The sequence below is a fragment of the Haemaphysalis longicornis genome, unplaced genomic scaffold, assembly GCF_048455015.1.
Source record: "Haemaphysalis longicornis isolate Haplotype H1 unplaced genomic scaffold, Haemaphysalis longicornis Haplotype H1 scaffold_11, whole genome shotgun sequence".
In the NCBI taxonomy this organism is placed as follows: Eukaryota; Metazoa; Arthropoda; class Arachnida; order Ixodida; family Ixodidae; genus Haemaphysalis; species Haemaphysalis longicornis.
This window is the reverse complement of record NW_027526214.1, coordinates 22,646,196-22,718,284: the sequence shown is the minus strand read 5'-3', so window position 1 is coordinate 22,718,284 and position 72,089 is coordinate 22,646,196. Positions and strand designations below refer to the sequence as shown.

At 46.1% G+C, this 72,089-nt stretch overlaps 1 long non-coding RNA gene across 1 annotated transcript; it reads left to right on the top strand.

Annotated features, from left to right (window-relative positions):
* The first annotated feature begins 38,842 nt into the window (after positions 1-38,842).
* LOC144160935 (uncharacterized) lies at positions 38,843-55,849 on the top strand. The gene is made up of 6 exons (XR_013320449.1): positions 38,843-40,214; positions 40,997-41,048; positions 44,946-45,096; positions 51,037-51,128; positions 54,503-54,665; positions 55,233-55,849. It is a non-coding gene; the product is annotated as an uncharacterized LOC144160935 (long non-coding RNA).
* Positions 55,850-72,089: the final 16,240 nt, after the last annotated feature.

Sequence of the window (72,089 nt, the reverse complement as noted above, 5' to 3'; positions counted from 1 at the left end):
GGGTATATGAGGTCGAGTGACCAGATGGGTGTGTGCAGCATGGGTGAGGCCTATCCGTATCCTAGCCAAGAACGTAAGTGTTTCTGTGGCGTGTGTCGGTAGTGCGGTTTTATTACGTGTACTTGTCAGTTGCTTCACTTCAGTCTGTTTGCCACATTTTATGCGGGTGCGATAGAAAGTTTCGCATCCACCCTAGTGCAGTTAAAGCGCCTGATGCGGTTGAAGATGATGTTTCAATGTTAATAGTGCAAGCACAAATAGGGCAAACAGTGCTTACTAAGTGGTCTGATGAATGGGTGACAAGTAACATTGGTAAGATGGAACACGAATAAAATCAAATAACATATATGAGCACGGCTGCTGTACAGGGCCAGGATGAAGACCAAGAGGGTTCAAAAGGTAAATAAGGTGGCTGGTGTACAGGACCAGGGGTAGAATTAGGGGTGGTATAAGATGAGCAATGAAAAGTGGACTTGTGACCGAAACCTAAAGGCGCGCTCAAACAAAAACATGGCATCGTCTTCTTTCAAGTACGACGGATGCAATAGAATATGTTGTCTGCAGAGGTTTTTGAAGTTCTATGTCGTTTACTGTCAAGTGCCTTGCATTGAATAAGGATGTGTATCACGGATAGGACCGCCCCACACCTGCTACACAGGGGTCTCGGAGATCCCATGAACAGGTGCGATTGCTTTTCATGTGTATAAAACCTAGCTAAGATAACTTCGATCTGCATGTTGTGTGAATCAGCAGTGTATTGTCCCAAGGGTGGTTTTATTACGTGTAGTTTGTTGTGTGTCTGTTAACTCCAGTCTGCTGCCGAGTTTTACGGTGTTGTGTGATGTGTGGCTTGAGGTTTTTCTATGGTAGTGTTGTTATGTTTACTGTGTTTTGAAGTGGAGCATTGGTGGCCAGGTCATCCACCATTTTATTCGCCCCAATGCCATAGTGACCAGGCACCCCACACACAGTCACCATGATGGTTGAAGAATAGGCTATCATATTTGATTTGAAGACAATAATAATGACATGGTTTTTCGATGACTTCCCGGATGACAATGCACGGACGTCGGTCAGTGAATCGGTATAGATTAATAATGTAGTAATAAGATGTTCAATTATGTGACTTACAACCAGAAAAATGTCATATGCTTCTGCCCTAAAAATACTTCGATTTACATTCATGGCTCCACCTAATTTAACATTGGGTACATGCGCATCACCAGACAAAGCAGTAAATGTTTCAGACACATCACGAAAAAACTCTGCCGTCCTCTATTTAACCCCCAGATATATGAAATAATGCGAAAGCCCAGTTCGCGGTGTCCTGTACCTATTGCATTGTAAGAACAAGTCACATGATACAGGACGAGAATGCCATTGTGCTATTAGATCAGTGTGAGATGATTTGCATGTGTTAAAAAAAAGCCTCATGAACATTCGACTTGTGCCTCACTCTCGGCGAGAAAAAAACCGAAATTGACGGGTGGTTTAAAAAGAGTTCAATTGTCGATATATCATAAAAAACTGTTTTAAAGGGAATTATTCATTGATGAGATTTTAGGGGCGTATAGAAGGTCAACAATCATTGGCTGGTACACTAAGCACCATTTTTGGCACTCTGCATAAAGTGTGTTAGAGGACTAAAGGAATGCCCCTCAAGACAGGCGAAGCCCAAAGTGAAGGAGTGGGTCGAGAATTTTAGGTGCTATTTCCGTGGCTGACTTACACACAACTCTTCCGTAGTCGAACTGTGACCCTACGAACGCAACTTAAAGGCAAAGCAGGAGTTGCTTGTCTACACCATATGATTGGTGAGAGGGAACCTTCACAATATTAATTGTTTGGATTCATTTTTGTCTGAGCCGTGTTGTGTCAGAGATAAATGTTAGTTTTTTGTCAAACACCACACCCACAAACATGTTTTTTCACTGGTATTGAAATCAAAATTGAGTTTTGTGTCAGGCAGAATGCCGCGCCTTTTTGAAAATACAACACAGACACTTTGCGCAGGATTAAGCCTGATACCGTTTTCGTCTCCCCAGTGAGGAAGATAGTTTACCCCAAGGTATACCTGACGTTCACATATAGACCCGTTATATGATTGGGAAGTTATTTTAACATCATCTACATCAACTAGGCAAGACATAGAGAGTGGCAGTGCTTTTCGGAGCTAGTTCATGTTCACGATAAGGAATATGGCGCTCTAAAAACGACACGTTGAGACACGCCATTCTCCTGCATGTTAACATCGACCGGCGCTGACCCAACGCTGACATGGAATGTTCATGTAGGCATATAACTACAAGAAGTAGTCAGCATCTTCAATGTAGGCATCTAACGAAACTACTTGATCATTAGTGGATCGCCCCGCCCGGACGTCTGCGTGGCAGCTCTCAAAAACACCATTGTAGTCCAGAAAACACACGAGTTGCCTATCGATCATCTTCTGGAGCAGCTTGCACAGGACGCTTGTTAGGGCGATGGAAGGGTAATTAGCAGGGGATGGTGTATCATTTCCCGCCTTCCGATAAGCCTCTACAGTGGGCACCCTCCAAGACCCAGGAAATTGCCCCGAAACCGATACTGTGCTATAGAGCTGCAAAAGTGCCTCGAGTGTGTCTGTGTGTAAGTGCTGCAATATAGTGTACGTAATGTTGACTCCACCTGGAGCTGAAGGCTTAGGAGTACTAAGTGCCAGATTCACCTTTTGAATTATAAAGGCGGAGTTATAATAGGAGTCTGAATTATTATTATCACAGATTTACTTCTTTACACACTATATGGTTTGTATTTCATTAAAATGTTTGTGTAGTGTTAAGAGCTGGAACGTGTTGGATGTGCTATGCAACTCTGTTGGCCTCATCCTTAAGTGTGTCCCCTTTGGTGCTCACCAGGAGAAGGCTCTGTCTACTGCCATTTGTCTTTACGTATACTTGTCTATAATTTGCTTGTGTCTGTGTGTCAGTTTATGGATGTAAAGGAAGCATTTCAACTATCCCTCTTTGCTTCACTGCACGCGCGCTTCCCGAGTGCGTTCGCCTGTTTGAATAATAAACGATTATTAGACGTGGGGTACCTGCAAAGAAGAGCCCACGCCTTGTTCTGGGCTGCAGTCTTTATTTCACCAGGGCCTCCTTGGGTTGCACGGGGTACAGTAAGCATGTCGTAACGACTGGTCTGCGGCGTCGAGGATGTGCGCCCTGAGCAGATTGGTCGCCTGTCCTACGTGTATCAGTTTTATGGATGTGTAGTGCAGTTTACATGTTTCTGTGAACGTACTCCAAGTCACTCATCCCTAACTAAACGTTTTATGAGGAGGGAGAGTGTTTGTGCATGTGCCCGAGTATGTCAATATGGGGGGAACGTTGTCACTACTATATCAGTTTGTGTCCACATTCCACTCAAAATTGGGGAGGGAACGGCAGAGGCAAGAGCCAAGTCAAGTTGTCAATAACTGTTTTGTCCTGTGTTATATTATAGAGCTTGGGGTTCGTTAGAGGGCATACTCTCGATGATGTTAGGAATTTTTAATTAGGCAAATCGGGCATCTGTGCGGGAAGAGTCCCATAGGGGATTATGTGCATTCAGGTCGCCTAAGAATAATTATAGTTCATGTGATTGATATATCAGGGCTCAAAATGAGTGTTCGATGGTTGGTAATGCAGAGGAATGTAGAGAAAGCACTCCGTTTTAACCCTTTATAAATTATTGTTTGAATCGCGACAGCTTCCAACACGGTGTCCCCACCACCTGAAGAATAAGTGCAACTGGGCTGTATTTACCATGCACCTATTCAAGAAGGCAATATGTTTAATGTTTAGGTGTGTTTTATGTAGACACGCCAGGCTTGGCTGATGGTAATGAAGTATCTCGTACCCATCATCTATATTGTTATTAAGGCATCTACAGATTCATTGAATAACCTCTTCTGTTTCCATTATTTACATAAAGAATGACTGAGTTGTGTTTCTGTGTGTTCGTGTGTTGTTTTATGGGGCTTTTTGTGCCTCTCTGTTTGCTTGGACGTCGGAGGCCGCTCCTTGCACGGCAATGCAGGAAGTAACGGCCCTAAATCCATCTCCTCGTCAGATGTCAAGGGGGCGCCCAGCGGACCGGGACCCCCGGACTTGGCGCCCTTCGGGGGCCATTCGTTTGACCTGCCACCTTCGAGGAGTCAGAAACGGCACACTTGGCACGGGTGGTGCAGGTGGTTGGGAGCCGATGTGGTGCCCCGGTGTCCATCCTCTCGGCCCCCTACAATGTACTGTGGAACATGGGAGGTAGGCGCAGGAGGGGCATCACTCCCAAAGGAGATGGTTCAATCCTTAGCTGTCACTGCTGTCTCAGCAAGCGGTGTGTTTATAGGTGATTTGCCTTAGTCAACCTCGTTGTTGGGCGGAACCAGGTCAGACTGCCTTAACTGGGTCCGTGGGGAAACCATATGCCGCTCCACTCCTCGCCGGGCTGCGTCGGCGTACTTCCCCAGGGGGAAAGAAGCGAACCCCTTTCGCGCCTCTTGAAAGCCGATGTTTTCAGTGACCTTGATTTTGATGATCTTTTTCTCAAGTAGCAGTTTTTCACACTTGTGGTAATATACCGCATGCGTCCCCAGGCAGTTCACACAATGAGTGTACTAGATGGACAATCGTCGATCGGATGATGTTGCGCTGCGCATTGTGCACAATTTGTTTGGCCGCGGCAAGAGTTTGTACTGTGCGCGAACCGCTGGCTCTTAAAAGTGCACCGTGGGGTCGGGTTGTCAGGATAGATGGAGAAGCGTATAAAACCTGCAAATATAGGTTGTGGAAGTGCTGAACGGTCAAAGGCCAAGATGATGTGCTTGGTGGGAATCTCTTTCTGGTCTCTGTGGATGTTGATTCCCCTCATGGCAGTACGACATGATCCACCAACCCTTCAAGGAGATCTATATCTTTTTTTCAGCAGATCTCGCTCAGAGATTAAACCCTTAGAGCTGCTGAGGCTCCGGTGGGATATGGCCGTTATGTCAAGATCTTCCATTCAAGTTTGAGCTTGCAGTTTTGTACCATGCTGCTAGTCGTTTACATGGACAAGGGCTTCACCAGTTCGTATTTTTTACCCTTATATAGTTTTCCAATTACACCTACGTATTTGGCATTCAAGAAAACTAATATAGTAGGAAGAGAGCACACTGTATCACAAGATTGCATCACCAGAAATGTAGAGTGTTTCCGGTTCAGGAATGTTTAAGGATGGCAGTAGAGCAAATATACTTCGGTGTAGCCCAGTTTCAGCCACCGATCCCAATAAGGGTTTAGAAAATGCCATATAGCGGTGTATGTAGGCAGGAGACGGGTGTACTTTCCTCACTCGGGTTACCCTGATACAGAGAGAGGTCCCGTAGCTCCATACTTGATAAACAGAGAGGGATCCCATCCGCCGGAGCTTTAGCTGGGCTCCGACTGCCAACGTTAGTGGTTTCTGTTCTTCACCTTACAACTCCTAGCCACGGTAGATTACAGCATGAGTGTGGGGCCTGGGGGTACGTGGTTTCGCCAATATCGCCACCAAGACTACTCAAAATAACATGTGCGGGGACTCCTCCTGTTAAGCGATTGTATCTGGTTCAAATACTGGACCAAAATAAAATCTTATTCAAATGCAAAGTTTCTGAGAAAGCTGCATAGCATTTTTGTAGCCGTGTGCGTGCATTGAGGTAGATGTAAAACTTTCCCTCAGAAAAACGTACAACCTGGGGGACTTCCCAGAAATCTGATTGAAGTTATGGAGGTGCTGTCTGATGTATGGATTTACATCAGTGTAGGGCATTGTTGTATACCCCACCGTGGTCCTTACTGTATCAGCAGGGGCCCTCTCATCAGCAACTTCACTGCTAGCAGTCCCAGTGTAACCTGCAACTCAACACAGGAGGCATTCATGTTGTTGGGCTATAATAACTTTTTAGTGTTAAAACCATATTGACAATGTGGTTTTCCGCGGCGTTTGTGTTGCCAACACACAATGCCTAAAAGTCTACAAGTTGCCATGAACCATGCATTGGGTTTGTTTGCTTGTGTTTTGCGTTTGCATACCGGCTGCGCCAGTCTGTGTTATCGGTGTTGTGTGTGCCAAGAGAGGTGCGTGTTTCGCTCTTTCTTTCTGTGCTGTATGGGTTATCTGTTCTGATAGGGAGAGCATTCCGATCTAACATGAACAGCCCACAATAATCTTCTTGGATGTACAATGTTCAAGATGTTAATCGACGGTTCGAGAGCCACGCACGCCGAAAAATAAAACGCCTGCAGAGACCACGCCGGGGTACTCTACTCGCCGTAGCTCGCACGCGTACATCACTTTGTTGACTGCGGCTTCGCCGCCTCTGTATTCTTTGAGGTGTTAGGGGAGCACAAGTTGGCTCCAATAAATGTGTTTTCCTTCAGGACAACTGCATCATCTCTGGCTACGTGACGTCTGGTGGAGGTGATGGTTACATGCAACCTCAACCCTCTTAAAGTCCTCAAGCAAGCCCAACTAGAGCCAGCGGCCGACTGCAAGGATTGCCGCCAGAGTTCGGCCTCCTGCCAGAAAGACTCAAGACAACGACTGCTGCAACCACCACCATGGTGCAAGAAACAACGTCGCCAATTGTGCTGCAGCAGCCCCGGGAGGCGCCCAAATTCCGATGAGCCCCTGCTGAAGATCCAGAGGAATGGTTGGAGAAGCTGGAGCGCGTGCGGATCTTCAACAGGTGGGACAATGAAGAAATCTTCCGGCATGTTTCGTCTTCTTTGAAGGAAGCAGCCCGAACTTGGTTCGAGAACCACGAGAGTGTCTTGTCCGGCTGCACACGATTCAAAACGGAGTTCCTTAAAACCTTCACGACCGTGGTCAGAAAAGAACGAGCTGAGCTTTTACTGGAAACTCGAATCCAACACCCGAACGAAGGAGTTGTATTCTTCGTCGAGGAAATGAGCGACTATTTCGTCACGCGAACCCGGATATGACGAAAAAACGAACCTGAGGTTTCTGACGCGAGGAATAAAGCAAGAACTATTTGCTTGCTTTGTCCACAAGCCCCCCAAATAGGTGGCCGAATTCGTGTCAGAGGCGGCCGCCATGGAGAAGACGTTCAAAGTTTGCGCGAGGCAGTACGAACGTCCTATCAATGCGCTAGTTGCGGACATGACCGAGGCCGGGGCTCTTAGCTCTGACACACTACGTGAGACAATCCGCGCGGTCTTCAGGGAAGAACTGCGGAAGCTCTTCTCAACAACGCCCCAACCCCAAGTCACCTCTATGAGCGACGTGATCCGAGAAGAAATTCAACTAGGTTTGGGGACTTCTACGCCTTCGGAAGTGCCCCGTGAGCCTCAGGCTATGACCTACTCCGCGGCTTTTCGACGACCCCGCCCTGCTCCAACCCGTCCCCAAGAAGTCCCGCCGTACCGCCGTCCAGTCTCGCCTGCCTGATCCCCTGTGGTCGAAGAGAAGACGCCCGATAAGACGGACGTATGGGGAACTCCCGATAATCGTTCTCTGTGCTACCACTGCGGAGAGGCCGACCACATCTACCGTCACTGCCCCTGAAAGAGACTTGGTTTGCGAGGGTTCTCCGTCAACGCACCCCGCCCCCGACCCGGCCAGCACCCATTGTAGATCCAGGAAGATTATTCTGGGTCGTTTGTGCTACATCCATATGCTCTCCCTATCAGAACAGATAACACACACGGCACAGAAAGAACGAGCGAAACACACGCCTTTCTTCGCACACACAACACCTACAACACAGACAGGCGCAGCCGGGATGCCAAAGCAAAACACAAGTAAACAAACCCAGTGCATAGTTTGTGGCAATATACAATAGACATTCACATTGGGCGTTCCTGAATTTTATGTGCTAGAAGCAGTGTCAGACGCTTTAGCTCACTAAATTTTGATGTAATCGCGTATGATTCTCCTAATATCGAAGTTCCAGCAATGGGCAGTGCAAGACGCCATGCTATAAGGTGTTGATGCATCATTGTAAATCTTTGCCATTTCATATCTATACTGCATGTACAAGAAGAGCAACACAGTCGCGCACCTTAGCACTTCCTTCTCATTTGGTTTCACAAAAAAATAACCACAACAAACCGGCTGCAGTTGGCATGGTGGTACAATATGAGTAAATAATGCGTATACATCAAAACTCCATGAAAAGACCAGAATTTTTCTCTCTCACCCTCAGCGAGAAGAGAAAAGGTAACAAATGGACTATTATAAAAGAGCTTGTTTGAGGATGTATCGGTAAAGACAGGTTTAAAAGGATGGCAATTCAACGACGAAGCCTTAAAATTATACAATAAATCTATGCACATTTGTTTATGGTCCATGCACAATTTGTAACATTTATTTCACAGACTCTGGGCTAGACTAGTGCGGAACGCACCAGATGGCCGTCGAGGGTCCTGGTGGAGCACTAGATCCCGAATGTTTAGTTTTGGTTTTTACGCGGACCCATAAACGAACCTTCCGTAGCCTAAGCGAGACACCATTAAAGTGGACAACATGGGAACCAGGAGGTGTTTCTCTGCACCATAAGAATGATGGGAGATGACCTCAGAATGTTCTTGGTTTTAGATACTGATGTTTAAGGTATTTGATGTGTGGAATGAGCGTTAGTTTTAATGAATTTTGACTCCTAGAAACTGCGCTCCTATTTTACAGGAGCTGATGCACGTGTAAAGGTTCTCTCACCGTTCGTGTGAATCCTTGTTTGCGGGAGAACACAACGAAAGGACGTTTGCTGGGTATTGTATAAAATAGTTTACGTCCTCCCAGAGAGTAAGTTTGTTAACACCGAGCTACCCTGGACGTTCCGAAATCGACAGGCTACATAATTTAAAGGATGGTTGAACGTCTCCTGCATACATGAAACAGGAAATGCTTGGTAGCAGTGCCTTACGGTGGGAGTTTATAAAAAAGTCTAACATTGTGCAGCGTAAACTCCACCTTGCGGACCCCATTTTTGGACATGTATCCGAGAGAGGGCTGACCTAACCTTATGTATAAATGTCCTCTCGAACATGTAAGCAGAATTATTGTTCAACATGTTACCTGCCATATGCCCAGGACTTGTGAGCATTTTCAATATAACATATTTCATAACACACAAGTGCCTAAAAAAATGCTCCTTTTATGTAGGACAAGCTGTAGTACCCGGCGGTGCACGGGTGGGTCATTACAGTAAGGGCAGCGATGGCTGTTACACAAGTTCGTTTATTTGTTGGTCGTCATATTAGGCTAGTTCATTGCAAACTGGTACACACTCGGGAGCTGCTGCATGCAGTCAGTACATTTGCGCTAACTGCTGCAGCGTCGTGGTAATGTGAAACGCCTGGTACTGGTGTTTTACTAGAATTCTCGCTAAAAAAATTGCATAAAGATGGTGTGCTCGAGTGACTGAGTCAGAGAGTGAAAACGTTTTACTGAATCGGTGAAATGGGAGGGGTTCCCAATTTCAGAAAGGCATTTGATGAGTGGGCAGTGATCGCTCTGCAGGAAGTATTTTCTGAACATTCAGATCACTGTGAGTCACTAGGTTCTCCCACAGCTCAAGGGTGAGAAAAGTGGATGGAAAAAGAAGCTTGGTTTGCTTCAACTCTTATTATGAAATGAGGAACAGTGCTTTGTTGTGTTTTATGGCGCATAAGCAACTTAGGCTATCATGCGCCAAACAGAAGGTTTTGCGTACTCTGTGAATATTAGCTGATTGTTACAGAACGTTAGAGCGTTACAGCTCGATCAGAAGCCCTGCTTCTTTTATAAAACTAAAAACCGAGGAAATTTTAACCAGGGCGTTTTCTCCTAGAAGTACACTTGGGTGAAATGGAATGCGTTCGCCATATAATGATGATGATGATGATGATGTCCTCAAATTTTTTGGCACGTACCCACAAGGGGGGATTGGCCAGGACTAAATCGGTTAAAAACGTGGGGACTTCAATATACTTATTTCCGGGAAGAGGCTGCAAAAGAAAATATAGAAAAGGCTGAACTGGTTTTTTGTCTTCTCAGGACCTTTCCTACATTAGTATAAAATGTCGTTTACAGTTATCTCTTGGTCGCATTCCTCACATCTCGGTTTCTCTTCTTTCATAAGGAAGTTGTGTCCCATGTGTAGGTCCAATGCAGAGACGACATAAAACTTCCGAGAAGCGTTCTTCATATTAGCTTCATTACAACTCTGCTATCATCAGTGTTACTGTGTAAAGTTTGTTGTTTGTTTCATTATTTCATGAGGACGGCCATGTTTCTCTCAGTTTACTTCGTATTTTTTATTTTTTTAATACTGCAGGCCACAGGTGTCCAAGCAGGAGTGGGGGTGTACATAAAGTGTTACATTGAGATAAAGAATACACATCAAGGGTAAACATACGGAAGTGAATTGCACAAAAATGCAAATGCAAGAGGGGAAAAACCAAGAAATGCACGTGTGAATAAACATGTCATAGAAAAAGAAAAAAAGTGGAGGTGGGGGGGGGGGGGTGAGGAATCATTAAACAAATTTAGTGAAAGAACAAATTTTGTAACCATTCAATGAAGGAACGTGCATTTCTTGACGTGAACATTTCGGGAGGCAGCGCATTCCATTCCAGCGCATTCCAGGAAAGAAATAGAGTTTGTAGTTTGTGCGAGGAAAAATCGGAGTGAATTTGAGAGAGTGATAGTTCCTGTTTGGTCGGGATTAAAGACGCTGCAAGTAAAATGAAGGATCAAGTAGAAATTCACGGTTCCAGAGTTGGTAGAAAACTTAAGTCTAGCTGAGTCCCGGCTAGCTTGGAATGTCATTATGTTGTTTAGTTTCATAAAATTGGTTGGGGAATCATTACGATGGTAACGGTTATAAAAGAAACGTACAGCTAGTCCCCAAATTCGCTCGAGTTTATTGATATTCTTTTTAGTGTGAGGATCCCAAACAATAGCTGCGTATTCAAGAAGTGGTCTTACAAGTGAATTGAATGCAAGCAGTCCGACATTGGATAGTGAATTCTTAATTTTATGCCTCAAAAGACCGAGTTTATGCCGGGCTGAAGCGCGAATGGTATCTATTTGTGTTGACCACGTAATGTTGCTAGTAAATGTGACGCCGAGGTACATAAAACTGTTAGCTTGGGATATTTGGACGCCTGTAATTAGGTACTGGTATAAAATAGGACTTTCTTTATTAGTTATCGGCATCATTACTGTCGTATCATAATTTAGCTTCATATCCCAGGTGTTCCACCAGTTAGGGCATTTAACCTCTTATTTAGAGTAGTTTGGTCATTGCTAAAATTTTCAGCTGAATATAAAAGACAATCGTGGGCAAATAGACGAACACCAATGCCTTCGTCGATACATGTAGTTATGCCAGTGATATATGACAAAAATAACAACAGACTTAGGATGCTTCCTTGAGGTACTCCTGAGTTTACAGGGACGTTTTATGAAATATGACCCCTTATGTCAACAAATTGCTTGTGTATTTCTAGATACGGGGCAACACAATTATTCATTGATACAAAATTTTAAGCTGATTTAGTTTAAAAAGAAGGCCTCAATGTGAAACCCTCTTGAATGCTTTGCTGACACCCAAGAAAATGACATCAATTTGACCTGACTAATGGACAATTGATGCGAATGTGTGCACGGTACTAACCAGCTGGGTGGTTGTTAAAAGAAATTCATGGAAGCCGTGCTGAAACAGAGTTTAAATATTTCGCTGGTTCAAGAAATCAGTCAAGTAGTTCTAAATAAAGTGCTGCATGACTTCGTAGTATGAGCTGATCAGTGAAATCGGGCGATAATTTGTAAGAACGGCGCGATCGCCCTTTTTTAAAGACTGGGATGACACGTGAAATCAGCCACCTAGCGGGTACAACACCGAAACGGAAGAAAGTGCGGAAGATATTTACCACAAATTGAGCAACTGAATGTGCGTAACAGTAAAGAATCAAATTTGGAATATAATCTGGACCTGGGGATGACTTTAGCTTTAGGTTGAGAAGCATAGAAACGATTCCCCCGTAACTAATAAAATCCGGACTCTCGTCGGTAGAATTACATATCTGGTCGATGCTGTGTCGCCGATCAGGGTCAGAGAAAACGGACTGGAAGAAGCGAATAAATTCAGTGGCAATCGGCTGCTTATCGCTCACGATTTCGTCTCCAATTTTATTTCTGTTTACTTAGTGGGTATCATTTATGTTTAGGTGACGCCAAAACTTTCATGAATCTGTCTTGATGAACTGAGTGAGGGTCGTGGAAAAGAAAAACTGTTTGCTTGTGCTGCTTTTTTCGGTTAGCGAGGAAGTTAAGCTTTGAATAAGCGAATTGTTAACTCTGCGTTTTTGTTCCTTTTATTTTCGGTAAGAGATGAATTATTTCTCAATTATTCCAGGGATTCGAGCGGCGCACACGATGATTTAACAGGTATGAAGTTATCGACGCAATAATGGCAGATTGATTGGAAAGTTTCCCAAAGAAAATTGACGTTATCTCCACTGAACTTCTCCAGTGCTTGTTTTAAGTAATCGAGTACACTTTGGCCGTTCGCCCCACGAAAATCCCTAATTATTTAGGTTTTGTTGGAACATTTGATATCGGGCTTTGGAAGCGGCTCGTGAAAACCAGCTGTTGGTGATCGGATAAACCATCTACCACTTTTACTTGTGTTTTGGGTAAGGTTGCACTGTATAAAAAGACACGAAATAGAAGAAGATCCTCCCTGCACTCTTGTTGGAATGTTGACTGCTTGGTTAAGATTGCAGGCAAGCATAACGCCGAAGATAGTGTGAACCACGAAGGAAGGTGAAGACGGATTAGGCCAATTTATGCTTGGGAGGTGTAAGTCGCCGGCTAAACTGATGCAACTTTTTGAGTGCCTGATTAGGTAATCGTTAAGTGTCGTCATATATTCATCACCTGCGGAGGGTGCGCGGTACTCTGCAATCAAGATGATTGATTTTACTTGGCAGTTAATACGAACACATAAGCTCTGATGATCATCTATTTGGTCAAGCAAAATTGCCGTTATATTGGTTTTTACTTTAATTCCTGTCGTGCCTGTAATTCGGTACGAAGGGGGCACATCAGCATCAAATATGGCGTAGTGAAGCCATGTTTCTGTTAATAATGCGACATCAGGATCATAGCACAACAAAATACTTTCGAGTTCACTAGTTTTTTTCACAATACTTCTTGCGTTGATGTTCAGTAGGCAAAATTTCTGCAGTGAAGTGTAATTGGTTTGTCATGCCTTGCCAGAAGCAGATGGTTTGTAGTATATTTTCACTCGTGCGTTTTGAACGCATCCCAAAGGAAAACGTCATCATCGATGTGGAGTTTATCGTTAACCAGATAAACGTTTTTTTTTCGTTTTCCTTTTCTAACTTGGCGCTTTCCCGCAGCAGTTTACGCTTTAGGAGGGTTTGCCGAGAGAAGTCATTTTCCATAAAAATTTTGGTTCCGTTTAGCTTTTTCGCATTTGTAAGTATCTCTACCTTTTCGTTGTAATCCTGCAGGTACACCATAACCGGGCTGTTCTGTTCATTGCGTCCCAATCTGTGAATTCTACCCACAGAGGAGCATTTATCTTCCAACTTCTTATCAAACGAACCGTCTATTACTTGTGTTTTAAGATCATCTTCTGATTCTTTTATAGCTTCTGGTAATCCGAATATCGCGAGATTAGAGCGGCGACTACGGTCTTCTAGGCCAGTAAGCTTGTCTGATTTAGTGGCGATTGACGATTGCAATAAAGGTAAAGTGTTACCTATGGCATCATCCGTACTATTTGGCAAGCTTGTGCTCTTTGATACTTTTCCAGCTTGTTCACTTTAACTCTCAAGGCGTTAATCGGTACAATAAATTCAGCCATCTGCGCTTTAAACTCCGCAATAGGGAGTAGAATAGCCTGCTGTCCTTAAACCAAGCTCTTCAGGACTTCCTCAATAGCGGGGCTAGGGTTTGTCTCGACGTCCCCGCAGAGCAATAGATTACAGGCGAGAACAAAGTCGTACACAACGCCTATACACGTCCGTGGGCACGTCAGTGTAACAAGGAATCTATTGCTAGTTCTTACAGAGCTAGGAGTACACCAACCTGTACAAAAATGGGGACAGACTTGGTCAGCATGGTTGAACACTTGTTGCCATGCCCACTGAAGCGAAAGCACTGGATGCGAGGCTTTATAGCTCGTGCAGTTGGTGACACAACCGACCGAAGCGCCATGCTGTCTTGAAACAGTTGATAGTAGTCGAGTCGGTGAAGGTGGTTGCTTGATTCGGGCATGCATGAAGATAGTGGATCATAACTGAAAGCGGTATCCGGGGGCCGCGATGGCAGCGACTGCCCGACGGAGCCGGTCACTACGCCGCCGATCAGCAGCATCTGTACAAAAAGGGGGACAGGCTTTGTCAGCATGCTTGAACGCTTTTGCCATGCCCATTAATTTTGTACAGTCGCTATGGGGAATATGTACTTGTGTGACTATATTGCTACCAGCCTGAGCATACATGCATCGGATCCCTCATTCCCATTGATTCAAACATGTCTAGTAACCCAGCACAACTTTATTTTTTGTCCTTGTGTTTTTGGTGGCACCAAATTGTGCATTATGTCTCCGAATACGGGTTGAGCAGCAGTTCTGTAATGTTGGGCTGTGATCGCGCTGAGTGAGTCTGTGTAGATAACACTTTTCGGAATGCTTTCCTTCCTTATCCTTTCTACCTCCACAGCAATGGCATAAGACTCCGCTGTAAAAACCAAAGAGAGCTGAGGTAATCTGATCACCTTCTGCCATTTACCTGGTATTAGTGCACTTCCAGCATAGCATGATGTCTTGGAACCATCTGTGTAAAATGAGGTGTCCCTTTGTATTTTTGGTTTAGTGCTGAAAACTCCTGTAATATGTGTTAACGCGGCTTTTTTTCTGAAACTGCGTCAGTTTAAAAGCGCCCGCAGAAGGGAATGTATACCAGGGTGGTAATTGTTTTGTTCTTTGGGCATTCACAGGTATTGCGTCCAGCATAATTAGTTCTTGGCATTTCTTTTCAAATCGAAGGAGCAATGGTTTATTAGCTTGGGGTCTTTTGGTAAACAGTGTCCAAGACGGACATTTTGTATCTATGAGATAGCACAGATGCTTTGGTAGTGAACGAATCTCTAGGATGTAAAAGCATGTCAGCATGATTCTTTTGTATGTAAGTGGTGGTTCATTGGTTTTAACATACATACTGCTAATGGGTGATGTCTATATGCACCACATGAGAGACGTAAACGTAATTTATGTAAGGGGTCCAGTCATTTCGAGTAGGACTGCCTTGCTGAGCCATACACAATTCAACCAAAGTCTAAGCAAGAGCGAACAACGGAGTGATACAGTTGTAGAAGGCATGATGTACGGAACCCTACTGTTTGTATGACAGAACCTTAAGTATATTGAGAGATCGGGATGCTTTCTTTTTCACGATATTGATGTGTGGGAAGAAAAGTGAGTTTTCTTTCAATTGTTCTGCCGAGAAATTTGTGATCGTTTTGTATGGGTTAATTTATTTCTCTTAAGTGTAGTGTGGTGTCGGTTTGCAGACCTTGTTTGAGTGAGAAAAAAATAGCGACTGCTTTGGGTGGTGAAAACAGGAAACCATTTCTGTCTGCTCATGGTGTTAGTTTATTTATAGTCAAACTTATTTGTCTCTCACATGTCATTACATTGGACTTCATTTTTACGACCACCAGTGTTGTGCTAAAAATACAGCCTTCAGGGACTCCGTTCTCCTGCACAACATTCTTCGACAGTGTTGAGCCCAGGCGCACTTCAAATAAACGATTTGTCATAAAGTCAATCAGGCAATTCAGCGTTCTTCCACGGATGCCTGCTTCTACTAAATCCACCATTATTCCAAACCTCCATGTAGTGTCATAAGCCTTCTCAAGATGAAGAAGACAGCAACACAGTGTTGTTTGTGTATAAATGCTTCACGTATGGCATTTTCGAGCCGGAAAAGATCGTCAATTGTTGAGCACGACTTTTTAAAACCGCGCTGGTTAATGTCACGAAGTTTATTTAATTGCATGACAATACCTAACCTGCTATTCATGATAAATTCAAGTGTTAGCTTGACAGCTCGTAAGTGCCAAATGTTTATAACTACTACGGGACGTTGGCGGCTTTTCCGGATTTTACAAAGGCTACAATAAATGCATTTTTCGAGGCTGCTGACATCCTTCCAGATACCCAAATCTTGTTAAAAACGTTTAGAAGTGCTTCGGCACAACGACACCAAAGATGGGCAAACATTTCATAATGTATCTCATCTAGGCCGAATGCAGTCTGCTTACCCGCCGATAAACCTCTCTAATTCTTGCAGCGGTATTAAAATATCATAAGGTTCGTTTGTGCCACCGTCTGTTGGAACTTTTTGTTTCTCAGTACTGTGTTTTTATTTTAAATTGTTGTGTGTAATGCATAGAACTGGAAACACTGGAGAATGCTTCATCCAGTATAAGCTCGTTTTCTTCTGGGCTACTTTGTACACGAGGTGCTGTTAGAAGAGGAACTGTAAAAGGGGAGTACGTGCCACTGTGTTTCCGAACTTGCTCCCGCGGTTTTTAAGTGAACGAGCTGTTTATAGACGAGGCATAAATTTTGCAATGAAGCTTTTTCGGCACTCCGCTGAATGTACCGGGCTTAAGCACGTTTCCTTTTCTTCTCTAATAAATTTTCCTGCGTTGGATACGTTCGCAAGACTCCCCATGCTTTTTGTCTGCTTTTTGGCTTCCTTACACTCTTGTGTCTATCATACTTTGTTGTTTTGTCTCACCATTCCCTAGAACACGGGAATAGCTAAGCATGAACCCTTAAGACTGCAAGATGTAAACCATGCATTCAATTCATAAATACTCAGTGTCGAAAAAAAACGATTTAAACTTGCTTTAGAAGTAAGACGTCCCCAGTCGGCAAACTGAAGTTTCCAACTGCGTGGTTTCGTATGGATAATGTTTGGTGATGATGTTACGCTAATGAGTAAATGTAAATGATCGCTCCCGTATAGGTTGTCAATGACATCCCGCTTTATATCGCATAATACACTCGGTGATCTAAATAAATATACTGTGTAGCTCATTTTCTATGAGCTTCGAGAGCAAAATGTAGATTTGCCGGAGTTTAAAAGACAGACATTATTGGGTAGAATAAAATCTCCTAAAATCTGACCTCTTGCGTCATTTTATTACACTCCCCCGAAAAGAAGAGTGGGAACTCGAATCGCCGACTATTAGGAATGGTCTGGTGACTGATTTACTGTCTTCTAGATCAAGCAGTTTTACCATGAGTTGTGGTTCCAAGTAATGCAGCAAACAGTGATTGTTTTAAATGCAAGCAGGGTGACAACCACTGCTTCTAGCCTAGTTTTAAGTTTGTCTTCTCGAGCTGCTACCCCATTTTTGGACAATTATTGCCACCCCGCCTGAGAGCCCACTCGCCTGCTCACGGTCGCGGTGGAAGACCTGGTAACCTTTCAGTATATTCTTGTGTTTAGGACCTAAGGTTGTTCTCTGAACACAAACGGCCACAAGTGAGTATGTGGCGAAGATGTCCTCGACGTCATTTAAATTATTTAAAAGTCCTCTAAAATTCCGGTAGACTAGGTATGCCATAATATATTTGTATTAGGTGAAAAGTATGTTTTCGGTCCCGTGATACGGTGTCTGCCTTCCGTTCATTTTTGTGGAAGTTCCGCCACCCTCCCAAAGTAGATGGCTGGGACAATCCCTCAGTTGTGTCCATTTTCTCTTCCGAGACGCTGGGGGTTTGTTCAGCATGCACGGGCGTTGGAGCATTCGACTTTGCCATGTGAGGTGAGGCCTTCGGGACTGCCGAGCCAGGGGTTCGTGCAGCCGCTGTAGGGGTGGTGGAGCAGCGCTAGCTGCTTCCCGCGGGGCCGCGGGGGTGCCTTGCTTCAGCATCAGTCAATATGGTTTCAGAAGGCGCCAAAAACAGCTGTGATGCCTCGCTCTGTTGCACCACAACGGAGTACGATCGGGTATGCGCTAGTATCAGTCGCCTCCGTGATTTGCGAAATGCGAGGTTTTCAGTCACCTTCAGCGTGATGATTTTTTTTTCTTTTATTTATTCGGGGCAAACATGACAGTATGCTGCGTGGTAGCCATTGCTGTTCACACAGAGTTGTTTCGATTCACAGTTGTCGGCAAGGTGTTCATTGGAAGTACATTTGGCGCAATTGACTCGGTCCCGGCAGCTTAGCGAGCCGTTACCATATCGTTGGCACTTGTAGCATCGGCGGGAATTTCGAATTTACGGTCTCAATGTTATGTTTGTGTGGTCTATATCAATAGACTCAAGAAGTACGCTGGATGCAAATGCCAGGATGATGCGCTTGGTCTGCATATCTTTGTTTTCTAGTTTTTTTATACTATACACATTTCTGACATTCTGTTCTTTTAACATTCCAGAAGTTCCTCTTCAGAATTGTACTTTGTGTCGTCATCGGAGATGGCTCCGCGCACAGTGTTGAGCGACCCGAGTTTACTTACACTATTAGGAATCTCACCAAAACACTATATTCCTGGCAGTTTGTCACACCGGTGTTTCTACAGCAATTCAAGTGGGAGGGATCTGTTACTTAAATTCTTCAATTTCTAGCTTTCACCTAAGGTGGATGTCAGTCTTTGCAACTACAAATGGCGAGACGAGTCATGTGGTTTTTTTTCCGCGTGATTGCTGTGCCCTAAGTGGAACTGATGGAAGTTGTTGACGTTTTTTGTGAAGAACTAAGCAGTTCCGCTGGTGACCCCTATTTTACGAGAAGAATCAGTTGCGCGAAAACAGGAAGCGATCAAAGTAAAACTCTTTCGGCCATGGTGCCAGCCGCCAACATGGAGCCCAATATGGGGACGGGAGAGGAAATCCGTGCAAGCCCCGCCACGCCAGCTGCACATAACGACTATAACCTAATATGACTGAACTCAGAGTCATCCGCCACACAAGAATAATCCTAGCCGCCATTAAAAGAGGAAACTGAGAAAGACTGAGGCGACAGGGAAGTTGTTATCCAGAAGACAGGAAAGTGAAAGGGGCAGCGGAGGACAGAAGAAGGCGACTGCCGATTCCCGCCGGGCGGGTCAGACCGGAGATGCCATCTACGAGAAGCGGAGGCCAAAGTGATCTGTTGCCTTCGCCAAGGGGCCTTGAAGGTTCAAGAACTCGGAGTCGGCTCAAGCAACAGGACGCTCTTTTCTCCGGTCACGGCGCTGCCAAGCACGGCTAAACATGGGTGGTCGGGGTGCTAAAACATTTAAGATGCTAAAACATCTGCTTTAGCATATGCCCCAGCGGGGATATGAGGAAGAGCGCCAGATTGTAAACACAACTTGAATTCGGCAGGGCATTGTGATGGAGGCCGACTAAGTGATGGAGGCCGACTAAGATGATGGACACATGATGGAGGCCGACTAAGTGAGAAGCATTCTTCGTCGCGGGAGGTGCTATCTCAGAAGATATGAACGATGCTCATCGGTACAGTTTTATAAGTAACGTGGGATTCCTACGGCAGGCGTGAGGTCGTGGGAAGTCCCAGGAGTTGCGAGGGCTAACCTTTTCACTTTTTCCTGGTACATCTGCTCTTTTACATTTATGATATATGACACTGGCTCCTACGGGAGACGCGTAGTTGCCGAAGGTGTCAACAGATGCCGACCGCCAGGTGAACGGGGGAACACTCAACTGAAGTTTACGTTCAAACGGATGCAGATAAAAAAATCTCACTGGCCTTGTTATACTAAAGTAAGGATAACATTCTGAAATTTGTTTTTGGCCAATTAAACTGGCAGCATTTTCACGAAAAAAAATGGCGGCTATCAACTGGCTTTGTGGTTATTTAAAATGTGCAAAACGCAATGTTTTCCCGAACTCCCGCTTGCCACTGTTGGAAAAGTGTCATAAAAATGTTGTAGAAGAGTGTTTAGATACCTGAGGTCTGCCTAGCTCAACAAAAATTAGTTCGATACCTCAAATTTGGGCGGTAGAAAAATTATCATCTGAAAAACTATTTTACCACTTTTCACTCTCCCCATGCTAGAATTTTTAAACTCTTCAGCAATATTGACCTCCAAAACCGTAATCACAATGTACCACTAAAATCTGTAATCGTTTCGAAGACCAGTTCGGCTAGACGTGTACGTAACCTGTTAGGCCTTCTAGGCGTGTCAGCCGGTCATTTGTAAAATCAATTTGGTTCTTTCAGTGGCTCCGCATGGCGAAATCCTTAGAGGTGGATATGTGCATTTGTATGAGTAACATACGCTAGCAAAAATAATTTGGATAACTCAATCGGTGAAACGTTTATTTGAGAATCTTTAGAACACCATTTTATTTCCGGAATACAGAATCACCTCGCTAGTGTAGGTTAGGGCGAAATCTAAAAACAGGTTTTTAGATATTCCTAAGCGCTACATATTTCAGCAAAAAGCGCTTCGATATGGAGATGGGTTACCGCGAAAATGACAAATTTGCGAAACCCCAATTTCGCCATTTTTCTCGGTTTGGAGTGCAATTACCGTAAAACCCGCCTTAGTGAGCACCTACTCAATGAAGCAAGTAAACTCGCGGAATTTCGAGTCTCTAGATACAACAGTTTTGTCTGGGTGTTAATGAGTCAGTCAGTCAGTCACTCAGTCAGTCAGTCAGTTAGTCAGTCGGTAAGCCGGGCACTTCATTTTACAGGTATAGATTCCAACACAAGTTTATTTTTGTAGATCTCCTTACCCTGAAGCCTGCCCCGCAGCTTTCTTTATGATCGTTCTACCCCTTTGTAGGGTATGATATGTTTAAAAAAAACCAAGAAAAACGTTGTTTTATTTTACTAACCAAGCCAACAGAAGTAGTTTGCAAGAAATTTTAAGGCTGAACAATGAGTACTTAAAAAAAACTGGGACGCATTCTTCCCACTAGCGGTTAATTGAAACTCAAAAAGTAGGATGCATTTGTCCCAATGCTCCTTGAGGGCTCCTGGCTTGCATTCGGCCGGCATGCATAGGTCCAAAACGCGTTGAATAAAGGGTCACATTTCACACAGAACACAGAAGGTGGGTGCGGGCTTCTCACCTCGCTAGGGTAGGTTAGGGTGAAATCCAAATACACGTTTTTATATATTCTTAAGCCCTATATATATCAGCAAAAACCGCTTCGATATGTGGATGGGTGACCGTGAAAATCACCAATTAGCGAAACCCCAATTTCGCCCTTTTCCGCGGTTTGGAGAGCAATTTCCATAAAACCCGCCTTAGTAAGTACCAACTCAATGACGAAATACACTCGTGGAATTTCGAGCCTCTAGATCTGGCAGTTTTGGCTGGGCGTTGATGTGTCAGTCACTTAGTCAGTCAGTCATTCAGTCAGTAAGCCAGTCAATCAGTCAGTCAGTCAGTCAGTCAGTCAGTCAGTCAGTCAGTCAGTCAGTCAGTCAGTCAGTCAGTCAGTCAGTCAGTCAGTCAGTCAGTCAGTCAGTCAGTCAGTCGATCAGTCATTCAGTCGGTCAGTCAGGCACTTCATTTTACAGGTATAGATTCCAACGAAAGTTTATTTTTGTAGATCGTCTCACCCTGAAGCCTGCCTGGTATCTTTCTACAATAATCGTTATACTCCATAATGCACACCAGCCTCCGGTTTATCATCACCTGGAAAAACTTACGGAGACAGCTTTTGAAGGCAATGGGTCAATAGCTCACGGGAGAGGAAGGGAGGTTCCCTATTGTAGTAAAGCCCTCTATATAGCCCCCTGCTGGACCTAGGAGTGTGCCCTAAAGCACATTTTGTTGTATTGTTGAAGTGTTCAAACATTGTCGAGTGTAGGTGCAGAAGCATGGTTTAAGTGGTGTTTTCTGCGCCTACAGTTAATAGCTTACAAGTACTGGGAACCATCTCAGCTTATGAAGTAAAAAGGGGGTGTTATATGTGGCAGAATGCTTATTATGATCTCGCAACCACTTCTTTTCACCAGACTTTGGTGTTTGCTGAAAACGTTTGTGTAGTGTGCAGAACCGCACACGCATTAGAAGTGCTGTGCAGGTTTATTGGTGTTGTGTTTAAGCGTGTCCCTAGATATGCTAACGAGGGGAATGCTGCGTGTCTGTTGCCCTTTACGTTTGCATATTCGTGTCCAAATTATGGGTGTGTCTGTGTATGGGTTAATGAATGATATGAAGGTACGCCAAATTTCTCATTTCGCATCAGGGCGCATACGCTTACGAAGTTACTTCACAATTTTAAATGATGCAGGGTTATTGGACGTGACCTACCGACGAAGGATACCTGCGCCTTGTTGTAGTCCTCTCGCGCCCTCCTTAGGTCCGGATTCCGCCAGAATCTTGTTTGGTGGCACGGGACACCGGATAATTTCGGAATAGGCTTTTTGGGGCACTCAAGGATGTGCGCCATAAGAGGCTGGGCATCTTTGTCACAGTATAGGAGTAGCATGGATGTGTGGTGTAGTTTAGATGTTTCGGCATACGAACTGCCGTTTGCCCTAGCATAATTTAAACTTATAGGGAAAGGTCAACTGCTCGGGCTCTTTACCTACACATGTTATTATGGTTGGGAAGTAGTGATTCCCATATGGGTTGGTTCCCACCTCCAAGTCACGTGATTTAAAGAGAATTGCAGAGCGAATGGCGATTTTACGTAGGATTATGTGTTGTGTTTTAAATATCGCTACGCAGGCTGTTTTTTTTTTCATTATAAGGCACGCTTTCAATAATGCTAGTAAATTTTCAATGCGGTGACCTCTGCCATGTTTGCGAAAAAAGCCTCAGAGTGATTCATGAGCATTCAGCTCTCCAACTAAAATATTTGGTGGCGAAAACTGTTCTATCCGGGCGTCGACAAGGTGAGCCAGTTAGAGGGCAGTCAGGACGAATCTAGAGATATTGTCACGAAGACAAGGACAACGCAGTTGTCTTGCAGGAGAAACACGTTTATTGGAGCGAACATGCCCTCCTTCAAAAACTCAAAATATTACAGAGGCGGCGAAGGAGCGGTCAACAAAGTGACGCAGGCGAGTATCGCCGAAAGGAATGCCGCAGCGTCTGCTCTGCAGGATTTTATCTTTCGCCGCAAATATTTCTGGAACCGTCCATTTACATTCTGGAACCCTCGATTGTAGATCAAAAAACCTTATTCTGGGATTAGTGACGTTAGGGTGAAACAGCCTGGTTATCCTGAGGTAGCCCGTGTGGCCTAAACACAAAAAATGGAAGACGCGCTTCGCTTTAGACACACATAACAGAGCCAGGCGTGCCCGGGAAGTAAAACAAAAAATGTATAAACGAACCCATACATTGTTCGCGGCAATATAATACCGTAATAAACTTCGAAATTTTTTATGCAGATCGTGATAGCCTCGAGGATCATAATAAGATTGACCACATGACATTGTTAGGATGTCGGGCGATGCTCCTCCAACCACCCAAATATTGTTTGCCACCATTCCACTGCTCTCTGAATACCGTATACCTATTTATGAAATCGGTACGTTTAAATTTTGTTCTGTTTTCTTGAAGACACATGACACTTGGCAGATTTGGGGGCAGTATTTTTTTACACACCATCAAGAGTTTTGGAGGGCATCTGCATGTTTATTCAATAACGTATTCCCTCCCCATTTTCTGGTTTAAAAACTACTGAAGTGTGTATATTTTTGTGTTATAATTCAAGCAAGTGATTCTATGCTTTTTAGGCTTTTCTGGAGGGTTTGGTTTTGGGAACCGTTTTTGTCCAGTGGAGCAGGCAGGAACGGTTCAACAGCATGTCTTTGTCAGACGTCCTGAGAGTACACGAAGGATTGCTGCTCTTAAAACGCGCAGCCTTCTTGGTGCTCTTTGCTGTAGCCGTCAAGCACAATGGGCTCAGGGATGCCATGGCTGACTCGGACGGTTTCACAAGGGGTCGGAGCAACCTGAGGTTCCTCCGTCTCCATCTCCCGTGTGCCTCGTGTGTGCTTTTGGCCAGCAGAGGCAGAACAGTGAATGCAGCATTGCTGCCGACAGACACTGCTGTCGGCTGTGGACAGACACTGCTGTCCACTCAGCAAACGGTGTGGTGAGGGATTGGGCTGATGGAGACAACCAAGCTAGGGCCGTGAAAGGGATTTGTTCGACTCGCAGTACGGAGTCCCTGTCCATGACAGACGCCGCTCTGCTCCCTGGCGAGCTATGTCGGCATACATCCCCAGGGGAAAGTGACGAACCTTTTCCGAGGTCTCCAGGAATGTGGTGTTTTTGTGACCTTGATGTTTGTGGCTTTTTCGTAAGTTAGAAATTCTGGTAGGTTCATGAATACGCAGCGTGAGTCCTGGAAAGCTGGCGCAGGTGAAGTTATTCGAAGTGGAGTTATCGGTTGGATGGTCATGTTGGGTGCATTTGGCGCACATTAGATGGATTTTGACCGGAGTTCATACCGCGCCTTAAGCGCTGGCAACTGAAACCGCGCCGCAGTTACTGTATGTACGCTTGGCCGAAGCCGACCTTGTATTGAAGCCGAGCCGAGCTGAGCCGGAAGATGATGCCTGACTTGATCTGGTCCAGAAGAGTTTATTGGGCCAACGTCAGAATTATGTGTTATGGGTGCATCGTTATTATATCTCCGAGTGGTAATCTGCCCGATGGTCGTAGCACTCTGGGGCCTTCAAGAAGATTGGCTTTCGTCTCGTTTGCCAGATAGGGCTCCGAAACCACGCGCGCTGAGCTGTTCAGGCTGAGTTGGAGCGTGAACTTGCTGTCTATATCGGCATTTCATGTCTGGTTCACTTGTCTAGTGGCCTGCTTCTGGGTGGCGACTTCCTCAAGCAGTTCACCTGTTCTTTGGGTTTTGGACTTGTACGGCTCCTCAATTTCTACTTCTATGAACTTTCCAAACATAAACACAGAATTTGAGGCAACAGGCTTGTCTTTTTTACAGATTCTCTAACGATAAGTAGGGGATTGTTATCAGGTTTCGGGAGATAAAAGTAAAAGGGGCGAGACATCGGCGCGGCCTCGTTTCATAGACCCTTGTGGTGTGGGGGGGAGGGGGTTCGACTTATCCATACGGCATTGGGAAAACTAGGAGACGGGAGTACTTTCTTCGGTCGTTTTACCCTGATTCCGGGTGGTGCCGGAGCTCTCTGCCTGCAAAACGGACAGGGATCCAATCGTCCGGAGAATAACCAGAGCTCCGACATCCGCAGTTCGATGTTTCTTTCCATCCACCTATGAACACATCGCCACAGTAAGTTACAATCTTTATGGGGGATCAGGGTCCATGGTGTCACATACACCATCACCATGAAAACTGGAAGTTCCCGTTCGAGGGAAAACAGGTCATCTTTTATAATGAAAATCAACTCGGTACGCAACTCGGCGTTACCCCATTACAAGTCGCAGTATGCGGTTTTCGCACCTGGGTAGACTTTTGGCCACACAACGCACGGCTCTGGAGAGCCCCGACCTAGTCAGCAATAGCAAACTGAGGGTACAACAAGGCGCTTCGTCACCTCTTCTGCGTATTCGGGTACCTGGTGCTATGGCCAAGGCACCCATTTAGAGATGTTGCGCTGGGTTTTACCACCCCGCTTGCACAGAAATGGCAAGAGTCATACCAAATAAGGGCGCCGTCAACTTCGCTCCTGAGTATGACGTTGTGGTTAGAAAGCAAGCAGGTGTTGTGTTCTGTGTACATTAGAGATTGCAAAGCCAATCACGTTCGTAAAGGCGATGACAAACCAGTTATAGCAGGACTGAATAGGGGAAGCAAACCTTCTAATGATGAAACCACCTGCGGTCGGGTTCGTACCAATCGCTATATTCTCATGGTCGACATCGTCTAGGGCCATGGGTCTAACGAGTTTCCAACAGTGATCAACATACTTAGTGGCAGAGTCATCGCTTCAAGTTTTTTGGCGACACGGGCCTGGTTGTAAGAGCGATGGTTTCGTGCCTCAGCGGTGCGATGTCAATGTATGCTGTCTAATCCACGATCCTTTCGGGTGACACAAGGGGAATGTCACCATGGTTCCGGGGGTCCTGCTGCCATTCCTAAATGCAAAGGGGCTTGTTTCACATTCAAATCGAGTGAGCAAGTCTGCTGAGATCCTCGCGTTGTTGGGACCCTGGCGCGGAGGCTTCGAAATGAACTGATCTTTAATGCCACTATCAGTCTTCAGCATTCACAGAACTCCCGTGGCCTGGGGTCTGGCCTTGGGCTTATGACAATGCATGTCCGGCTCCAGCGCAAAGCACGGATCACTTTGGACAGGCGCACTGCCGTGACAATTTGTCTGTTCCGCAGAATCCTGCTCCAGACACCGAAAACAAGGCCCTGCAGACGCCCACATAGACGGAGAGCGACCGAGTGGCCCACCGAAAATATTTTGGTTGGGCGGTTCATCCAGTTCCATAAAATGCTGCCACATACGTCTAACAGAAGTTAAACATGCAAAATGTGACCGAGCACAGTATTCATTGATGAAGCTTTCCTTCTTGTTTGAATGAAGGGAGAGATGTTGAGACCTCCTTGATGTCCGTCCTCACAAACCCTCTCACTTTCTTCATCCTCGCCGGCCAAACAGTTATCGACCTTCAGAAATGCGGGATCGCATGGCCCGAAAGACAATGCGAGTAGATTCAGGGCAGTGCAGTCGGGAGCGGTGACCAGAAGTGCACGTGTGATAAGCTTTCTCTGTGAACAGATCTGGGACGCTTGGTATGGACCCAAACGGGCGACGACAGAGTTTGATGGCGTCGATGGGTTTAAACTTCATTGAGAATATAAAAATAGTTCTCTGACACAACCGCAGTTCGCCTCCTTTTTTGTCGTGCCGAAGAAAGCATGCCCGTTCCGATGCACTCATACAGTGATATTGTTACGAGCCTGATAGGGACTATTATCTCTGAGCCAATCGTGCAACGCCCGAGAACGGTCTACTAGAATTTGGTTGGGAAATACAAAGCAGAGTCAGTGATCAGGTGCGAAGGAAAGACGAATGTAGTTAACTCCAAAATTATTCCTACGAGCCTCTCCGACGCTAGTTTGAAGGGGAATCATTTTAGCCAACTTCAAAAGGGGTACGTTATAACAAGAAAGAAGGGCTTTTGTGATGCGATCTTGGGACAGGTCCTATACGGTTAGAAGATACAATCTTCTATGGGTAGCTGCTATAAACTGCTAATGAAAACACCCCATTCAGAGCGGGTGGCTTTAGTAACTGACAAAGAGGGCAAGAGGTAGCATTACTCAGTGTGGCTGTCGTCTTGCCACGCCTGATCGCGACATGACATCAATAACAATGATTTGCGCTGGCACTACATTGTCCTGCCAGTGTTGAATAATAAAAGTGCTGCACGAAAAACTTTCTCTTCATCTCTGTGACCGAAACTCGGAAGAGGAATAAAACTGTTTTTATTAGGTCCATTTGGAGGATAGACAGACGTAATTAGCCATTCTGGCAAGCGAAAAGTAGTTAGGCCACGTTCTTTACGAATGCAAGGTGCGCCCCTTGCTATTCTTCTCAGCTGACGCTTGCCGACACCGCCTGCTGTCAGGGCATCAATAGGCTTACAATTACTCACTACTTGTCCCCACGACAGAGTCCTCCCTGAGTTTATTCTCGTGGGGGGAACGAGAAATTGCGGTTGCAATGAGCCGCCTTGCTTTTTATTTGTTGCCGGCAATTCTTTTCGCGTTGCTCATTGGCTCCCCGTATCATGACAGCCTGCGCTGCCGGTAAAACAAATTGAAGCGCGTACTCTTCTACCACCCCTTTCCATGAAAGAGAGACAACTTTCTGCCACTATTCGTTACTGGCCATCCGATCCGCAAAACGATGCCACTATCGCGTCGGCCCTAGTGCTCATCTTTCCTGTTGCCTCGTAAAAGCCCTCCGCAGCACTGTAAAGATGATTTCCCCTGTGGCTGTAAACCATGCATCGCCACGTTTGCGAAACGAAAGGCGTTCCGGTCTGTGCTGATAACGGTCTTTAAAAGGGGAGCACGATTACGTCTTTCGATCCCATAAGGACTGGAGTAGGCAACCTAGACAAGCACTCTAAACGCTGTCTCAGATTTATACCATCCAAAGCGAGCCGGAATCCTTCAGCTCGAAACACTTTGCCGACCCAAGTAATTGTTCAAAGGTGACCCCACAAGGGTTAGCAGGACTCGTCTTCTCCAAGAGGCGTAAAAAACTTTTAGTTCGACCAGAAAACCCTTGAGCCTGGGTCGAACAGGGCAAAACATTCGTGACCGCCATGCTGCAATCGCTACAGTGGGACACCAGAAAAGAGGTCCCCATGAACAGTGTATCTGGAGACGGCCGGCTACCCGTGGGCGCCCATGGCGGCATGGTCGAGATATTCAACCACATAGCGTCTACCCACACAGCTTTCTCTCTTTCCGCCTGCGAAGACGAGCTACTACTTTTTATTGCCGCCAGCAATCCATGATCCCCTGCTTATCACGCATTTTTTTGGGTACTGATGGGAAAAGAGGCCACTCCTGTAAAAAATCCAGAAAAAGCGGGTGATTTTCGTCCTGCCGCTCCCTCTGGATGGCTGTGGAGATTCCGACCCACGAGTTTGGGCAAACTTAATCCCTTCCTCTGCTGACCTCGCGCCTCCAGTTTCGAGCAATGTCACAAACCTTGGGGAGGCGCGTTGCGACGCTATTAGAATATATTCGCTAAACGTACACACGCTTACTGCGGGGGGCCTCAATGCTGCGAAACCTCGGTGCCGCAAGCACAGAGCGACCGAGTGGCCCACCGAAAATATTTTGGTTGGGCGGTTCATCCAGTTCCATAAAATGCTGCCACATACGTCTAACAGAAGTTAAACATGCAAAATGTGACCGAGCACAGTATTCATTGATGAAGCTTTCCTTCTTGTTTGAATGAAGGGAGAGATGTTGAGACCTCCTTGATGTCCGTCCTCACAAACCCTCTCACTTTCTTCATCCTCGCCGGCCAAACAGTTATCGACCTTCAGAAATGCGGGATCGCATGGCCCGAAAGACAATGCGAGTAGATTCAGGGCAGTGCAGTCGGGAGCGGTGACCAGAAGTGCACGTGTGATAAGCTTTCTCTGTGAACAGATCTGGGACGCTTGGTATGGACCCAAACGGGCGACGACAGAGTTTGATGGCGTCGATGGGTTTAAACTTCATTGAGAATATAAAAATAGTTCTCTGACACAACCGCAGTTCGCCTCCTTTTTTGTCGTGCCGAAGAAAGCATGCCCGTTCCGATGCACTCATACAGTGATATTGTTACGAGCCTGATAGGGACTATTATCTCTGAGCCAATCGTGCAACGCCCGAGAACGGTCTACTAGAATTTGGTTGGGAAATACAAAGCAGAGTCAGTGATCAGGTGCGAAGGAAAGACGAATGTAGTTAACTCCAAAATTATTCCTACGAGCCTCTCCGACGCTAGTTTGAAGGGGAATCATTTTAGCCAACTTCAAAAGGGGTACGTTATAACAAGAAAGAAGGGCTTTTGTGATGCGATCTTGGGACAGGTCCTATACGGTTAGAAGATACAATCTTCTATGGGTAGCTGCTATAAACTGCTAATGAAAACACCCCATTCACAGCGGGTGGCTTTAGTAACTGACAAAGAGGGCAAGAGGTAGCATTACTCAGTGTGGCTGTCGTCTTGCCACGCCTGATCGCGACATGACATCAATAACAATGATTTGCGCTGGCACTACATTGTCCTGCCAGTGTTGAATAATAAAAGTGCTGCACGAAAAACTTTCTCTTCATCTCTGTGACCGAAACTCGGAAGAGGAATAAAACTGTTTTTATTAGGTCCATTTGGAGGATAGACAGACGTAATTAGCCATTCTGGCAAGCGAAAAGTAGTTAGGCCACGTTCTTTACGAATGCAAGGTGCGCCCCTTGCTATTCTTCTCAGCTGACGCTTGCCGACACCGCCTGCTGTCAGGGCATCAATAGGCTTACAATTACTCACTACTTGTCCCCACGACAGAGTCCTCCCTGAGTTTATTCTCGTGGGGGGAACGAGAAATTGCGGTTGCAATGAGCCGCCTTGCTTTTTATTTGTTGCCGGCAATTCTTTTCGCGTTGCTCATTGGCTCCCCGTATCATGACAGCCTGCGCTGCCGGTAAAACAAATTGAAGCGCGTACTCTTCTACCACCCCTTTCCATGAAAGAGAGACAACTTTCTGCCACTATTCGTTACTGGCCATCCGATCCGCAAAACGATGCCACTATCGCGTCGGCCCTAGTGCTCATCTTTCCTGTTGCCTCGTAAAAGCCCTCCGCAGCACTGTAAAGATGATTTCCCCTGTGGCTGTAAACCATGCATCGCCACGTTTGCGAAACGAAAGGCGTTCCGGTCTGTGCTGATAACGGTCTTTAAAAGGGGAGCACGATTACGTCTTTCGATCCCATAAGGACTGGAGTAGGCAACCTAGACAAGCACTCTAAACGCTGTCTCAGATTTATACCATCCAAAGCGAGCCGGAATCCTTCAGCTCGAAACACTTTGCCGACCCAAGTAATTGTTCAAAGGTGACCCCACAAGGGTTAGCAGGACTCGTCTTCTCCAAGAGGCGTAAAAAACTTTTAGTTCGACCAGAAAACCCTTGAGCCTGGGTCGAACAGGGCAAAACATTCGTGACCGCCATGCTGCAATCGCTACAGTGGGACACCAGAAAAGAGGTCCCCATGAACAGTGTATCTGGAGACGGCCGGCTACCCGTGGGCGCCCATGGCGGCATGGTCGAGATATTCAACCACATAGCGTCTACCCACACAGCTTTCTCTCTTTCCGCCTGCGAAGACGAGCTACTACTTTTTATTGCCGCCAGCAATCCATGATCCCCTGCTTATCACGCATTTTTTTGGGTACTGATGGGAAAAGAGGCCACTCCTGTAAAAAATCCAGAAAAAGCGGGTGATTTTCGTCCTGCCGCTCCCTCTGGATGGCTGTGGAGATTCCGACCCACGAGTTTGGGCAAACTTAATCCCTTCCTCTGCTGACCTCGCGCCTCCAGTTTCGAGCAATGTCACAAACCTTGGGGAGGCGCGTTGCGACGCTATTAGAATATATTCGCTAAACGTACACACGCTTACTGCGGGGGGCCTCAATGCTGCGAAACCTCGGTGCCGCAAGCACAGTATCAAATGCGGGTGGAATGGTAGCCACGCACGCGCTTACTTACCCCGACGGTGCCCTCTGTGGCGGCCCATTCCTTGTGCTCTGCTTCACTAGGGCGTGCACAAGCAGCCGCTCCTCGGGGTGCCGTGCGCGGTGTTCGAGCGGGTCCCCGATACGTTGTTCGTAATCAGGAGAGGGTGTTCCCAAGCGAACGGTTTTAGAAATCGGCCATAGAATCATACGCAGGTTGGCAACACCCACAATGTGCTGCGCTTTTTGTTAGTTTCACGGGCAGGAGTTGACTAGGCACGTCTTCATGCAATGCGCCAAGCGCAGTTTTGTAAGAATTGAGTTGCTGAAGGAACTCCCTCAATTATTTTTCGTCGCAGCCGCCACACTATTGCCGCAAAGTATACTCTCGCGTAGTTTTATTTGTGCGTTTGGTTTCCTTGGTCTCGCCGCGCCAAGCTGTCGTAATAAAGTTTGTAGTGAAGAGAGCGTTTCTGTTATTTTATTACCTCTCACGATTTATGATTTGATAGAAAGACTGCATGGCGTGCGGTCACTGAAATAGAATGTTGATTTTCTAACTCTAAATTCTAGATTTAATTCGAGACAGTTTTGGAACGGTAAATGCCTAAGAATAAATGCTCGCGATGCAAACACCGCGGAATTTGATTCCCCGACAATCGCCTTCACAGGTCGTTTTGCTTACAGCTGGTTTCCCGCTTGTGTAATTTTTGTATTATTGGCAGCTTAACTTCGCTCCAAAAAACTTTGTTTCCTCAAAAAATTTGCGTTGTTTTTGGCTACGTGGGAGTGTGAGAAGCCTAAATCATAAGGCCCGGCAGCACACCAGCCCGTACTGGGGCCAAAGAATAAGGGGGTTGTCCCGAACCGAGCGTTTGGGTGATTTTCACAAGCATCACATTTATCTGCTTTATCGTATCCGTAGTTTTTGTGCCACGATGTCCAAAGCCGGTTCTCCCCGCGTTCTCAGGGGCCTTACGGCTTCTTCGTTCTTTCTCCTTGTGGTGAGAGTCAAAGCATGCCACCTAACACAGGGCTATGAAGAAGGTACTTTTTGGCGAACTACAAAAAATACCTACTTCAACCGTATTAAAAGCCCACCCCCTAATAAGTTGCGCTGACTGCTTACGACATACAGAACGCTACAGTGAAACTGCATGCGTCGGTCTACAACGTGAACAAGAGGAATCTAAAGAAAATACGAATGCAAAAACAGCAGTGGAGACACTTGCAAATAAAAGTTACCCTACAACCACATTGACATGCACGAGTGACTAATATCCTTTTAAAGCGCAACATGCCCGCTCAATATACCCGCTTACACCATTACCCTATCAAGAAAAGATATACTGCCCGAAAAAAATCTCCGGACTCTGCATTCAGAGGAAAATCCAAGAAAACTAAAACACAGGCAGCCAAACGACTTTGCAAAGCGCGCATTAATATGGCGAAAAGCCCTGTTAACGTATTGAGGAAATTGCGCTTCCTTCTCAGACAAACGAATGTGAGAGAAAACCACAGTGCTATTTCCCTCAGCCTTTTCCTGAGACCTTTTGGTCCTCCCCTCCTGTGGATGGCCATGCCCTTTCTCTACACCGCACTACTTGTGCAACAGCCAGTTTTTTTTCTTTCGAATACGAAAAATTATATCTCCTACTCCAGTTTACTTATAGATTACGGTAACTAGTTTTTTTTCCTACGATTCACTCTTACCCTTATTTACATCACAGCCCTATGGGTCGAGTTTGGCTAGTTTTGCATTTCTTCAGTAAGTTCTTGGTCCCGTTCTGTATGTCATCACCGGCAGTACGCGTAATTTTAAACCTTTCTTTTATGAATAGAGAAAGCTTACTCTTTAGTTGTAGCTTCTGTTGCTGAGTGCATGGCAGTTCAATTCCTATTCTGTGCTGGATGTGTCTTAAGCAACCCCCGAAAGAGTAAGTGCGAATCCCCGGAAGAGTATGTGCCACGCAAAGCTGCGAAAAAATGTCGGGCCTCTGCATAAATAAGAAAAACTAAGAAAAGTAAACCACTGACCACGAAACTACTTTGGAAAGCACGCGTCAATATGTCTGAACGCCCTGGTAACATAATGCGGAAATCGCGCTTCCTCCTCAGACAAACGTTTGTCAGAGGAAACGACAGTGCTTTGTGTTGCTGCAACCACAAACCGCAAGTATGAATGATTGGGACAGAAGATTTTCCCACGTAAAGGCTCCTGCTGTGGGTGTGCTTACAGCGGTACACCGAAGGATGAGGCATACTGCAGTTGCGTTCGATACGTTGTTTACTCGCACCATGGTATTTGAAACCCAGCGACACAGTAATACTCTGTCGCCGCCCTTCTGGGCACCAACCTAAAGCCCCTCGGAGTTAACGAGAAAGTGAGTATCCTTCGCGCGGCTCCGCGTAAAGCCACCCACTACACCGCCTCCGACTCCTACAGCGCCATCTTTCATGGGACGCCATCCGCAAGTCCCCATCGCCGGTGGCCGTTCAACAGCCCAAGACAGTGATAGCCGAGCGCTCGCGACGTGGAGAGCCGAAGTGATTCCTACACAATAGAGAAAAAGAACGCAAAAGTACGCTCAGTCGGGCTGAATCATATTTCATTGCAAGTTACAAATCAACCAGCGAGAGAAAAGCTGGTTTGTTTGCTATTGCAAATGCATGGACATAGCTACGCATCTCGCAACCGAGTAATAAGCGGCTCATGGTCATCTCACCGTCATTAGCTTTGATCGACGAACATGCAAGCTGCTCTCATTGCCCGAGAGGGGTAGTTGTGTAGTACAGAAAAAAAGTAAAAATACGTTTTTCAGCCCTAAAAGTATCAGTCATCACCGCTGCAATTAGGCAGGAGGCAACGGAATGAAGGGTTGTTGTATAGTTTTAATCAAGCGACCGTGGTCCAGCCGATAGAAACACAGTGATCATAACAATAATGGGTGTCTTACCGCTTTTAAATTTTGGCGCTGTAAGTGGAGGCGGCGCGAGAGAAAAGAGAAAGCTACACGATTGTGGTAGCTTGTTGCTGATCAAAACAGATAAAAACTACGTCAAGGGGTGGTAAATATTGGACTGGGCAGGATCAAATCGACACAAGCAGTTTGAAGACTCTGCCCAAGTTCACCCGATTGTGATACGGAGGAAGTATGCATTCTGCAGACTTGCAGTCATCCGCTCTGTCCTCTTAAAAAGTGGGCTCAGTTCATTTGACGATCGGCGTTGCTTGCAACTGCAGTGAACACAAAAATATCTTCACCGCATAAAAAAAATGTCTGACGTCTTCGTTGCCACTTGAACCCGTCACTAGAGGGGGAGGTTCTAGATACTTTGCAGGTACGGCAACACTGCATCAAATATTGGCTTGTTGTATTCTTTCCGTATTGCATATGTGTGAAACTCTTCCATTACACTAAAAATGTTATACCAGCTGCAATATGCTCTATCTGTTCTAGCAGGTGTCGCTATTTAGTACCAGCGACTGTTTCTGCCTGCTTTCCTATTCTGTTGTTGAGATGTTAGGCCAGTCCTGCCCCTACAACTCGCTCGAAAGGGACATTATAAAAGATAACTATTATATGGTCACTGTACACAAACGCGTATGCTGTTTCCGAAAATTGTATACGTTCGTGCTTGTTTGTGGTAAAGCTCTACGAATCACACAAATGTAGCTGCATGATGCACAAGCTATAAGAAACACTCAAAGAAACACCACGACAAATGAAACTTGAACTTAAAAAATGCTGGTACTAGGAACAAAATCAAAAGCTGTTTGTAGCCTAAAAAGTAAGGCGATAATAAGTTTTATGAGGTTTTAGAAATAACTTGGCAAACTGCCTTGCTAAGGGCTCCCCTGGGCTACCTTGAAGACAGGTCATAACGAAACCATTTGAATTTATGTAATCTCTACGACTTAAAAAATGCCTAAAAGCAGCTGAAGCGGAGGTTCTTTATCGCCTTTCCTAATACACTGCGTAAAGCGATTAAGCTCGTATAAAAAATAACGCTCTTTAATATTGTGAAGCCCACTAACACAAAGGGTACAGTAACGTAATGTATGCACGCAGAAACATATTATTTTATCTACAGAAGGGCGCATCTGAATGAGAAAGGACGTTTTTCATGTTAAGTCACTATGAAAAAAGAGTCCCGGAATCTTTACAATTCGAGCTGCGTTAAAATGTGTCTGTCAGCAAAATATGATATGATATTCCCTTCTCACGCCATATAATTAAAGCAGAGGGACAGGCAAAAGCTCCACAAGTAATAGGAACAGGCTGTGTCCCACGTCTTTAATACGCGCAAATGGTAGTGACGCCTGATGTAGTTTAACACTTACAGTCCTTGCAGTAAAACAAAAACAACTTTTATGAGCAATGTAAATTACCACCTTCTGCAAAATATACCTAAAATTAACACATAATTGTATTACAAAAAATTGCGTCACCAGGCACGTACAGGAATCAAATTCTTCTTGAAGCATGTCATTTTGATATCTGCAGTTTTGATCGTAGTGCACCCGAAAGTAGAGGTGTCGTATTAGTCAAACAAAAACAAGCCCTCCTCTTGCATATGCTCTTGAAGCTTCATTCAAAACATCGATGCCTTGCAAAATATTCGCAGTAGGAATGCGGACCTAGAAATAGCCTTTTTTCCTCGTCGTCGTTGCCAACATTCATAATAAAACACATCCTAATACGTTTTTATGATACTCACTCTTCCTTGCTTGGATCGAAACTCTGTGAATGTGTGCCATAACTTCACTTCTGTTTGTGCACCGTGTGCGTGATCCTGCATTTGTCAGTTTGTGTGTTTATTTGCTTTTGTAGTGGCTGTATGAGTTTTTGTGTCAAAATTAATCCGGAGCCCTCCACTACGGCGCGCCTTATCTCCTGCGTTGCGTCGGCGCGTTAAAACCCCACAATCAATCAATCAGTTTTTGTGTCTTCGTTTCCCTTCACTTTCCCAGGCAGCACGGAAAGTCCGTTTCTTGACCGGCCATCCTATGGCTGTTCTCCGGCATGCTCGGCAAGAGGCAACGAATTGGCTGCCGTTGATAATAAAATGGACGATACGAATCCGGCTGCCGTCACCTTCGAACGTTTTCGGCAGCCAATGCTCATATGTTGGTCGCCTTTCACTGGTTTGCCGTAACCACGGTTTCTGCCCGGGGCGGGTTGCTTATAAATTCTCTGGTAAGTCACCCGCCGCCGAGGAACGGCGCTTGCTCCCGCAACATTGATCACAAGACGTGCGGCAAGCTTGCTGCTGCCGAGTACTCTTTTTTTCTTTGAAAGCCGCTCATCAAAAGATGAGCAGCACGTACACGTCTTCCGAGCGGCCAACCTCTTTTCGCCTGCCGGAGTATAAAAGATGAACGGCTATGATGCCGTAGCCGAGTACTCGTTTTTCCTATGGCAGTTAATGCTCAAAAGTCGACAAGAAAACGTCTGGCTCCCGATCGCATTAATCCAGTCGGAACCAAATCACGCTCCTGCTCTTCGAAAGGTGAACGGCTGATGTCTGTCACAGGTCTAGCACCACCCCTGCCCAATCACCGGAGTTCCGAAGGTCATGCGTGGGCTAGCGCTTAGCCACCGAACACAGTGTGCTGTATATACATGTACACTCATGGACGAATGAATGAAAACACGAAAATATTAAACCGAACGCTCTAGAGGAAAGAATATGGATAGTGAATGCAAAACAATGGCTCGCTTGTGGTATATTTGGAAAGACACATTTTCAATCTTTGTTACTGTTATCAGAGTCCTTCAATGTTTTAGACTCTGCTGTTATATAGCGGCACGATTATTTCACTTGCATGGAAAGAAATCGCGCTATTTGTGTGTTCCGGTTCATAATTTCGTGTCGCGTTTCATTTGTCCATTATACGTTTTAGGCCATTCTTTAGACTTGAAACCAAAAATAAATGTCACTTTTTTGGACTAAAGAAGAAGTGCGCGTAAAACAACTCGTGCTTTGCGAGCCTGCATAGACACTGACCGCATTGGTACAGACGCTGACCTCATTGGTATTGCAATTTTTGATACAAGTTAAAAACGTAAGCTTTGTGACGAACCGCGACGCCGAGGAGATTAAGGATCAATGCTCCGGGCGCACAACGCATATTACCTAGAGTAAAAAAGACCGCCCTTTTGGCGGTCTCTTGGCATTCTTTTTTCCTTGGGACGTCAAAATCACTGTACGCAGAACGTTTGTCAGCAAGTTTCCTTGCTCGTACAAGCGACCTAATACTACTATGCGGAAATGTGTATTCTATAGAATCTTTATTTTTGAGCATTCATCGCGATAGCAGTAATTACATGCAACTGGCCCATGTCGTGCCATCAAGCAACCCTTTTCATTCGCCGTCTGTGTTGATGGAAAGAAGCAAAAATCGTATGTGCTATTGAACCAGCTCCAGGCTTTAGCACCTAAGTAGCAGTCAAGAAATGCACTAACATGGGCCCGAACAGTGGCGAAAGCTCGTGGCTTCCTGGACTGAGAAAAGGACAGCAGCTATGTGCAAACAAATGTGCCGCTCAGCGGACGCTAAACATGACAGCAGATCTATGTACCGATAAGACCTCCCACTAAAAAAATTGCCGAAATTCAGGTTAGAGATAACGTTTTTTTTTTTTTCACGCGTCAAGAAAACGAGGATTTCCCCAGCCGAAGCCATGATAGCAGTCTAAATATGAAGGCAACGATTCATTAATTAGACCACGTGGGCATCCTAAATTTTAGTTCCCTCATTGTTTCTGTGGAAGGCGAAGTGGTCCCAATCTTATCTTTACAACCCCTCAGACGTGACCAGTAAGAACGGTGCATAATTTGAGCGTATTTTGTTATAGCCCTGAAAAAAAAAATAAACTGTTACGTAAATATCTGAGATTGGTTGATTTATTATTATGTGGCTTAACTCGCTGACGCTACAGATACGCAAGCGACGAGGCGCGCTGTAGTGGAGGGCTCCGGATTAATTTCGGTCACCTGGGAATCTTCAATGTGCGCCGAAATCTCGAACACACGGGCGTTTTCGTTTTTGGCCTTCATCAGAAGTGTAGTTGTATGACAGCGTCAGCAATGCAGTTTCAATGTTTGAGAAGAGCTTTATGTTTGATTTCTAATACTTTTGATTGACAGCATATAACTTCGTTTATACAAAACTAGCTTTAACCAAAGGTAATTGTTTAGAGGAACTCGTTCGTTTGGGGGTCTATTACCTAATATGCGCAATTACGGGGTGAGTAAGCTGTCACGCACACACAAAAAGCCGCAGCTAGCCGCCGCTGCAGCTACAACTGCCAACCGACCACTACAGAAATGACCCCGCCTGGGCTCCCCGAATGCTGCATGGGCCAGTTCCAGTTACTTCAGCATGACCTACGGAAACGTGAGGAAGCTTCAATATCGCTTTCGCCAACGACTACCTGCATGCATAAGACGAGACGAGTATCACCTCTCTGTCACTCTTGTAGTGTTCGTTAGGACATTGAACCTGCACTGTGTGCTGAAACTCAGCGTTAGCATAGGCTCACAGCCCTCGACTGCGTCTGCGACAAGGGCTGCGAAGGCCTTGCCTTTCTCCGTGACCGGCTTTGAGGAAATTCTCTGAACGTTTGCACTGTGTGCGCGTTTGTGCGTCTTTCAGATTTGCGTTTCTAGAGTACTTATAGTGTCTGCGTGCGTTTTTCTGTGCTGGTGTATTCATTCCTTGTCGTCATTTTCATTCCGTATCATAAAGGTATTCCTCCCTCCCAGTTTTCCTCGCAGAAGTTACGAAGAAAACACCCGACAAAAAAAAAAAAGAAATGCTAGTGAATAGTCCTGTGCGAGTACAGTAAAGACTCACATAAACGCTGTACCTTTTACGAGAAGTTATAGATTTACCAACCAAGTGGTTGAAAAAGCGTAAGGCTAGCGACACCTGCGACAAAGATTTCCCTCGGTAATGATTACGCACCCTGAAGTCTCAGATCACACCTTCAAATGATTAATGCAACATCACGATCTGCAAACGCGCGAGCCGAATGATTCAGGACTCCCGTGCAAGCCTGCGCTGAAGCAGGCCGAACGCCAAATTTTGTCCGAGCTGAAAAGCATTGTAAGGCACACGTGAATTTTTATTTGTCTGGTTATGACCGAGACAAGTCCACGAGACCGCGTACGGCGCAGGGAATCAGAGCCAGAGATAGCGGCAGCTAAGACAAGTCCGAGGTAAAATAAATAGCTAAGACAGGTGAAATGGAACATGCCGTCACTCCGATTCAAAGACTTTTACTCGCCATCATCATCCCCGTTCAAGGTTTTTTCAGGGCGCTGCCATGCGCCAAAAATACAGCCTGATTGGCTTAGATCTTCTGGACAAAACTGGCAGCCAATCGGAAAAGACCGGGAGCAAGAAGGCAGCGATCGGGAAAATTGCAATCAGGAGCCCATTAAACCTGAAATACTTGTGAACACAAAAAGCAATAATAATTTTGAATGAATGATTCCTTAAAGATTGATTAATTTCGCAATGTTGTGTGATCACTTTGCATAAAAATACAAAGAGGGAACTCTGCTCTTTTGTTCAGCGCTGCAGTCGCTTCCGATCAGGATTCTATTTAAACTGAAATACTGGTGAACACCAAAAGCAATGACAATTTTGAATAAATGATTCTTTGAAGATTGAAAAATTTGGAAATGTTGTATGATCACTTTGGATTAAAATTTAAAGTCGTAACTCTGCTCATGTATTTGGCCATTTCGGCGCCGCGGTCGTTTCCGATGTAATTTTTCCATCAAGTGGTGGCGGCGAGGTCGGCCGTGGTTGCGCGTTGTCCGTGTTGTTATTCATGTTTTTTGTGCGATATACCGTCGTAAAATGTGTTCGCCCTTTGTGGATAAAGCCTGCTTGCCACGTTGGAAACACGTGCGGTTAAGGATAAGCTGAAATACAGCGCCAAACGATCGAAGAACGGCGGCGTTTTCCTGTGCCCGGACAAAGAAGTTCGGTAAGTTCTTTTTTGCTGGACCTTTTGTAGCGCGACTAAGGTTCGGTGCCAGAAACGTGTTATTGGCTTGATTTCTCGTTTCCGCGTCAGTCTCACGCTGTGGTTCGTGCAAGCTAAATGCAATTTGCTGGCGCTGCTCGATATGTCTAGCGTTGCTGACGGACAGGTGGTGGGCGCAGCGGAGGGCCAGGAGGGCCTTAGGGAGCTTGAAATAATTGCCGGTGCTCTTGATAACATCGTGAGGAATCGACGTGTTTTGTTTCGTATGCGGTTTTTATCGCATTAGGTCTATTTCTATATGCGGCCGTGCGGTTTCACCGTGCTTTTGTTTTATTTCGGTAGCTGTGCCACTTTGAACAAAGCAAAATACAATGTGCGACTGCTTAACTTATCGGACGTAAAACTTCCCTTGAGAAAAATGAAAACCTTAAATAGTTTGAGAATCTTAACTTGGCAATAAAAGTGTTTTGATATTTTTTTATCGTCTTGTTACTGGCTGAAAACTATTTGTTTTCTTCAAACGGTTTGTAGTTCAGGAGCACATAGGCGGAGTATATTTCACATTGCTGTAAACGCTATCTACGCTTACATAGCATTGGTTTTAAGCACCTTTCATCAATTCTGTGGTTAGGTCTTTTGACATAACTGTCTTGATAATAAAACAATCATTGAGTGAGTGTTCTTACTTCTCGGAATGTGTAGTGTACTGTGAGCTTTTAACTTTGGCAGGTAACGACGTTTGTGCTTATGTAACTTTTCTTTGCAACCTTTTCATTTAAAAGTGGCTGGAGCTTCAGGACGGGGGCTGTCTGGCAAGATGAAAAGCAATAACAGGTACGTACTGCATTTATGTTGCCGATATAGGAACCCAGAAATAGAAACTGGACCTATAAGTATGCGTTTGAGTGATGTGGGGCCTTTGCAGCAGGAATTATGCCCACCTAACTTGTGGGAGTTGTTTATTCTTGCATTACCACAGGAATAATAGTAGTAGGTAGCCCTTTCAGCGGTAGGATGCTCTGCATGTTTAGGACAGTTGAATTATGTTGAATGTAGCTTTTTATACGTGCAGAAAGTGAATTCCTGTTTTATATTTCTTTTGCACACGATGTAGTGCCTGTGCAAACCAGGTTTTCTGGGTGAAGAGTCCTTCAACATCTGCTTGAGGCTGGGCAGCTGTTATGTCATAATGCTAGTAATGTGAGGAAGCTCTAGATCTTGCAGGTGCAGTCCCAGTGCCGCAAGAAGTAATTGGAATGCTGGAGCTGGGGCCAAACTCGGGTCTGTGTAGCTGCACCAGCGGTAACTGACAGCAGCATATCATATACACATGCATATCGGCCACAATATCCCCTCTATACCTATGGACCCTTCTGTATTACCGTGTCACTGAGCATTATGCATTGGATGTTGGATGCCGCGCCAGTGGAGTGATGGTGCCCTCAGCAGACACTTCTGGCAGCATAGCCTGCATGCTTCCAGTGAATGTGAGCTAGTCAAGCTGAATCTCTTGCAGATACAGGAAGGCACTGTTCTTTTCTCTGAATACAGACTCCTGACATCCTTTCGCGCTACCTATGCACTGAATTTACATGGCTTCCTTGTCAGTGGTCAGTTAATCAGCCGGCTGTTTTGCGATGGGTTAAGCAAAATAAAATAAAAATACAGTGGGGAGGTTATGCTGGGTGTGCGTGCAAGGTCCCAAAGTTATTTGTGAACTTGAGTTGTAAATTGATCTGTCAATTGAATTTCTTTCCCTTTTTTTGCATTCAGGCTCAGCCACCCCTTTCTCTGAAATAAGATCATGTCTATGCTACTGAGCTGCACTGTTGGTGGCACCTGGAGTGAGGCATCTTTATGCTTCATACTGTGACTGCTCAAAATGCTGTAAGCACAGTGCTTACATTATGCGCACAGGCTCAGTTGTGTGAGTTCAAATTCATTTCAACCAAATAACCTGCCGAGGTGGCTCAGTGGCAAGGCGTTGCGCTGCTGAGCACGAGGTCGCGGGTTCGATTTTCGGCTGCGGCGGCCGCTTTTCTGATGGAGGCGAAAAGCAAAAATGCCCGTGTGTGCAAGATTTCGGCGCACGTTAAAGATCCCCAGGTGGTCAAAATTAATCCGGAGCCCTCCACTACGGCGCGCCTCATCGCCTGCGTTGCGTCGGCGTGTTAAACCCTACAATCAATCAATCATTTCAACCAAATAGATTTTTGTCGGAGCAAAACGAACCGTTGGGCTTTCTTTGCCATATTTTGTTTATTCTTGCTCATTAATTAAAAATATATATATTTTTTTTCCATCTATATAAAATGTCTTTAGTGCCTCTAAATGTGTGCAGACAAACGTTTACATGCTGGGTTCTGTTTTTAAATGAGGCATAGCCACATGCTACTCAAGATCATGAGTTCGCTTTCTGGAATCGTAAGAATTGACAATTTAGATTCTTTCGGGCCAGTAAAGTGACTGCACATGTTGATGGGGTGGTAATTCTGGCGAGGCATCAACCGGCTGGTCATCATATTGAACATGTATTTGGCTAGATAGTGTGCGAAGGATGTGAAAAAAAACAAATTGTACCAAAACAATGTAAATTAGGTGCAGTCAAAAGTTTTGTTCTTTGCACTATAGGGTAATGTTAGTACCTAAGCAGCATTTACTGTATTCACAAGCTTGAGACACTGACAGCATAATGCACCCGCAGCTAGGCTCAGTGGCTAAGGTGTGGTGCTGAGCCCATATATGCTGGTTTGATCTTGGCCACGGTGGCTGCTTTTCTGATGGAGGCGAAAAGCGAAAACACTCTTGTCTCGAGATTCAGCATAAGTTAGTTTGCCAGGTGCTCAAAATTAATCCGGAGCCCTCCACTACTGCACGCCTCATAGCCCATGTGCAGCTTCAGCGTGTTAAACCCTGCAATCAGTCAATCCGACGGCGTAACGTAATCACGTGATTTTTATCAGAGCCTTTTGGTGGGATGAGGGGGCAAACGTCGATAGCCCTGGCAAATAAAATGCATCAATGGTACGGATAGGTAGATGATGATGATGATTGATTGATTGGGGGGTTTAACACGTTGACGCAACGCCGGCAATAAGGCGCGCCGCAGTGGAGGGCTCCGGATTAATTTTGGCCACCTGGGGATCTTTAACGTGCGCCGAAATCTCGTACACGCGTGCGTTTTTGCTTTTCGCCTCCATCAGAAAAGCGGCCGCAGCAGCCGGGAATCGAACCCGCAACCTCGTGCTCAGCAGCGCAATGCCTTAGCCACTTAGCTACTGCGGCAGGTACGGATGGGTAGGTTTACCTAAAGTAGCCCATGCTGGCTTGTGCTCCTGCATGGTCTACTATAGGTAGATGTTGGGGCAGCAAGGCAGTGCTCCCTAATGATTTGGCCGCAACCCCCTGTGTACCAAGCAGGGGTACCTGAAACTGTCCATCATTTTTTAATACCTCAAAAGCTTCTCTCATTGGTGATCGGGCACAAATAAGATTTCATTTCGTTGTTGCTTATAGTCTTGCTCTTCTGATCAAGATCGGTCTAAAAAAAGCACAGAGAACATAGTGTATGCTAATTTTGAATTTTGCCCTTCCAATAATAATGCCAAAGACAACCCCGTACCGTGTTTACTGAATTGTAATGTGACCACGATTGTAGCGTGAGGGGTGACTTCATCGCATAAAAAAGAAAAATTAAAACCACTAAAGTAACTCAAAAGGTAACTTTCTGTTGTGCCAAAAAAAAAAAGAAGAGCTGCCAAAGTACTCACGTGAGGCCAGTGGAATTATGGAAAAGCACATTTATTTTTCAAACACTTGGGCTAGGCGCCCACCTTTGACACTTATAACTTCACAGGAAGCCCATCTGTCGAGCGATATCACTTGTTTTGAGCTGTATCAGCTCAACACTGACCGCCAAAAGGCGGTTACACTGTTTGGTGACGAAATCAGCAACACCCTTTTGTAATTCGAAGTGGCAGCTGTAGCAAGGCCCTCGGAAACTTTTTGGGCAGGGTTCGCATGTAAAAAGGCGCTCCCGCAGTAGCTGCCATCCACAGACGGTCGATGTTGACTCTTCGGGGAGCTGCCGAATTCCCGATTTCTTGAGCCATTAAAATAGCATGGGTCATACTGAGTGCAACACGTTGCCGTAACAAGGGGAGCTGAAGCGGTGTTGAAACACTTCAGGGCAATGAAAGTTACCTATGCCTCAATACTAAAGTACGGCGCGAAAACAAAGGAAAAAAGTTGCGCACGCTGTCAACCACCACAGAAAAAAAGCAAGGAAACGAAAAAAGTTGATCTTAGCTTGTAGTGGACCCGAACAACTCTGACACATCTTGCTGACATAGATTGCGAAATGGTCAGAACTGTAGCCATTGATGACAAATGGGTGCATCATTGCAATTTTAGGCAGATTGTAACGCGAGGGTTGACTTCAGGTTGCAAAAAGAAAACGTGTTATAATCGACTAAATACAGTAACATTCGTATGTGTATTTAACTATTTAAATTCAATTTAAGAAATGTATGATATTTGTTCACCTCCTCTATTGTTTTGATTGTTCAGCATACTCGATCATGACAGCATCATGTGACGTTTTGAGACTGCCTAGAGATGAATGAACTCATGTTGCTCATGGCAATTTGCTGAAGCAAAAACTAGGGAAATTTTGACGCATCAGTTTGGTAGGCGCCCTGACTATAGACCACAATTTTACAACCTTCTCAGGGTGGCGCCATTTGCCCGGGATTGGTGTGGAGCTGTGCAGGCATTTCTCGGGGGACAGCGGGAGCAGCCACGGCCCCAGCCACATGCCACCAGCCGCATTGGACTGCGTATCGTGTGGCCGATTCGGACACCTAATCTGATTTGAAAATTGGTAAGTTCATATTCAACAGTTTGCAACCCACAGTTTACAGTGCAGTAGAAAGTGGGTTAAAGGCGAGTGAAAGCTAGTTGCATGCGAGGATTGCGTATGCTGTACACAGGCTGCAAATGGACCATGCTTTGCGTGGTTCTCACCGAAATCGCGGTTTGTGGAGCTATATTTCTCTGTGCCACACTTTTTCCAGTCAATTGCTGCACCCGACTCCTATACCCTACGAATTAGCTGTGCGTCTCACCGTCCCCGCAGAGCTGAGCTGTAGCATTAGAAAAGGGTTGATTTTTGTTTGTTTCTCGTCTATAAAATGAACACTGCTAACCTGTAGCGAACAGAAATTAGCGATAGATAATGGGATTGGAATCAATAACTGGGCTCTAAAAACAGCATACGACAGCGCATATTGTTGCAAAGGTGCTACATTCAAATATGTTCAATTTGGCGTGATAATCTATTTGCGGAAGCACTCAGGGACCGCCAAAATCTTAGTTATGGTTTTTAATGCATAACGATCTTGTGTTTGTTATTTTTTTATGTACTCAACAACTGTGCAGTGACGCTCAAACAAGCAGCCTTTGCACATTTTCACCCAAGGCATGCCGACCTGCATGCTGGAGGAAAAAAAAAGTCTGAAAAATGTGGGTACAGCTGTTATATTCAAGAGGACTGCCATGACAAAATATACCACTCAGAGGCCATGAATCTGATAAGACAACATGCAACACGGGGCATTTGCAGCCTGTGCACAGCATGGTCAAACCCGCCGTGCAGTTAGTTCTCGCTCACCATGAGTGCGCTCTCTAGTGCACTGTTAAACTGTAGGGTGCTGACTCGTTGAATAAAATTGTACTTGCCAAAACCTTGGTGCTGAGACAAATCGTCTGGAATGCAATTGAGTAAGCACTGTTTGATGGTAATGGCACTATCTAAGCTCATCGGTGCTTTATTTTTAGAAAGTTCATAGCATTATCGAAAACCGTGAAAGATGCAGCTTCTCGCACAAGTTCACGATGTGTGCTCTTAAATCGAGTCTGCGCTTAAAAACTTCCTTACTTGGGGGCAGCTGGATGAAACATAAATTATAATCATACAAAGAACTAAATATTGCCAATGTAAATTCAACAGAAATTCGTCTTTATTGTCTCCTAAGCAGCATTTATTTATGCTTCCTCAGAAACTTCACTGCAGCAACCAAGCACAAGTTCAGAAGTTCTTGTACTGTATAGACAAGGCTTGCTCAGTTTTTTTTAGTATCCTGTGCAAGTTTCTAACCTCTGTTGTTGGCTAGAAGCTTACTGTGTTAATAACCGTGGAAAAGAACAAGCTGACAATGTTCCTGTCAGTGCTGCGGCAGTAGCTCAAGAGGCAGCGGCTTTTTTGCCATTCACTATGCCAATGTGGAAAAAGCCATGTGTGCATTTCTCCTGGCAGGTCCCTGGAGACAGGGGTGCCTGAAGTAATGAATCAGTGCTGAGTTTGATAACGTTAAGCAATTATCACAATGCATTCCTCAATCAAGAGCTTCTAAGATGTCGAGGTAGGTATCGGTTTGTAAAGGTCCAGTTAAGATAGTAGGAAATTGTAGTGCATTTGCTTGCACGAAACGAAAAAAGTATTTTTAGATGTGATGACATTTCTCAGAAGATTTTGCTCTAGGAGCTTGTAGGCATTTTGCTTGCACACGGTGGTGCGTGCATGTTTCCCAGCTTTGGGCTAGTGCATGGGCCGCCGCTATCCTGTGAGCACCGCAGCAAAGACATAAATATTGCCGTTTTTTTTTTTTCCTATTGCGAACACAGTACACTGCTAACCTTTAAATGAAGGTTGCAAAGCTTCCTTAGAAAGCTAATATAAAAAAAGAAACATTCAAGGAAGCCGTTTCTGCAGTACAAATAAACCGCTGTTTTGAAAGCAGTAAAGATGAGGCTGAGTGAAACACTGCGGCAAATAGTTTGTTCTTCGCAAAACAGTATTTCTGGTAGAGAAGTTCAGAATGCAGCCTGGCTGTAATTTTAGATAAGTCGTAGTTATTAAGAAAGAAGCCGTGGCTTTCTACAGTGCTGTGAACCTCTTATAAATAAGTCGTCAGTGAGCTTGGAAAGTGCTGTACGGCTAAACAGTGAGAAGTCAAATGCATTCACGCATTTTTTTTTTTTTGGCAGAAAATAGTTTTTCTACCTTTAGTTGTAAGACAACCGCTGGTGGCTTTAGTGAGCAACTACTGATGCCCCCTCCTCACCCCCCCCTACACACACATACGCACCTTTTTTTGGCATCTTTCTTTGTCAACTACGACTGCACGCTGCAATTTCTGTGGCTGCCAAGCTTGTGCGAGCGTACTGAGTTTGTCCCCTGCCATTTCCGTGGCCTCAACAATATTGGGGCAGCAGAGTTTTGCAATCTAGGCAACTGACCATTCATAGCCGTAGTGCAAAAGATTGGGCCTGTTTGTTTCTTATTGCGTGTGCTTTTTTTTTTTTTTTTTTGAGGTTTAACACTGCGAGGACACCTATGCGCAGAATTTTGCGGCGTGTGCTTCTTGCAATATCCTTGCTTTATTACACAAGACTAAAGAGGAAATGCGGTACTATGTCGTAATTGAGACAACTGAAATAAAGCCAACGGTTTGTAGGCTGTAAAAAGTGCAATAATATAAGTACGAGGTCCAGGTTTTGTATTTTCATGATAGAAGCATTCCTTTCCCGTCATTCGCACAAACATTTTTACTCAGTGGCTGCTATGAGGCTTTTTGATCTTAGTGATTATTCGAATAAATGCTAATGTACTGCAGCGCGGCTGAGATGCACTGCTTTAATTTGATAAAGTTACAGGTGGGGAAATGTAGTATGATGCTTAATAATGACAGAACTGTATCAATAAGTGTTCTCAAAATACACATTTCATGAGCTTTGTTTTTCCAAATGAGAGATTGAAATGGCCTATTTTAACACACACTTCAGTTTGTTATGTAATGAGTAAAACTCGCCTGCTAGTTTCCCCAGTGGACTGGGACCCTTATACCCTAGTTACACGGGCACAGTTACCCCGCTAACCATGGTTAACGCAAACTGAGCTTGGCCACCTCAGTTCGGTTACGCTAACCGCAGTTGCTGCTGCCGCAGTGTTCAGTTTGCACACAAGTGGCGGCGCATCAGCGTAGGCGAAAAAAATCACCTGGCGTTCGCAGAAGACGAAGGCCTGAAATAGCGGGAGCCCTCGAAGCTGCCCCCAAGAGGAGCTTGTGCTCTTTGCGTCGCTCTCGCAGTCGGCACGACCGCGCGTGAGCAGCAGCTCGTTTCCCGGTCCACCCGATCAACTATGAGAAAAGCCTAAATTTGTAAATTCTGCTGATCGTTTGCCAAAAAAAATAGACACAGCAGGCAATCATGAAGCGTTTTCAGCACTCGGAAACGATCCGTGCGCACGTCGGCCGTTCCTGCAAACATGCCGGCGCGTCTGTCCGCACGGCACTGAAAGCGGCTCGAACCAGCCCAGACCACGGTAGCAACAGCTTGTCGCCCCTCTTCGAAATCAATCGCGGAAAAGAAGTTCCACATGCGACAAAGTGGATATTATAAAGGTTAAAAATTGTGCTATGTATTGTAATTTGCAGTTGTAGAGATAGCGCCGGTCAAATATCTACCACGATCCTAAGTTCCCAACACCAAACCGACCCGAGAACAAGCCGCTTGCGAGCTGCTGGGGAAGCCCCTTTTTCGGCGTGCGCGAGTGCTTCGCGTTTGGGTCTGAAGCAACTGTCTAACGATATTTTTTGTCTACACTGCTTCGCCTTTGGTTTTTATCGTGAGGTTAAAAGTTTGTTACTTTATTTTTGTTACGCTCACAACCAAGTGACCGCTGTCGACACACTTGGAATTTCGCATGTAACAGCCAAAACCGCAGTTTGCGATAACCGCAGTTAAAATTTAGTAACCACCGTTAAACGTAACTAAAGTTACTTCCGCCATGTAACTAGGGTATTAATCTTAATTAAGGTATGGTGTGGGGACAACCAAAATATTTGAATATTAAAACAGTTGTGTTGACTTTTTGCCAGAACTTCTAGGGCTCCATGTCAAAATTAACAATATTTTCTAATGCTAACATGAAGGACAAACAGCTGCAATGCAGTTGCATAAGGAGAGCAGCATAAAATGAAAGAAAGCTGTTTTGCAAATGGTAGGATGTTGCACCATTCTTTGGATGGCTCTTCAACTGCATGGCAGCTTTTAAAGTTGAAAGAAAAATCATGTAAATCATGCCTGGCATTCCCTTGGAACTCCCTGAGGGTTCAGGTGAGCTTCAGTTGCCTGCTTCTACTCAGAGTCAGCACCTAAAGCAAGAACGAACACCATGGCTATATCATTTAGCACTTAAAACACTGATAAGCTCCGCAAGGTTGTTTGATCAGCGATTCCAAAGATTTGGTTTCATCACAATGGTGTGGAATCTAGTTTGCTGACTGCCCATTTTTTTGCTGCTGCCTTCCAGTGTGTCACAGGGCCCTTGCCACATTATAGTGTGGAGAATAGTGAAAACTTCAATCTGACCCTTAAAGGAGTGCTGGCACAAAATTTCAAAGCACAGATGACTACATAAAAAGCTTTCTTTTTAAATAGAGATACCCCTCAGGAAGGTTAACCTTTAAGTGTTTGGAAGAACATATTTTAAGTCAATTTTAATATGTGCATGCTCGAAAAAGTTAAGGATGGATTTCCTTTCGACATCGACATCAGTGTGATGCCATGTGTGCCTCTCCCCAAACTGCCTATGTCAGGGCTCCCATGCAAATCCAAGGTGGCCTACTCTGCCTGATCCTTCTGAGAAAACGCGGATCCTTCAGTGATGGCGCCAGTGTTTTCTATTGAACACAATTGCCGAGAGACATGAGCTACAGCCCAGTCTTTAAAAAAATGTCCAAAACAGGCAGCACAAACGACAAAGAAATAAGTAGAAACAACAGCACTTGTGTTTTTCCTCATTTCTTTGTCTGATGTATCTCGCCCATTTTGCAGTCTCGTCTTTTTCAACTTAGAATCAACTTGGCCTAGCCTCAACCCTAGCAAGTCTTCATGGGCCCTTCATTGAAATTACGAAGGGTTTAATGGGTTTGTATGCTTGCGTGATGCATACAAAGGAGAGATCTTACTTATTTTCATTCACTTCGAATTGAACAAGCAGTGACAGGTTAAAAATTTGCAACTTTTGCTGAATAGCCGGGGTCAGCAAGCTTTTCAGGCGGAGAGCCGGGTTTAATGCAATGGACACGGAGGGGGCCGGAGGGCACATTGGTTGGAAGGGGAAGGGGGGCTTTGCAGGCAAATGAATTTTGGGGAGGAAATTGAAAGCAGTGTACAAAACTAGAATAGCAATCCTTATCATGTTTATTTCCAACACGAATGTCACGAGCTTTCATGCCAGTTGAGGTCAAAACTGCCATGTCGGCCTTCAGGTAGAAAGTGACAGAGGACATAATACTGCCCCATGGGCTGCGGGTTGCCAACCCCTGATTTATAGCATTTTCGTATATCGTCTGAACATGAAGCACAGGACAACCTAAGGTTGTCAGTTCTAGATGCCTTCATTTGTGACAGGGATGGGTGGCATCTATGGAAACTTCCTGGGTGTTGCGAACAACTCAAGGCAGGTTTTCGTGGGAAGATTGGCAAGCATGCTCTCATTACGTTGCAACACTTGTGAGAGGGAACCCCTGTGTCAGAGGACCTGTTTACAGTCTAGTTTCCTGGTGCTAACAAATTCCAAAATTTTTTGGCTGCTGCAAAGATCTTAAGAAAGAATTGTTTTTACAATTTAACAGTTTGTGACCCTGCTCAAGCAATCAAAATGCTTGCCCGGTTTTCTATTCGTTTTGGTTGCTTGTCCGTTATTCATTTTCAAAGTACCGTATATTATGTGTGGTCTTGTTTTTTCTTGCAGTGCCTGGCATGAGCTCTTACTACTGATCCTGCCACAAATGCTGTGGATGAGAGTGGGTGAAATCTGTGCATCACTGCTGCTAATCTCACAAGGTTTGTGGGATTTCTGCATCTGAAAATCAAGGAAATTGACATGCAGTTTATTAGGCTTTAGACAGTGCTGACTGCCTGAGAAAAGCCTGAGAAAAGTTACTGGTGGGTTCTTTAGCATAGTCATGAAGCACAGTGTGATTGCTTTGTGTTTTAGGTTATTTCATCCTTTCTTCCAAGCTTAGAAAGATGTGTTTGGCGAGTTGGTGCATCTTAACGATACTTGAACTTGGCGCGAAATATTGACAATCACAGAAAGTAGCTGGTGATAACAGGCAATGACTAGCAACTAACTTTTAGGCAGTGTAAGAACACATAATTGCAGGCCAAAGTTACGTGGCTCCACTTGCATGCAAAAAAAAAATTGTGATAAGGAAAATTCACAGCCTAATAAATACGCTCTTTCATATGGAGACCCGTTGAAATGTCACTGACACAATCGCATCCGTTCTTTCCTATGTGGTAAGCTTCCTGTATCTCCCTTTCTCATGTATCACTGCACCTGGACAATTTTCACTTGCTTTTTAAGAGCGTCATGCATGCGCTTGCAGAGCTATGGATGGGGTTATGCCCACTTGTGCAGTTCTCAACTGAGAGGTTATGTTCATGTTCACGCAATCGCACGTTCACACACCTTCCAGTGTGCCCAATGCAGACCTTTCCACATGAAAGAGGTATCTCATAAGCAATGTCCCTACACAGCAACTTGCGTAGGCATTAGTGGGCTTTTTCTCGCACCCTTGCCTATCAAAGGGACCCGTAGCACTTTCCCTCGACTACTCGGAATGTATTTTGGGGTAGTCTATTGTCCCAGCAATCACCTCCCACAAGAATCATGAAAATATGTTCACTATGATGGAAGGTACGTGCGATGCAAGATGCACATAATCATTCCCTCAACTCATTGCGCAGGGTGCTCTTTAAACCTTTAATTAAAGCAACGCCCCAATTGCCTATATAAGACATTTTGCAGGAAAGTGGAATCTTTCTATCACTCATGATTAAAATTCAATCGCTAGTCCGTCAAATCTCATTTTGTCTGCTTCCTTTTTTTGTGTGTGGGTTTGTCCCTCGTGAATTTCTCGAGCACATTTCCTTCAGGTACTTTTTGGCCACTACATCTGTTCTTGGTGTCGTGCAGAGATAGATGCAAAAAAATTGCCAAGATCCTTGTAGAAATAAAAAAGTTGTTTAATTTTAAATTTAAAAATACAAGCAAATAGAGCACTGCCCTCTTCTCGAAAACAGGAAATCTGCTGCTCAGTTTCTCACTGACCCCGATGTCATATGGCGGGACAAATGAGGGCGGCAAAAAATACGTCCTGGAAGTTTTAAGCCCAGGGTGGCCTGACCTGGAAAGCTCCTTTCCGCGCTTCGTGACGCTGTCGTTCGGTGGTACTGTGCCGGAAAGTAGGAGAGGACAAGCAGCCACACGAGACTAGCAAAGTGACGTGCCTGCTGCTGCGTCGATGGGTGTTGCTATGTCTCTTTGTCTGAACTCTGTACCATCTTTACCTCTCTTTAATTTAGTGTGAAGCCATGTTCAGCGCTGCCTTGCTATTGAGGTTTCATGTGAACGTCACTTGTGGGTTCAAAGAAAGGTTAAAGAAACAGCTGCATATTCTGGTAAAAAAAACCTTATAGAACGCTCGCAGCAAAAAAACAACGCGGGATTAGAACCACTGACTTGCAAACCAGTACTCCAGCTTCTTACCTCTCGACCATATACACAAGCTGTGAGGCTTGCAAAAATTGAGCAGTGTCTGTTTCTTGTCATGTTTCTGGCAGTGAGAATGCTTGTGTCTCACGCACCAATCTTGCAGACAACCCCCATCTTGCTAATACTAGAAGCAATGTAGCCAGAGCTTCCATATTTACCTCATAACAAGCATCACCCGACCGCAATCTCTCCGACGCAAGCAAAGGTAGCGAAGTACAGAATGTGCCACACAGAATTATATCTGTCTCCAAGGGATAATAGCTTGCCAACAAAAACAGTTTGGTTCAATTTGTCTCAAGGCAGCCAATCACCGCTAGAGAAAAAAATGTTGCTGTTTTTCAGTGAACGAAACAGCATTTCCCAGTGCTAAAACATGTCCCCAGACATAGAGACGGACTGATAACCTGGAAGCTGCCGTCCACTTTTGCTATGCTCCCTGACCACGCCTCCTCTACCATCGATGCCAATATCTGCCGTGAATAGACTTCAGCATACGGCGTGCGAATGAACGAGTTCGCGTGTATTTCGGCGACGCGCGCTGACGCCAGGCGATATCAACAGTGGTGCATCGTAACACGCCATGGAAAGGCACACGTGCTCGAAGCGGAGCCATAGTGCGGCTCTGTTACTGTCTCTATAGATTTTTATATTCTTTGAGCCCACGGTTAAGCTTTTATGCTTACTTTAAAGAAAACAAGCAGTAAGGCAACATTTAGGCTCGTTTGGTCAAAATAATGGTATATACACACTTTCAAGCTGAGCCAACTGTAGGGCCACCGCTCTTTGTCGTCATATCCGGAGGCCTCAAGTGTGACGTTGCCAGTACTGCATGTGCTTGTATTTTTAGACTAAAAAATAGAATAACTTTCTCATATCTGCGCCGCTTTGATCATTCTTTTTGCGCATGTAGAATTTTTTTCATAGAATGTGGACTTCAAAAACATTATGAACAAAATTGAGGCGTGGCTTTGCTATTGCAAACAGCAGTGACCAGTGGAGCTGAGGGGAAGCCTCAGAAAATGGTACACCTTCCTAGTCTACCTCGACAACGCCGTAGTATTTACCCGGAACTGCGACGAGCAACTTAAACATGAGCGCGGCCCGACAAAGCGCGTTCCGAGAGGGAAACTAATGTCCCGGGGTTTATCATCCCGGCGGACTCGCCATCGAAGTAGTCCGCTGCGGGAAACAAGGTGCAGACCCGCGAAAACGATCTGGAGGCGAGAAAAGGCGTGGCCTTGCTGTCGCAAACAGCCTCGCGAAAGTTATGCGCGGAATGCTGATGTCATTGCTAACGTCATACCATGTGCGCTCGGCAAGGCTAAACCTTTTGCACGAGGACCCTTGTACGTGCACCGGTCCTCGTCTCCACTCCTCCCTCCTCCCCCTCGCAAACTCGGCTGCCGGACTGTGTGCTGTAGCGCCCTGCTAACATCCCTCCGAGGAGCGCACGCTTGACAGCTCTGCTGTTAAAAAGAAAAGGCCAGAGCTCTGTGCCGTGCCATAACCAAAAGGCAGCAGAACTGATTGTGTTATCTACGACAACAAATTGTTTGCTTTCTCATGTGCTCACGTTAAAGGTATGCTTTTGCGTCATATGTTCAGCCTCGATGCATTCAACTTACAAGTGTATTTCAAATTTCCTTTCTCCTGTTAGGCCCAGTACTTCTGCCACATGGGTGGCTACGACTTCAAGGCGGGGCCCGCACGGTGTTGGGCATGGTGATTGGGCAGCCAGTGGCATTGTCCTGCAGCTGGGCAGGGTCCAAGGAGGTGAAAGAGGCCTTCTACGAGCTAGACAACATTGTCTCTTGTTCTTGGTAAGCTGCCCTGATTTTATTTTATGCACAAGGAATTCATTATAATATTTTCAGGGGCTACTTTATGTCAGGGTATTTGTTCGACCATTAGAGCTTATTTTTAATGTTCTTGTTTACAGGAATGAATACGGATACTGTTTGGTAATGCGTAATAAATATTGGCTCTCCGGAATAGTTGTACGTTGTGAAAACTAGAGGCATTGCATTAAGCAAGCTTGTAATACTTTTTTTTTCACCCGTCGCGGTGGCTTAGTGGCTAAGGCGTTGTGCTGCTGTGCTGAAGGTCACAGGTTCGATCCTAGCTGCGGCGGCCGTTTTTCTGACGGAGGCGAAAAACAAAGACGCCCGTGTGTTGAGATTTCGGCACATGTGAAAGATCCCCAGGTGGTCGAAATTAATCCGGAGCCCTCTGCTACGGCGCACCTCATAACCTGCGTAGTTTCGGCGTGTTAAACCTCATAATCAATCAATCAATTGAATTTTTTTTCAGGAAGGCCATTGCTAAGCCTGTGGACATTTTTACAGTGCAGTATGTTACTTATTTGTCTGTTTTCAATTTTGTTTCAGTGTCAATACAGCCCAGGTACCCCGACGCAAACAAGGTCGCTGTGGCAGCTGTTATTAAGAAACGGCTATACTCCGCCGGTGACTGGGATGGCGGCCGCACGAAGCGGAAGACACTGGACAGTATGAACTGAGCAAAATAACGAACCGGAAGACACTGGACAGCATGAACTGAGCAAAATAAATTAAGTAAAAAAACCTAATCACCACAGACTTTGTAAATCACTACATTTGTCCCTGAAAGGGCAAACAGTGCTCTTTAAAAGGGCACAAATGCTTATGCATGCATTACGAATTTACAGCATGTCCCGTTTTTAGGAACCCATGTGCGCAATTCGAACTGAAAGCTGCTGGGGTTGGACAGCCGGGATGTAAATGGCAGAATGTCTACTATGGTTGAACAGCTAGTATATACCTAAAGTTGAACAGCCAGGCACCAGCCGCTCACCAGGGAAGGCTGACTGGCCGTACTTCGGCAAAAGCTTATGGGCCATTGATTAGACACATTTCAACGGCCGACCATCGGCATAAGGTCAACAGCTGACCTCCTGCAAAAGTTTAACAGCCGGCCTCGGGCAATGGTTCATCAGCCAGCCTCCGGCAAAAGGTAATGGCTGATCTCCGGCAAAGCTGTACGGCTGGAGACCGTTGTGGACCCCTCTGCAGTGAATTGGTAAAAGGAGAGTGGCCATTGGGTGTACAGCAGTTAACTTTAAACACACGGCAGAGGCCCACCTTTGAGTGCGCGCTTTACACTTTGACTGGAGAAAGGCCGGGCAGAAATTACCTGGCTGAAGTTCTTCGGCTGATTTTAAGCCGTACAGGCTTGTGCTGCTTGGGTTCGCACATCTCATGTTCATGTGGAGTAGCAAGCCAAGTGCGCTGCCAAGCTGACTTCTCTTCATTCATTCAAGGCATTTCTCCTCTGCCTCGTTCCTTTTCTCGTGATTGTAATACGCAGCAAGCGTACGTATCCCTACTACTCAAAAAAGCTTCTGATATTGTAGAGCTTTGCTTAATGCCCGTTACACAATTATTGAGGCGAGCAAGTGAAAAAACTTGTTCCATGGTTTACGCACTTGACAGAAATCTAACTACAGTTGACAATTTTAATTCAACCAAAAAAAACTTTGTGGTCAACGTTTTGTGAATTTTTACAATATTGCATCACCTCAAAAAGTTTTAAATACTAAAAAGTAATTTGTAGCTACTAAACGGAGAAACGTATGGCTATCAATCGCAACCTAACCGTCCTTCTACAAACTCTCCAGGCATATTTTGCCTGACGTTCTGGTCAAACTAACCTGGACATGTTTAATCGACATTTGCACAACCTAAAAGAGAAGTTTATATAAATCACCAAACACGTGGAGCCATCGTTCTCCATGGTATAAGCTTATCACGATAGGCTATTCGCAAGAAGCAAAGCTTATCATTCTGCAAGAAAATCGTGAACTGCTCCTCTATAGGGTGCGATTATAAAATCGTGGTCACTGACCAAGTCAAAGAGACCCCTGACCCCTGACCAGACGAAGTTTCGTCGAACATTCGGCAACGTTCTCTATATTGTCACGAAGCCAGGGACGACGCAGTTGTTTTGGAAAAGCAACAAGTTTATTGGAGCGAACTTGTGCTCCCCTAACAACTCAAAAGAATACAGAGGCGGCGAAACAGCGGTAAACAAAGTGACGTGCGTCGGCGAACTCGCAGAATCGAATGCCCTAGCGTCTGCTCTGCCGGCTCTTTATCTTTCGGCGCGCGTGATGCTCGAACCGTCGATTCGCATCGAGAACATTCTAGATCCAAGAAGATTATTCCGGGTGTTCACGTTAGATCGGGATGCTCTCCCTATCAGAACAGATAACACATGCGGCACAGAACGAAGGAATGGAACACGCGCTTCCCTTGGAACAGAGATAACACAGACCGGCGCAGCCGGGCGGTAAAAGCAAAACACAAATAAACAAACCTATTGCATGGTTCGGGGCATCACCCCCCCCCCTCTAAGAGTGCATCGACCCGATGCTAACATAGGCGACAGTCCGAACAAATAAGAATAAAAGGTCCTCATCGTCTGTAGAGATGTTTTCAGCAAACCACGTGGACGACTGCCGGAGTCACCATCGGGAACCACTTCGTAGGTAAGTTGGCCAACACGTCGTAGAATCTTGTAGGGTCCGAAATATCGTCGCAGAAGTTTCTTACTCGGTCCGCATCGTCGGATGGAAGTCCGAACCCACACACGATCCCCTGGGTGGTATTTGGCGATCGGCGTCGGAGGTTGTAGCGGCCGGCATCCACCAGCTGCTGGTCCGTTTTACGAACTCGAGCGAGCTGGCAGGCCTCCTCCGCACGCTGAAGGCATACTTGGACATCGGCGTTCAGGTCGTCGTCTTCTACGTGACGCAGCATGGCGTCAAGCATTGTAGTCGGCATTCTTCCTTAGACGAGTGCGAACGGTGTCATCTGCGTGGTTTCTTGGATAGCCGTGTTGTACGCAAACGTGACATCCGGGAGCACTTCGTCCCAAGTCTTATATTCAACGTCGACGTACATAGCATATCCGCAATCGTCTTGTTCAAACACTCCGTTAGTCCGCTCGTTTGGGGGTGGTACGCCGTCGTTCTTCGGTGAACCGTGTTGCTGTAGCGTCATATTTTTTGCATGAGCTCCGCAGTAAAGGCCGTTCCACGGTCCGTGATGAGGACTTCAGGAGCTACATGTCGCAGCACAACTTGTCTTATGAAAAACTTGGCGACTTGTTGGCAGTCCCCCTCGGAAGAGCGGCGGTCTCCTCGTAGCGCGTCATGTAGTCTGTTGCTACGACAATCCACTTGTTCTCGGATCGAGACGTAGGGAACGGGCCCAGAAGGTCCATTGCAATCTTTTGGAATGGCCTTGATGGGACGGCGGTGGGCTTCAGAAGTCCGGCGGGTCTCGTCGGTGGCGTTTTTCGTCGCTGACAGTCACGGCAGCTCCGGACGTAGTGGGTGACGTCGGATGTAAGGTGGGGCCAGTAGTACTTCGCCTTCATTTTTCCAATTGTGCGGGCTGTACCGAGATGTCCGGAAGACGGGTCATCGTGGCACGCTTCCAAAATTTCCTCACGAAGGTCTGCGGCAATGACAAGAAGGTAATTCTTTCTCGTTCCGGGGCTGAAATTCTTCTTCACGAGGACGGAGTTTCTCAGGCTGAATGATGGTAAGCTGCGTTTGAATGTTCTAGGTGCGGTGAGGTTGCACTCCTCGAGGTAGTCGATTACAATGCGTAAGTCTGGGTCGGCACGCTGCTGGGCGGCTAGGTCGCTCTCCGTCACGATTCCGAAGAACGCGCTGTCTTCATCAGAGTCTTGTTCTGATGGTTCGACGGGGGCACGGGACAGGCAGTCGGCGTCGGAGTGTTTCCTTCCCGATTTACAAATGACTGTAACGTCGAACTCCTGCATGCGCAAGCTCCACCGCCCAAGACGGCCAGAGGGGTCCTTCAAATTGGCGAGCCAACACAGCGCGTGGTGGTCTGTCACAACCTTGAATGGTCTTCCATACACGTATGGGCGAAATTTTGAAATCGCCCATATAATTGCCAGACACTCTTTCTCAGAGGCAGAGTAGTTTTATTCCCTTTTCACACCCACTTTGTTTTTGGATGAGGACGGCACCCAAGCATATATCACTGTCGTCCGTGTGTACTTCCGTTTCGGCGTTTTCGTCGAAATGAGCGAGGACGGGCGTGCTTTGCAGGCGTTTTTTCAGCTCGCCGAATGCTTTTTCTTGGTCGTTGTCCCAGCTGAAAGGGGTGCTATGTTTCGTCAAGCGCGTGAGCGGCTCTGCAATGCGTGCGAAGTTTGCGACGAAGCGCCGGTAGTATGCGCACAGTCCGAGAAATCTTCGCACGCCCTTCTTGTCTTTCGGCCTTGGGAAGTTCGTAACGGCTGAAGTTTTTGCTGGGTCAGGTAGGACTCCCGCGGCGTTGACGACGTGGCCCAAGAACTTTAGTTTCTCGTACGCGAAACGGCACTTTTCAGGCTTCAGCGTTAGCCCCGACGTCGAATGGCCTCGAGTACAGACTCCAACCTTGCGAGGTGTTCATCGAAAGTCCGGGTGAATACTACAACGTCGTCAAGGTATACGAGGCAGGTGTACCACTTCAGGCCAGCTAGCATCGTGTCCATGACTCGTTGAAACGTTGCTGGCGCCATGCACAGCCCGAGAGGCATCACCTTGAACTCGTATAGGCCATCCGGGGTTATAAATGCAGTCTTCTCTCTGTCTCTCTCGTCCACTTCAATTTGCCAGTAGCCGATCTTAAGATCCATTGATGAGCAGTACTTCGCATGGCAGAGGTTGTCGAGGGCGCCGTGGATTCGTGGGAGGGGGTACAAGTCCTTTTTGGTGGTTTTGTTCAGTCGTCGGTAGTCAACGCAGAACCTTATTGTGACGTCTTTTTTCTTCACAAGTACGATCACCGCAGCCCACGGACTTTTCGATGGCTGTATTATGTCGTCGCTGAGCATGTCGTCGACTTGAGTCCGGATGGATGATGATGGCTGGATGTTTAGGGCGCAATTCCAACTGGGGCAAAGAGCGCCAAAACAATGGTCATTATTGAGGGGTGAAACATTAAACACTAAGTAAACTCAGCAAAAACAAAAGTAAAATCACAAAACGACAATGAGCATGACTGGTTATAGGGCCAGATTTTATTATGCATAATAGGAAAGGAGGTTTAAAAACTTGACTTCTGACAAAACCTCAAACACACGTTTCACGGAAACAATGGCATCATCGCCTAGAAAAAACTACGGATGTCGGGGAATATGTAGTCTGTAGAGTTGACTGAAGTGTTTTTGTCGTGTTGTGTGAAGTGCCTTGCATGTGATTAGTATGTACACTACGGATAGGGCCTCTCGGCACCTGCTGCACTGGGGTCTAGGTGATACCGTCAGCAGATACGAGTGCGTCGCAAGGGTGTGACCTATCCGAAGCCTACCCAAGGCGACTTTCGTGTGTCTGTTGTGTGAGTCAGTTGTGTAAAGTGTGGCTTTATTCCGTGTAGTTTGTTATCTGTCTGTTCATTCCAGTGTGCTTGCCATTTCCTACGAAGGTGTTGTCGAATTAGTGGCTTAAGGTCACTCTGTGGTAGCATTGTTATATCTACTGTGTTCCTTAGTGCAGCAACTGCGGCGTTCTGATCAGCAACCTCATTGCCAGCAATCCCAGCATGGCCTGGAACCCAGCACAACACCAGAACAAGTTTTTGGGCATATATAGACATAATAATGTTGAAAACCATTAGGACAATTCTGTTTTTGCATGGCTTCTAAGATGTCAATGCGCGCACAACGTTCAAGGAATCTGTATATATGATGGACTTCGAGATTTTGTGTTCAAGAATGTGTTGTGCAATGAGTAAGATGCCATATGCTTCAGCTGAGTAAATTGTGGTGTATGTGCTCATGGTTCTGCGTGCATCAAAGTTCGGTCCATGAGCAGAGCAAGACACTATGGTTGCAGTTTTTGATGCATCACTATAAAACTATGCATATTGATACTTTTACTGGAGGGACAAGAAGTGCTGCAAAATTGCAGTTTTTGGTACCCTGGGTTTATCAATATTCGAGAAAGACAAGTCACAACACACAGGTTGAAGCTGCCAGGGTGGTAAGACGTCAGTAAAGGAAGATGTGTAAATGTCTAAAAAGGAAATGTCGAAATTTGAAGCTTCCTGTCTCACTCTAAGTGGGAACGGCAAAGGAACAGACGCGAGATTTACAAACAGTGGCGATGTAGATGTATCATTAAAAACACGTTTAAAAGGATGGTTATTCAAACATGACATTTTAAAAGCGCAGAGAAATTCCACATACGTTCGTTGGTACTCAAGGCACCACTTATTACATTCAACATATAGACTCTGGGCCGGGCTTGTCCGGAAGGCACCCGACACTAGGCGCACACCCAAGTGGAGTACTGGATCAAGACCTTTTGGGGTGGTTTTCGATTCCGACCCATACACAACACTGCCGTAGTCCAATCGAGACCCGACTAACGCGGTAAAGACCCGAAGCAGCAGTTCTTTGTCTGCATCATAGGATTGGTGGGAGAGGACGTTGAGAATGTTTAGTATTTTGAGGCATTTATGTTTAAGTGCTTTGATGTTTGGAATGAACGTGAGCTTTTCGTCAAACATGACACATAAAAACTTGTGCTCCCGTTTAACATGAATTGGTGCACGGTTAAGCGTAATCTCAGGGTCGGCGTTAATCCCACGCTTGCGGGAAAACACAACACAAGTACTCTTGGCCGGGTACAGTTTAAACCCGTTAAGGTCCGCCCAGCCAGCAAGTTTCTTAACACCGAGCTCTACTTGACGTTCGCATATTGACAGGTTACAGGATTTAAAAGATATTTGCACATCATCTACATGGATGGAACAGGAAATGGTCGGCGGCAATTCCTTTCGGAGGGAGTTCATCTTAACTATAAACAAGGTGCAGCTTAGAACTTCACCTTGCGGCACACCATTTTCCTGCAAATATACAGTGGAAAGTGCACCGCCAACCCTCACTCGAAAGGTTCGTTCGGCCAAAAAACTACAAAGAGTGTTCATCATGTTGCCAGAGACACCAAATGACTTAAGGTCCCTGAGGATGCCGTAGCGCCAGGCTGTATCATAAGCTTTTTCAATATCTTCAATTTTTCAACAAGCTTTTTCAAAAAATACAGTAAGGCACAACTGGTTACGGACAAATGCATCTTTACTGTGGGATTCCAGTGCAAGAAGTTGATCATTGGTAGATCGCCCCACCCTGAAGCCTGCCTTTCAGCCCTCGAGAAGACCGTTGTACTCCAGAAAGTACACGAGCCTACGGTTTATCATCTTCTCGAGGAGCTTACACAGGCAGCTTGTCAGGGCGATGGGACGATAACTTGCGGGAGAGGAAGGGTCCTTCCCCTCCTTCAGAAAGGCCACAACTATGGCCTCCTTCCAAGTCCTCGGAAGCTGCCCCGAAAGCCATATTCTGTTGTAGAGGTGTAGGAGTGTCTCAACAGTATCTGTGTGTAGGTGTAGTATCATGGTGTATGTAATGCTGTCTGCCCCTGGAGCTAAGGGCTTACAAGTGGAAAGAGCAACCTTCTGCTCATGAAGTGTGAATTCAGACTTGTAAGCAGAATTCGACTTGTTCTTGTCTCGTAAGGGCTTCTTTTCTGCATATGTCTTGTGTTGCATGAAAGTATTAGTGTAGTGCGCTGAGCTGGACACGTGTTGCAAGTGTTGTGCGAGTGTGTTAGCCTGGTCTTCCAGTGTGTCCCCTGTTGTACTAACCAGGGGCAGGCTGTGTGTCTGTTGTCCTTTTACTTTTCGTATTCGTGTCCAGACTGTGTGCATCAGTGTATGAATTGATGGAAGTGAGGAAGGTACGCCAACTCTCTCGTTTCGCCTCACGACCCACTCGCTTCCCAAAAGCTTTTGCCCGTTTAAAAGAAATGAGGTTATCTGACGTGGGGTACCGGCGAAGGACACCCCACGCCTTGTTCTGGGCCTCTCGCGCCCGCCTGCAGTCCTCGTTCCACCAGGGCCTCCTTGGGCTGCGGGACCCACTGGAGTCCTGGGGAATGGACTTTTCGGCGGCGTCGAGGATGTTCGCTGTGATGAGTTGGGCGGCTTCCTCAACGAGTAGGTGGATGTGTGGTGTAGTTGAGATGTTTGTGTGAATGTGCTCCAGTTTGCTTTTGATTCAATAAACTTTTTATGGGAACATGGACTGCTCGGGCCTATATCTATATACGTTAATGAAGTGGGGAAATGGTCACTACCATATGGGTCTGTGCCCACACCCCACTCAAGACATAGAAAGAGAACTGCGGAACCGATAGCCAAGTCAAGATGCGAGTACGTATTGTGTCCTAAGTTATGGTATGTAGGCTGTTTTTTGTTAAAAAGGCATGCTCCAGAGGATGTAAGAAACTTCTGTATCAGGCGACCTCGGGCTTTCGTTCTGGAGGAGCCCCAAAGAGAGTTGTGCGCATTAAGGTCGACTGTTAGTATGTATTGTTCAGGCAGCTGGTCAACCAGTGCCTCGAAATCAGAGCTGAGAGGTGCAAAACCAGGAGATTTGTAAATGGAATATACCATTATCAGCCTATTAAATATTATCGTACGGATTGCTACAGCCTCAAGGACAGTGTTTAGAGTAACAGGGTGGCTGGCTAAGGATTTCCGGGCGACAATTGCCACACCTCCTGAAGAGTGTGTGCAGCCAAATCTGTCCTTTCGGAATACCATGTACCTATTTAAGAAATTTGTTTGTTTAGAATTGAGGTGATTTTCCTGGAGACACATGATACTTGGCTGACTGGCATGCAGAATCTCATACACATCGTCAAGATTTTTAAGGAGGCCTCTGCAGTTCCATTGTATGATGTTTTCAGTTCTCATTATTTAAATTTAAGAATACCTGGAGTGTGTGTGTGTTTTGGTTCATGTGTCGTCTTTCGGGGCTGTTATTCTAGGATTTCTAGGCCTTTCTATGGCCTTGGAGATCGAAGGCCGCTCCTTGCGCTGCGTTGCAGGCAGGAACGGCGCGACATCTATCTCCTGGTCAGATGCAAGAAGGGTGCCCGGCGGACCAGGCCCCTCGGACTTGGCCCCCTTTCGGGAGCCCTTCATTTGAGCCGCCACCACCGAGGGTGTCCGGGACACCAAAGGTGGCACAGGAGGTGCGGTGGCGGTGGGAGCCGATGCGGGGCCCCCGGTGTCCATCTGGTCGGCACCCTCCAACGCTCTGGAGGACGGGGAGGCAGGGACGGGAGCGGCACCGGTCCCTACAGAAGAGGTTGTCACCACAACCGCTGCTGCCTCAGCAAGCGGCGTGGCGACGGATTGGGCTGCCTGAGGCACCCCAGGGGGGGGGGGGTGAGGGAACAGGTCAGACTCGCTGAACTGGGTCCCTGTGGACACCAGACGCCGCTCCGCCCCCCGGCGAGCTGCGTCGGCGTAGCTCCCGAGGGGGAAAGAGGCGAACTTCTTTCTCGCCTCTGGGAAGGTGATGTTCTCAGTGACCTTTACATTAATGATTTGTTTCTTTTTGCTTAAATTTCTCACAAGTGCGGGACCACGCTGCGTGGTGCCCCTGGCAGTTGGCACCGGTAAGGGTTGATGATGGACAATTATCGGATGGATGATCATGCTGAGTACATTTTGCGCAGGTCAGACGACCACGGCAGGAGTTTGTTCCGTGCCCGAACCGCTAGCACTTAAAGCAGTGGCGCGGGTTTGGAATGTAGGGCCGGACGTTACAATGTAGAAAACCTGCATTGACGTACTCTGGGAGTGTGGACCGGTCAAAAGTAAGGATAATGTGCTTGGTCGAAACTACTTTGTCATCCCTCCTCATAGTTATGCGCCTCACAGCTGCCACGCCCTGATTTCTCAGGCCCTCCAGCAGGTCAGCATCTGTCTCATTCATCAGGTCTACTTCGGAGATGACACCTTGAGTACTGTTCAGGCTCCGATGGGGTGTCACCCTGATTTCAAGATTGGTTTTCGAGTTTGTTCAAGGAGGATCTTTGCATGCTGTTGGTTGTGTACTTCAACCAGGATTTCTCCAGTTCTTTCTTTTTTGGCCTTATATTTGTCACCAATAATGCCCTCCAGAAATTTGGATATTAGGAACACGGACTGTGATGCAAGACTCTTTTCTTGGTCACTGGATTCCAACACCAAAAAATGGGGGTAGTTATCGGGCTTTGGAAGACTGAGGGTTGGGAGTGGCGGAAATGAACCTTCGGTGCGGCCCCTTTTCAGGGGCTGATCATGTTTGGGGGGGATTTGGGATTTACCATATGGCATGTTAAAGAAGCAGGGGACGGGGGTACTTTCTTCTCAAACCTTACCCTGATAGCTTGAGAGGTCCCGGAGCTCCCTGCCTGGTGAACAGACAGGGAGCCCATCCGCCGGAGCTTGACCTGGGCTCCGACGGCCACCGTTTGAGGCTTCTACCCTTCACCTTCAAACACATCACCACGGTAGGTTACAGTTTATGTTGAGGGCTCGGGGTCCCCGGTGTCGCCAACACCGTCACCAAGATTGCTCAAGGTGCCCCGTGCGGGGTTGAGTCCGGATGGCTTCCCGCTCGTGTGAAGAGACGCGGTACGGTGACTGTCGGGTAGGTCGAGCTCCATCTTCGGTTATAATTCGATGCTTCGCTAGGGGTGTCTGACGTCAATTTAAGTTTGCCGAAAAACACTCGCTGCAGCGACGGAGCAAATCCAGTAATCTGTCCGGTTTTCTTGCGGCAGCGCCGGGTTCACGTCGAAAGGTTGCAGCGGCTTGGAAGCATCTGCGCGTGCGCATTCAAAGTTAGCGACTTCGATCACTTGACTTTCTTCTTGCGTTTCTTCGAGGAACGCAATTGCAGCGCCCTTGTTTAGATGCTGGTACTCCTCGGTGAAATTGGTGACCAAAACATTGGATTTCCATTGCTTAAAGCGCGCATTGGCTCTTGCGACGGAGACACCGTGGTTGAGAAGCAACCTTTGGTCACCTTCTACGATAGCATCGATGTTAGGAGCAGCATCGTCACAGTAGACGGCGATCATCAAGCTTGCGCGGGGTGGCAGGGTGACGTGATCGTCGGCGATCCTTACAGCAGCATGGTGATCGGGGTTCAGCGGTGGCGTCGTAGAGTGATCAGAGGAAAAAGTTATTGACTTGGTCTGCAGAATAATTATTCCGCCGTGGTCCGTGAAAACGTTCATTCCGAGTATAACGTCACGGGAGCAGTTAGGTAAAATTACGAACGCAGCAAGGTACGTGATGCCGTCTATGGTGACGCGGGATGTGCACGTTCCACTTGGCGTTACCAGATGGCCTCCTGCTATGCGTATATGCGGACCGTCTCATCTTGTCGTAACTTTCTCCAGCTGAGACGCGAATGACCCGCTCATCACCGAGTAGTCGGCTCCCGTTTCGATGAGGGCGACTACGTCAAAGCCGTCGATGGACAACTGGACGTCGTACGCTGAATTCCTCAAGTTCCCGGTGCATCGGCGCGTCGCATCTCGGCTTGTGCGTGTTGACGGGCGGGTACTGTGCGTCGTCGTTGTCGTCGTCTCAGCGGCAGGTTTGGTCATGTCAAGTACGCGTCGCGCCGTGTGGTTGTCGTCTTGCTCAGGAGTCACGTCAGGTTTAGGTCGGGTCGTCGGGATGAGGGCATATCGTAAGTAACCGTCTTCGGTGAATCGTTGGGTTGTTTGAAGGTTTCCGGTTTTCCGCCATTGTGCAACTTCACCTCTAGAACTTGCCGCCTTTAGTTTCCCCCGCGTGGGCTGGGGGGCCTTCCACGTGCGAAGTCAGCTTTCCTTACGGCGGTCCGGCGACTGGTACTGGAACGGGTGAAACGGGCTGGTCCACGGCTGGTGTTGGACAGGTATTCGTCAATGTCAGATGGGCGCTGTCTGGGTTGGGGGCGTGGTGCGTCGACGGAGAAGCCACGAAGTCCGATTCTCTTGTATGGGCAGCGACGGTAGATGTGGTCGGCCTCTCCGCAGTGGTAGCACAGAGGACGATTATCCGGTGTTCGCCAACGTCAGTCTTCCTCGGCGTCTGGTTTCGTACTACAGGGGGTCGGGCGGGCGACAGTGGGCGGCGTTAGGGCGGGGCCTCTTGACGACGTGTTGTAACAGGGCGGTGTCGACGAACAGCGGCGGAGTAGGTCATAGCCTCTGGCTCACGGGGTGCTTCGGATGGCATAGAAGTTCCCAAAGCCTGCTGTACTTCTTGCCTGATCACGTCAGTCAGGGAAGCGATTTGAGGGTGTGGCGTCGTCGTCGGGAAAAGTTTCCGCAGCTCCTCCCTCACCACTGCACGGAAGGTGTCGCGTATTGAGTCGGAGTTGATAGCGCCGGCACAAATACTCTCCGAAACCAGTAAATTGATTGGGCTGTCGTTATAACTCGTTTTGATTTCAAGCGTCTTCTCCATCGCGGCGGCCTCAAACGCGAATTCGGACACTGTCTTGGGGGGTTGCGAACAAGGCACGCGATCAGCTCTTGCTTCACGCGATCAGCATCAGAAACCGTAGTTTCTTTTCTTCCATAATTTCTGGGTCCGCACGGCGAAAAGTCGCTTCACCTCCTCGATGAAAATCATGTCCCCTTTGTTGGGGTGATGCGTTCGAGTTTCCAGCAAATGCAGTGCGCGTTCTTTTCTGACCACGGTAGTAAAGGTCTTTAGGAACTCGCTTTTGAACTGAGCCCAGTTTGTCAAGGGGCTCTCGTGGTTCTAGAACCAAGTGCGAGCCAAATCTTCCAAGTAAAAGAAAACATGCCGGAACGTTTCTCCATCTTCCCACCTGTTGAATTTCCGGACGCGCTCCAGTTTCTCGAACCATTCTGCTGGGTCTTCTGCGGGGGCTCTTCGGAATGATGGCGGATCCCGTGGCTGCTGCAGAACGACGGGACGATCGGCTTGGTTGACCATGGTGCTGGTTGCGACGTCTTTCTTCTTCGCTTTCTCCGGTAGCTGACCGAACTCGGGTGGTAAATCTTGCCGGCGGAGGCTGGCTCTTGTTGCACTGGATTGGCGGCTTTCAGAGGCTGTAGTGGGCAAGAAGCCAGGGACAACGCCGTTGTTTTGGAAAAGAAACAAGTTTATTGGAGCGAACTTGTGCTTCCCTAACAACTCAAAAGAATACAGAGGCGGCGAAACAACGGTAAACAGAGTGACCTGCGTCGGTGAACCGGAAGAATCGAATGCCCCGGCGTCTGCTCATCCGGCTTTTTATTGTTCGGCGCGCGTGATTCTCGAACCGTCGATTTGCATCGAGAACATTTTAGATCCAAGAAGATTATTCCGGGCTGTTCACAATAGATCGGGATGCTCTCCCTATCAGAACAGATACATGCGGCACAGAAAGAAAGAATGGATCACGCGCTTCCCTTGGCAAAGAAATAACACAGACCGGCGCAGCCGGGCGGTAAAAGCAAAACAGAAATAAACAAACCAAATGCATGGTTCGCGGCAATATGGTGCTTACAGGTGAGCCTGGTGCTAACAGGTGAGCTTTCAGTGTTCAAATATGTGCAGTAGCAGCCGCTAAACATTCATTCGTATCGGACAGTTTGCAGTGTAAGCACGTTGCTACTATTAGAATGTTTTAGATGCGAAGTATCTTTTGCTCAGGGAGATGTCCAGCATCCATGCCCCGTCCGCAGCACCCCTGATGATGATTGTGGCAGGCTGCCCCTCGGGATTGGCCAAAAAAAGAATCCATCACGAGAAAGCTTCGCGTTCAACCACTGTCGTCGTCTTCCGGTAGAGGATCCGCTGAACAAGAAGGAGAAGAAGACAATGCTGCGAAGAGGAAGGCGTCTACATTGCTCTCAGCCGTTGCACCAATGTAAACAACCTTCTCTGCCTCACCAACGCTGACGGAGATTACCGATTCTACCACAGAGACGACAACATTGTCAAGAACATGTTGGACGAGTTTCGGCGCCTCGAGAACTACTGCCTACTCACCGTAACACAACAGTACTTGCGTGTCTTTGCCACCGGTGTGGACCCGGACTGAGAATTTTTTCTTGCGCTACTAAACACGAAATTACTCAACATAACGGCAACCCAAAGGAACCACACGGAGCCTCCATGGTGCTTTGCATACTCGTCCGGGTTCCCTACAGGAAGATGGTGTAATTTTCCAAAAGGGTGACAAAAAAAGGCGCTCAGATACATTCCGGGTAGAGGACGAAACCAGATCATTCGAAAGGTGCCGGTTGGCAAATTGTGGGGTTGTAGGCAAAAGTGTAAAAAAACACGGGGACAGCTTGCGAAAAGCAAAGGTTCTGAATTTACGGAGAGGAAAAAAGTTAAAAAGAAGGCGGAGGGCCAACAGTAGGCTGCACAAAAGGTGAACACTTGGCTGGAAAGACAACTTTTTGTTTTACTACATTACTGGTTTTAGTACATTAACTTAGAGAAGAGCTGGGGGATGTGTAGAGTGTTAAATTAGTCAGTGCGGTGCAGTATACAGAGAAAAAGATATTTTGCAAACAGAATAGGGTGTGTTATTGTGAGTTGCGATATTATTAAAGAAGTTACTGGTGTAAGTGACCTGTTGTTAGAGGACTGCATGCGTAACGTGGTGTGAAAGAGAGACGGTTATTGGCTGGATGAGCTATTACTGAATATTCTGTGAATATAATGTGAACGGTGCGCGGAGAGCAGGTAAATGCACGGCGATAAACGTTGACGGTAAACAATGGTGCTGGTGATGATGAACAATAATAACGTAATGGTGAAGATTGGGATAGCAAACAATGTGATGGTGAACAAGGCGATGCCGAAAAATGTCATAGCGAACTATAGGTGCGCGACAAGTGAAAAGCTGTTGTGAAGCTAAAGCCAATTCTTGCCATCCTGATGGATGCTGGTAAGAAGTTGTTTGGGAAAAAAGCTGTTTTAGGAAGCATTGTCAGGAATCAAGGGCAATCCCCGAGCTGAGGAGCCAGAGAAGGGGGTAGAAGAAGATAAAGCAGTAAGGAAAATTTCGTGTGCCCCAGTTGAATAGATACCTCCACAGGTCTCGTCCGGCGCAGTCTGCCATGTGCAGTTATTGTAATGAAGAAGAGTCTGTCGACCATTTCCTTTTGTCATGTCGATGATTTTCAAGCCTCAGACGTCAGCTCCTTGAAGTGCCGCTTCATCGCCTGGGGTTGGCATTATCAGCGCCGGCTCTCTTATCATTTGGGGCTTCAGAAACGAGATATTACCGTCGGGATGTTTGTTCTGCTCTTCTGCGCTTTATAGAAAATTCCAAAAGATTTACAACCTAATTCGCATCTTATTCTGGCACCTCACCTGAGCCCTCCAAAAGCATCCATTTCTGAATTTTTTAATTACTATTATTCTCCTCTTCTTCTCCCTTTCTTCTTCTTCTTCGTCTTCTCCTCTTTCTTCTTATTTTTCTTTATTTATTTATTTATTTATTTCCTTTTTTGTTTCAATATTGACCAAATTCCAAACTCAATTACTCCAACACAAGAAAAAAAAAGCTTCCAAATTTTTCTGTTTTTCTTTGACTCATCCACCTAGGCAGTAATCTCATTCGAATTAACGACTGATGTTTGGCCGATCCCCTGATTGGGTATGCGCCAATATCAAGGAACAACAACACCAACAACAACAACAAGATGGAGGAAGGTGTGGAGGAAGAGCCGGTTTCCAAAGCCTTGGGTGACGTGACCCAAGCAACCGATGTCGGCACACATGCCTGTGCGGGAGCGGGCCGATGACGCGCAAAATCCGCTCTACCAACGCTCCGGCCACTCACGCCATGTACGTCCCAGCGCCAAGAGTAACGTGTATTTGGCAAGCAGCACCGAACCATCGCCTTCCACAACGACAGCAGCCACCATGACGACGCTCTGGAAACGAGTCGCACTTCTCCGGTCACACAACATGGACACGACGAAGCCACTACTTTGACCTATCCACAGTCACCCTGCGGGTTCACATCTTCCGCGATCACTCGGTAGGATTTTTTTGAAAGGTTTGTGTGGGACTTTGTAGGCTATTGTAGAAGACTATTTAATTGAATTTTGGGCGCAACTGTACTTTTTTCTGAACGGTCCTTTTTCGTGTGTCAGTGATTTTGATGGTTGTGCTTTGCTTGTTTCGCGGTTTGCTGGTTATAAATGTATTTTGTTCAGCCTACCCCTGTTTCCCGTTACCGTCTTCTTTGCCAGTCGTGACACGTGACAATGACTTCCTCGTGGTTTGTGTAACACCTGACCATTTGTACAAGGAAGTCATATTTTACTTGTGGTAATATGTTATCTGTAGTAAAATCTTCATTCATAAATTTGTTCAGTATTACTTAAGTTTTATGCACATTTCTTTTGAGACCATTGCGTAGGTTTCTGATGATACTTTACCAATAATTGTTTAGTAATTGTTCAGCAGATTCTTTAAGGATTTCTTCATGGCCGGCTATACCCAAATTGCTTATTTCCCTCTGCTTATCTGAAAAACACTTTCACCGGCCTAATCGATTTCTTACTTAGCTTTCCAGAGTGTTGAGACATTTGTTTGAGTTATCTAAATTTGGTCTGCAAATCTCGGTCCCGTTTATGTGGACTTTGATACTAGGTGACTTTGTTATTTCTGGTTCTATGGAATGCCGTGTTACTCAGACTCGACCATAAAGCCGGCAAAGCTAGCTATCTTCGCATCCTACACCACAACTTTTAGGCCTCTTCGCAGCGTTTCTTCAATGAAGATATCACCCATGAATAATCGAGTAGGTGATGTTATCTGCCTGGATGCTGGAATATAGGTGAAAAATTTCTGCAAATTTTTATGGAGTGGTAATGTTTTAGATGCAAAGCATCTGTTGCTCGGGGCTATGTTCGGCGTCCTTCTGTTGTCCGAAACGCTTTTTTTTCGAAAGTTGAATACTCTCACCCTAGTTTTTACAATAAAAAGGCCTATGACAGGCAAACTTTGTACCCTTTTTTGCAGAAACATGGCTACCTTCTATTGCCGTATACCACTTTCTGACATCTTACGATGTAGTGGTCAATCAATCTTGCGAGTTTTGCCATAAATAATATTTGTATGCACAGGGGCGCATCACCGTCAAGGCTTTTGCTGAGCTGCTCAAGGTTCAATTCTTCGCACCTCTTTTTTGCATGCTTTTTAACTTGTTGGAGGGAAACCTTATCATGGCTGTCAAAAAACCTAGCCAAGGCAAGCTAAGATTTTCACTTATACACTGCGTTAAAAATCACCGCGAAAACTCCCTGGTTGGGAGAGGTTAGAAGGGCGAAATGCCGTTCCTTGAAATAAGTCACAATA